The sequence below is a fragment of the Glycine max genome, chromosome 4 (assembly GCF_000004515.6).
Source record: "Glycine max cultivar Williams 82 chromosome 4, Glycine_max_v4.0, whole genome shotgun sequence".
Classification (NCBI taxonomy): domain Eukaryota; kingdom Viridiplantae; phylum Streptophyta; class Magnoliopsida; order Fabales; family Fabaceae; genus Glycine; species Glycine max.
Window position 1 is genome coordinate 44,172,461 of NC_016091.4, and position 72,089 is coordinate 44,244,549.

Consider the following 72,089-nt stretch of genomic DNA (forward strand, 5'->3'; position numbering starts at 1 on the left):
TAATGAACCCATGATACATAATGAACCTATTGTACAAGAACCACAAGAAGTAGCATTAAGGAGGTCTCAAAGAGAAAGGAGACCAACTATTTCAAATGACTATGTGAAATACCTACATGAAACAGAAACAGACTTAAGTATTAATGATAATGATCCGGTTTCCTTTTCACAAGCTGTAAGTTGTGATAATTATGAGAAGTGGTTAAAATGCCATGAAAGAAGAGATAAATTCCATGGAACATAATAGTGTTTGGGACCTTGTAGAATTGTTAAAGGGTTGTAAGAGAGTTGGTTGTAAGTGGGTCTTCAAGACTAAGCGCGACTCTCATGGCAACCTTGAATGTTACAAGGCTATACTTGTTGCTAAGGGATTTACTCAGAAAGATAACATTGATTATAAAGAGACATTTCCAGCAGTCTCACGAAAGGATTCTTTCAGGATTATCATGACATTAATAGCTCATTATGACTTAGAGGTACATCAGATGAATGTGAAAACTTTCTTTTTTTAATGGAGATTTAGAGGAGAATGTTTATATGGACCAACCAATAGAGTTTTCAATTGAAGGAAATGAACACATGGTGTGCAAATTAAAGAAATCAATATACAGTTTTAAAGCAAGCTTCTTGCTAATGGTATTTAGGTTTAAGGATACCATTGCTTCTTTTAGATTTAAGGAAAATACATATGATCAGTATATATATTTGAAGGTCAGTGGGAGTAAGGTTATTTTTTCAATTATGTATGTTGATGATATCTTGCTTGCAATTAATGAACTTGGTCTTGTTCATGAAACTAAGAAGTTTCTCTCTAGCAAATTTGAAGTGAAAGATATGAGTGAGGTAAGCTATGTGATAGGGGTAGATATATTCTGTAATAGATCACAAGGATTATTAGGCTTATCTCAGAAAGCATATATCAATAAAGTATTAGAGAGATTCAGGATGGAAAGGTCTTCAGCATCACCTGTTCTAATTTAGAAAGGAGACAAATTTAATCTCGCACAATGTCCTATAAATGATATGGAATGAAAAAAATGGAAGTAATTCTGTATGCATCAGTTGTTGTTGCATCTACCATGAAAGCTGAATTTGTAACATGTTTTGAGGCTACAATTCAGGCTAATTGGCTACGGAACTTTATTTCAGGACTTGGAATTATCGACAATATTGTTAGGCCACAAAAAATATGTGATAACTCTGCAACAGTATTTTTGTAAGAACGACAAGTATTTTTGCTGTGTAATTTACCTTATGCATTTTAATCACACTTTGAGTTCATTTATGATATGTTTTTTTATTACATGTTCTCTATGTTTGCATGCATATTTGTATTAGAGTAATGTTAACAAATTTTATCTTGAATAAAAACATTACGTTGAACCAATTATGTACTCCTAACTAATGATCATATTAAAGAGAAGACTGATTTGTAATTCACGAAAGAAACTATGTTGATTAAGTGATGTACAACACTCATGACTTGAGTTGATTCTTATTCTTAATTATGAAATTATGATGTTCCCAATGTATAGAATGATTTAATCATTTTAATGCGCATTATGTTAGTTTAATCTATTTATTTATTTAATTCATAATGTTTAATAATGTCACATGAGTCAAGTGAAAGAATGTTAAAATTAATGTCTAATGTGAGAGACATGTGACTTATGTAGAAACTAATAAATAAATAATTAATAATTAAAGATTAAATTATAATTAAATTAAATAAATAAAAAATTCTAGAGATAACCACTACTTGATGGGAGTAGTGATTATAAAAGAAAATTAATACCCATTAACGTGAAATAAGATTCCCTTCTTGACATAAAAGTATTCTCTTTAATCTATCGTCATCACAAACATAGAAAAGTAGAAAGAATAATAAAAAAATGTGAAATCTAGTTTCTCCTCTTTCAAGAAAATCAAAATAAATCGGAGAGAAGCTTCCATGTGGAGAAAGATACACATTATTTATTTATTATTTGTGAAAATCATAGATTTCAAGATCCTATTGATTTCCTATAATTGATAATCTAAGAAACTCTTTAAAAGTTTTAGAACTCAGAAATAAATAATGAAATCCACAAGGAAACTTAAAAAGAAGAAAAAAAAAAAGGAAAATGTAAGGATCAATAAAGATAATCTTCAAATTCCCTATCTCGCCTACAAAGAAATTCAGAATTGCAGATTGCAACTATTTGGCTTCCGTGATGCAACTAACAAAATTTTACAATTGAAAATTAAGCTGTTTTTGGCTTTGCCTTAATACGCTTCACCCTTGAATAGAGGAAAACGCCAGCAAGAGCTATAGCAGTTCCTGTAGAAAATAATATAAAAATATTAGCAACAGGCGTGAAGAGAGATATTCAATGTTTAAGAAAAATTTTGAAACAAATTTTCAAATGTTTTCCAATTCAAACCAGAAAGAAGCAACTTTACCAAAAGCATTCACAGGTGAGACAGGTGTTTGGAAGAAGATGACAGAGCTCACAATGACCACAACCCGCTTCACACAGTTGCCCACGGAGTGGGTAACAGGTGATACCCTTTGCAATATCATATAAGAAACCTGCAGGCCCATTCACAGAAAACCATCACTATATCATTAAGGAACACAACACCATTTCACTATTACAAAAGGGAGCCATGTTACACAAGACCCAGCAAGAAACTAGCAACGAGTAGAATCCCTATTTATAACTTTGTTTTTCTTTCATTTAATTTTTTCTTTAATGATTGATCAAATGTTAAAAAGTCTCCACTATCATTGTCCCTTCCTGTCCGCAGCATTTTAGTTCAGGTAGCCTACACTGCTAACATAAGCATACACTGCTGCAATTATCAATATTATTTTAACAACAAATGAAGCCCACTCCAAAAGTTACGTGCTCTCTACAAGCAAAATGCCATTTTTAAGCGACTTGACAGAGAATACAAGCGCAAAATATATCTCACAGCATAATAGTTATACTGTTGCTTCAATAAAATATTCTTAACCATGTAAGTACACCATGAGAGAAATACACTATTATGTTAAACATTTCACATCAAACAATTTAGTATTTTCCAACAAGTAACGGTCAATTATGTTTAACCTTGCAGTCAAACGATAAAATGCTTAGGAATCATATATAAAAACACTCTTGAACAGAAGTTGATGTTGGAAGGTTCAACCTCTACTAGAACAACTATCCCCCTCCCTCACCAGATAATAGCAAGTTGCAGCTTCAAAGCATCCCCAAAAAATAATAAAAAATATATAGGGGCACAACAATGCATAGAAGAGCAAAACTCACTTGTTGATACGCATGGAAACAGAGTGCAGCAAGAAGAGATCTGATGTAAAGTTGTCTAACATTCACCCCCTGTCAAGAAAGAAGATGCAGATAACATCAGAAAACTCAAGAAAATTATATATTTTGATTGCACTGTTGCAGCTATGATAATGACAATCCTATTTCTTTTAACCATCAAGATACTCACAGCAGATTGCAAGTAAGCAGGAGTAAATTTGACACCCTCCATGAAGATAGCCACAGGTGCTAACAAGAAGAAGGACATTACTGTTATGATAGAGAAGAGAGTAATGTTGTCCATAGAATCCTGAGAAGAAAAAAATCATTGTTATTTTTTGTTATAACTTAAGAGATTCACAAATGACTTTTGAAACGCAAAGATTGATATCAACAATGAAATATATCCAAAACATTTGGAAGTGTTCATAGATCATACTACCTCTTTATTAACCATGGCCTTTTTGCTAAGAACATTACGAGATTGATTTGTCACATTGGATGCCATTGCACTCCAAAATCCAGCCCTGTTCACCATTCCACCAAAGCACATTACAATTTACATTACCAAAACTTCTCTTTCCAAATCCCACCAAGTCACCTCTCCTCTTCCTCTAGAAGGAACAAGACAAGGAGCAGACATCTTACCAATTGAAAGAGGCCTCTGTAACAGATGCCAGTGCAACTCCACCAACAATAGGCACAAGAGAACCAACCACCCACGGTGTAGGAAACTGTAAGAGAACAGAACAAAGAATTAACATAAAAATAAATTAATTCTCAATGCGCCAAATATTTCTATTTTTCCTTCAAAGGAAAGACTTAGAATACATGGCAATTCACAGACAACTATATGAGAAGAGGAGTGCTAGCAGGTCGCAACACACTCTTTCTAAGACTCATTCTTGCTGTAACAACTGTGATGCTAGAATATCAGAAATGTACCAGCATGATTATCATCAATTTCATGAACAAAAAAGACAACTTGGACCATGACAAAAGCCACTAACAATCATAATAAAAGAATTGCTTTAGAGTAATCACACTAGGCAACACAGTTTAAACGATATATCTAACCTCTCCAAGGAACATGGCAGAAAGGACCACTGAAAAGAAAGGCTCCATGGCTTTGATAGTGTGAGTGAAAGACACAGCCACCTTTCCAAGACTCATATTAGTGAAAAGGTTCCCCAAAGTATGCACTGCAGCCAGCGGCAAAATCGCTCCAAGCTGCCACACACAATCAACATTAACAACACAAAACACAACCTAACAACACAACAATTCAACACAGCAGAGACCAAATTACCATAGCACCACTGAGTTTAGGCCTCTTATAGAGATTCAAACCCCACATAAATGCCACGAGCACAGTCCCAACAGCAAACTGAACAACAGTCACAGTTACCGGGTAATGAAACGCCTTCAACACCTGCAAACAACACAGAGAAAACAAAACAAAAACGCACCAGGTTAAACTTAAATTCAAATCCTCATCGAACTAGCATCACTGATTACAATTCCTTTCACGTAACAGAGAACACTATTGCGGAATCAGAATCTGTAATTCAAATCTCCACGTGCAAGATTCAGCAAATAACAATTAGAAAAAAAACTTAGATGTAGTTCCGATCAGAATTGAGGTTTCACCTTGGTAAGGTTTCGATTAAATATCAGTACAGATTAACATGGTGTACCGAAGTAAACTAAAACTCCAATTCTAACTAAAGAACGACACCAAAATTAGAGTTTCACCTCAGTAATCCACGTCGTAATAATAAGCGTTTCTATTAAATATAAATGCAGATTAGTGCGAATTAGTAATAAACGTTTCTATTAAATATCAATGCAGATTAGTGCGAATTACCGAAGTGAAATGACTCCAATTCTACACCAAAAAGCAGCTATATGAAACTGCTCCAAGTTTAGTCATTACCAATTAACACAAATCTAAGTGCGCGTTTGGCAAACGATCATCGTTTCAGCAGCAATCCTTTTTTCCATTTGTATTATCGAAGAACTACACGAAAAGCACCTATGAAACTGCTCTCTACGTTTAATCATTATCAATTACCACAAATCCAAGGGCGTGTTTGGTAAATCATTATGGTGCAGCAACAATCGTTTAAAAGCAAGTTGAGGCAAAAACTAGAACGAGAGATCTGAGAGAGTATTCGGACCTGTTTGTTGTAGATGTTGAAGTAGATGTTGAAGAGGTACCAGAGGCCAAACAAGGCGCCGAGTTCGAGAGTTTTGAAGAGCGGGTTTTCGACGGGCGCACTTTCGGGAACGGCGCTTTCGGCGGCGCGGGGAGGGAGAGGCCTGAACTTGAAGGAAGAGGAAGGAGGAAGAGTCCAAGATCGGCGAGTGAAGAAAGTTGAAGAAACGCCATTGGAGTTCACGTCATCGCTGTTGCTGTTGCCGTGTTTGGCCGAGAGACGGAGGGAGAGAGAAGGTCTCCTCCAATAGTTAGGGGAAGGGTTGCGGAGAGGGAGAGAGGGAGAGAAAGTGAAAGCCGCGCTCTGCATTTTTCGAGATCTGAAAGAGAAAGAAAACAGAAACAAACGGAAACGGAACACAAGAGCGCGCTTTTGTCTTGCGTGATGGGTCGGGTTGTGTGAGTTTTGGGTTTTATACTGTGGAGAGGAAGAGGGGAGAGGCCCTCGGAGTGTCCGCCACCAGCAGGGACTTGTTTGTTTGGTGTTGGTGAGTGAATGAATGGGGGTAGGTAACAACACAATGCTGTTTTCAAATGGAAGATACTTTACACGCACCTGAAAATGAAATACTACTAATTTAATAATGGACAAGAAAAACAGAAAGGGAAAAAACAAAATGAAATCTGGATTCTAAAATGTCGGATATACTTATGCTCACCACTTGATTCGGTTTGGGAGGAAAATGTGCCAACTAAGAATTTTTGAAGAACAAAGAAATAAGCGAGTTAAGAGACAAAAGAAAATAAAATACATAGGAATTGAAAAAGGAATAAGTATTAGTAACAAACATTTTGAAGAATTAATTTATGAAATTAATTTAAATATACTGATAGTATAAATATATTGGGTCCATTTGTTTGAATTAAAAAAAAACAATTGTTGTAAAATAAGCACAACAACTTCTTGAAAAGGTAAATAAAAAATTAAAAAAAAAACAATTTAAACAAATATACAAAAAATGAGAGGGGTATTACTTTTACTTTTGGAATTACAAAGAAATTTTAAAACTTATATAGGAAAATAATACAAGCTAAATCAGCTAATAAAGCATTCTATACAAAACTAGGCACAATGTCATACACTTAATAGCTAGAATGTTGGCTACTTGATGAGTCTCATCCAACACATTCACCCAAACTAGATGTCCTTGGAGCTTATATATATCATGAATACCTTTAACCAAATTAAACAGCTGATGCAAAAAGACAACAACTTTTTTTTAATTGATGGTAGAACAATTATTACAGCTTTTGTGTCATTCAAAGTTTAAATAAAAAAAAAGTCAATTTGAAGAAATAATGAGCGAAAAAATAGGGTCTGTTAGGGTTTCACTAGAACTCTCAGTGGAGGAGAAAGCCTTGGTGGATAGGAGCACTAAAAAGATTAAAGGAGGGGTGATCATGCATTTATGAGTGACTCTTCTCAGTCGACTCTTCTCATTCGATGAACTATAAGGATGTTATTGAAATGATCATAGTGCCAAAGTCATATACAGAGGCATTGTTAGGGGGGAAAGGAGTTTCGTTACATGGAAAAGATGTGGAAGAAGACGAGGATGAGTTTTGTGGACTGAGGATTGAAGAAAGGAAGTTGGGGGAGTATGAGTGTTTGACGCTTATTCTGTCTGAAAGCGAAGAGAAGAGGATACAAAGACCCTGGTCTACTTCTGTTATTGTAAAGTTGTTAGATCGAAAAATAAGGTTTAAGGCCCTAGAGACGAGACTTAAGCAAATGTGGGTAAGGAATAGGGTTATCCATGTGATTGACCAAGGCAATGACTATTTCCTAGTCTAGTTTTTTAATAGGGAGGATAAGACTAAAGCGTTGATTGAGGGTCCACGGTTGATATATGACCATTATTTAATAGTCTGTGAGTGAAGCCCTAATTTTCACTTTTCAAGTGAAGCAATAGAGAAGGTAGAAGTGTGTGTCCGCCTATCTGAGTTACCAATTGAGTATTATGATGCAAATGTCTTGTATGTTATGGGTGACAAAATTGGGAGGATAGTTAGAGTTGATAAGAATATTTTTTCTCAAGAAAGGGGTAAATATGCTAGGCTTCACCTTTTATGTCTCATGTGTGGGAAGTTTGGTCACTATGTGGAAGGATGCCCTAAGAAAAAAAAAACAACATTCTTGGAATGGCCGATCTGAAGTTGCTAATGATAATGGTCAGGGAGGGAAGGATTCAGGAGTGGGCCAACATATACCTGAAGGTCCTTGGACTATAGTGAAAAAGATGAGGCATCCTAGAAGAGGAAAAGAGAGAGACAATGGAGATCCTAATTTGATGCATAATCAAGGATCTAGATTTAGGGTTTTAAGTGGGCATCAAGATGAGGATAACCAAGCAGGAGTAGGGAAACAACCAATGGTTCCAAGGGTTAATGAGATGAGAGAAAATTTGGTGACAATGGAAATAAAAGATGGGTAGCTAACATAGGTGTTGGTAGTTCTCATAAAAGCATGTAGGGAATGTCGGGGCATGAGCACTCAAAGGACAATTTTGCTTATAAAGAGAAGACAAAGGTGGGACCTAAGGAGAAAGTTACAGTTTCGAGATTTGTTATGATTAATTTAGAGAAAAACAATGGGAATATCATCCCTATGGAGAAAGAGGTCAATCATGGTGGGATTGCTGGTGGGGTTATCGAGGAGAATAATAAGGTTATTATAATTAATCAAGATATGAAAGTGCAAAGAGCCCATGTTTATGAGGAAGTGTTCCCTCACTAGAAGATGCTAGAGGGGTCTTCATTAATCTTTCATCAACCTCGTCCTCCATACTTGATAGTGGAGGCATAGGATGGTAATCAATGGGTGCAAATGTCTGGTTCGGGCACCATGGTTCCCTTGGAGGGGACACAAATGGTGGATATGGATTGTGTGATGGAGATTCCACTTGGTGTGGGTGGTCACCTCTGAGGATTTCCTTCTCTTATTGTCTTTTATTATGAATAGACAAAATAAGAATTCTCATTTGGAATTGTAGAGGTGCTACCACGCCATCCTTTTATAGATATTGCAAGCAGTATTTGGATGTTCATAAACCTAATATGCTATTTATCCCTAGAAACTAGATTGGATCCCTTGAGACTCCATAAAACCTTTATTAATTTAGGGTTTGATGCTTTTGAATATTTGGAGAATAGGGGCTATGCTGGGGGTATTTGTGTGGTCTAGAAAAAGAATAAGGTGGATGTTGTTGTTCACGAAACTCACTTCCAATTTATCCATTTGAGAGTAAGATTCATTAATGGTCCTTGGTAGTAGTTTTCTTCAGTGTATGTAAGTCCCATAGAAGGTATGAGGAGTCATATGTGGAAGGTCATTCTTCATATAGCTTCGACCAAGCTTGGTGCTTGGTTACTATAAGGACACTTTAACGATATTGCCAAGCTAGAAGAAAAGAAAGGTAGAGCCCAAGTTTCTGACAGGAAATGTCATATTTCTAGAGATAGAATCTAGTCTAGTTTCTTGATGGACTTGGGTTATTTGGGGTCTAGATTTACTTGGAGAGGCTCGTTGTTCAATGGTCATTAAACATATTTTTGAAAGGCTTGATCGAGCCTTGTGTAATGATCAATGAAGAATTTCTTTTCTAATGTTGGTGTGAGAGTTCTTCCCCGTGTTGACTGCTCAGATCATCCCCCCATCCTTATCTTGCTTAACTCTATGTCTCTCTTTCCCTTAAAAAAAAGGTCCATATTTGAATGTGCATGGATTTTCCATGCCTCTTATAGACAGTTTACTGAAGAGCAATAGAGGAATGATGTTGATTTGATTCAGAATGTAGTTAACATGGAGCATCAATTGACTGAATGGAATTACAATGTCTTTGGAAGTATTTATGTGAAGAAGAAGAATATTGATAATTACGAAATTTGAGTTAATTTGATAATCAATTTTGACTAAGAATGATTACAATTTCTTCACTTTACTGTTATTTTTAATGAAATAATGAAGAAATTAATATCTTTGCAATTTTTTATCAGAGAAGTTAAAAGAAGAAGATTTCAAGTGCTTTTGAGGAAAATTAATGTAAAAACTGGAAGAAAAAACCTTGAAGAAAAGTTGAAGATTGGAACAGCTCGCTTAGTGCACAAGACAGGTCCAACGCGTCTCCTTACTTAGCGGTCAGCACACGCTTAGCGCGAAGAAGGCCCACGTAGAAGCCTAAAGGCACACTTAGCGCAAAAGCCCGCGCGAAATGCGAGGTTGCATGGAAATTAAGCTACCTTAGGCCTATAAAAGGAGTAGGAAGCAAAGGAGAAAGACACACCGAGACATTGAGACTCATAGCTCTCTAATGAATACATCCTAAATCTGAGTATCTCTAATAGGAAAAATCCTCTTTCTATGTTCATTATCCCCTCATCTTCCTTTATCAACCTCTCTTCTTCAATCCACATCAGCCCTTAAAGTGTAAAATCTCTCATGACAATGAGAGGCTAAAACCCCATTGTGGGAGCCTAACAGTTAAATGCCCTTGTAATATAATCTTTCCTTACTATCTATTTAATGCAATACCAATTTTTATTGTTTCTTTCCTGTGCTCTATTGTTATTGTATGGCCTAATCATCCATGTATTTGTTTTAGGGGTTATACATTTGGAAATTGTAATTTTTAAAGAATTGAGAAAGGACATCTAAACAACTCATTGCTAGGGATAAAGTGATCTTGTTTTTCCTATACATGCATCTCCAAACTTCATGCAATTTAATGTTTTATCTCTGCAAAGGGATTTAGGAGAGAGAATAAATAAATTAGGCTCTTCATCGTGAGGAATGAGGGTTGAGTATCTTAGTAGATGTGGGTGGAAATTGAAATAATTAAAGGCATGTTAGGCCCCAACATATTTGCATTTTGAATTCATCTTTTTATCATTATCTTTATCTTTTACTTTTCTTATCTTATGTATTTTATCTTCTATTTTTTTATCTTTAGATCTCTTATGTCTTTAAATTTTTATCTTATCTCCTTCCTCTTTTTATCTTTTATTTTAAATTTCTTGTCTCTTACTTTCTTTAAATTTTACATTTAAATTTCTTATTTCTTGTTTGTAAATTGAGTTTGCATCAATCTAAGTACAAACAAAGTGTATGTGGATTCGATATTTGAACTTTCGAGTACTTTACTACTTAAGACAAATTTGTGCGTTTGTCAATGAGTTAACAAACCTCTTGGCCAGGACACGTGGTATTCAAAGAAGAATCTATGATGATTGTGGTAATAACTTTTTTTAAGTTGGAAAAAGATTTATAGAGACAATTGGACTTGGTTCTTCACCATGAAGAGTTGGCTTGGTTTCAAAAATCCTGTAAAAAGTGGCTTCAAGATGGTGATCGTAATACTAGATATTACCATCTAAAAACCATCAGCAAAAATAAAAAGGCTATTCAAATGTTGCATAATGAGGAAGGCATTTAGGTTGATGATGAGGAGAGAATTAAGGATATGGTAAATGCTTTTTATCATAATCATTTTTTGAATGATGATTTTGTTAGAATCCCCTGCCAAAAAGATTTGTCCTTTCATTCTATCTCTCTAGGGGCTTTGCTAGGTGCACCCAACAATGTTGTTTGTGCACCCTGCAATTTAAGTGAAGTGACAAAAATGTCCTTCACTTAAATTTTAAAAATTTAAAAACCCTTCCTGCTCTTCTTCGTCCGTACGCCATTCAGCTGCTTCTTCCTTCATCTCATCTTCTTCCTTCGTCTCCTTGGAAGCCTGCCCAGTTATCTTTGGCTGGTAGATTGATTTTGGTCAAATCTGTCATTCAAGTCATTCCAATCTATCGCATGATGTCTATGGCAATTCCTAAAAGTATTTTGTTGGAGATTGAGAAGGTGCAGAGAGCGTTTATCTGGGGTGATACTCAAGATAAATGTAGAGTTCATGTTATTGATTGGAGAACGATGTCTTTGCCTAAGGTTAATGGAGGAGCTGCTATGTGTAATCTTCGGAAGACGAATACTGCCTGTTTGATGAAGTTGGGGTGCGCGATTAGAGTTGATTCTCGCTCTGTGGGTTGATGTGTTAAAAGGAAAGTATGTTGCGCGTATTTTGGAGGATGATAATCTTGAGTCCAAAGCTACGGATTCTTCCTTATGGAAAGCTATTTTTGATAGTAGTCATCATATAGGAGAGGTGGGCGATTGGGAGTGGCAGCACTGCTCATGCTTGGAAAGATAAGTGGATTGATGATTGTACAAGGGTGGAGGATGTTGTGAGAGACATCCCGTATCAATTTCAGAATTTGACTATGAGTGAGCTTACTGATGATGTTGGTCAATGGAGTTTGTCTCTTTTGAACCAATTTCTTCCTGTAGAGATTGTGTAGCGGATCCTTTCTATTCTTCTTCCTTCTGTTCACTAGATGGATGATAAAATTATGTGTTTGGGGGATAGATTGGGAGATTTCTCTATTTCAAGCACTTATATGAGGTTAAACTGTTTTTCATCAACTGGAGCAGGCGGATCATTGAAGACTCATATGGAATCTTAAATCTCTTCAAAGAGTTAGAATCTTTATGTGGCAGCTTTTGCATACTAGACTTTTGACCAATACTTGTATTGCTTCATGGGGGTTAGCATGCTTTTTTGTAGTCACTGTCAAGTTGTGGATGAGAAAATTCTTCATGTTATGAGAGATTGTCCCTTGGCATCAATGGTTTGGATGCACTTATTAAGGGTTGATCATAGAGCTGATTTTTTTGGATTGCAGTTGGATAGATGGATCTTATGGAATTTGAACATGAGGGCCCATTCTATGTACGGGATCTCATGGCTAGAGCTGTGGGCTAATGCTTGTCATCTAATCTGGTTTTGGAGGAATAAGGATTTGCATGATGCTAACTTTGTCAGGCCTATTAGACCGTGGGAGAGACTATTAAAGCTAATTGTCTGAACTGTTGTGATGCTTCTATAAGCTGTGTTGCTATGACACCTTCTAGGGTGAATAGTATTAATATCAGATGGATTCCTCCTGATCCAGGCTGGATTTGTCTTAATACAGATGGACCCTTGAAGAGAGATTTGGGTTTTGCAGTTGTGGAGGTCTGGTAAGAAATCATTTGGGAGTTTGGAAGGGTGGTTTCTCTAAGAGAATTGGTAAATCTTGTGCAGTTGTGGGGAGTTTTCAAAGGTTTGAACTTGGCTAGAGCTAAGAATTTTTCTCATGTGGTGCTGCATGTTGATTCCTTGGTTGTGGTCCATAGTATTACGAAGGATAGTAAAGGAAATGCTAGAGGCTAGAGATTAGTGAAGGAGATCAAGAGGTTGTTGTCTTTGGATTGGCAGGTCCAAGTGAGTCATGTGTATAAGGAAGGGAATATGTGTGCTGATGCTTTGGCCAATTTAGCTTATCAGATGCAGGAGTCTGATTCTGTTGTTTTTGAACTAGCTCCTAGTAGTATTTGCTCTCTAGTGTCCTCTACTGCTCGGGGAGATTCTCTCCCTCAAGATGTTCTGCTGTAGTCTCATTTTTTCTTTGGGCTTAGGCTCCATCTTTTTTATAATTTTTTTTAAAGAAACATATTTTTCTCATTAATAGCATATATGCCAAAAAAAGTGAGAATAATAAAATTTTTATTTTCATTAATGACAAATTTATTTACAATAAAGTTGTAGTCTTTTTATAGGTGAATCTCTTGCCACTCACTTTTCTTTTTGTGAAACTCTTGCCACTGACTTTTTTTTGTGAAACTCTTGCCACTGACTAATAAATATCTCTGCTATGAGTATCTTCTTTTATTAAATAAAAAAAAAATAAGTTACAAGCAGCTCCGTAAAAAAAAAAAAAAAATACAAGCAACTAAGCAAGATATGCTCATATATGGTCATATTTTTTGGACTGTACAATTCCTTTTATTATTGTATTTGTCGTAGAACAACTAAAGCGGGAGGTCTCATAAAGCGGGAGTATAAATAAAATGATATCTCTCTCCTTAGTTTTTAACAGGGCTATGGATATATGGTTGGGTTTGGTTTGTCGCACTTTCATTTTTAATTTTCATATATCTCTTGAGGTCTCATATATATATATATATATATATATATATATATATATATATATATATATATATATATATATAGATAAAGGCTTTCGTTAGTTCATTTCAAGTGTTAGGATACCTTTGCATAAATAATCTAGTTAAGCGTTTATGGCATAAATTTAACTATAAAGATCAATGTAATAAAAAGAATTTATTTTAATAAATTTATAAAAATAAGTTGAAAAAACTTATAAGAATCATATGTTATGTTCATAAATTTAAATAAATTTTTCATAAACTCTTTCAAATATCTTCTATAACTACATGTTTAATTAAGTTAAGAGAAATAAAATCACTAATTTTAATGGATCTCATTTATCATTAATGATTCTCTCTCCCAATTTATATATGAGATTCATTAAAATTGATGATTTTTAATAAATTTCAATAATCATGGTGCTAGAGAGAAAATGTCAAAAATAACATTTATCTTAAATTAAACATGTTTTAGTCAATCTAAATATACATAAGTTCATTTGAATCCCTAAAACTTCTTTTAGTTATTATTTTTTAAAAATATATGAGGTGTCATTTGCTCTTTAAAAAAATGTCAACTTTTAATTATTTATACCACCTTTAATTTCTATCAATATTATAAAATTTTATTTCTTAATTAATTAATGATATCAATTTTAGTCTTATAAATCAATCAAAGAGAGATGGAATTCAAGAGAGAAATATTCTTTGAACTATGAAATAGTTTTTTTTTTTCTAACATCTTCAACACGCTTCAAATTTCGATTAATTTAAATAGAGTTAAAGTGCATACTTTCATTTGTAAATTTTATACTTAAATTTGAAGTTCTTATTTAAAAGAAATTTAAATCCTTATAACTTATATTATAAAACATTTGTAACACAACATGAAATATAATATCATTATACTAATATATTTTTTAAAACACATTACTTGATATATACATAACTCATTTAGACTTATTCTTGAAATAACTTGATTCATTCTAATCTCACTGAGAGTCTAATTTCATACATATTACTAAAAATATTTTTTACTCTCTAAGTATGGGGATATCATTTTAAATAATTATTATAAAAAAACAATAATCTTTCCCTATACTACAATATATAATTTGATGAGAGAAAAAAAATATTTATAGTATCAATATCTTTTAATTAAATTCATAAAAAAACATAAGTAAAATCTTAATTTAATTTACTATTACATTGAATGATATCTTCAAGAAAAGGATGTGTTTGTCGATCTTGAATAAATCATCTAAGAGTCATATCATCTATTTTTCTGTTGTCCAAATGGAATTGTGATCTTGAAATATATCTCACGAGTAAAATTAGCCATATAAAATTTTAATTATCTTTTAAGCAGGCTTTGATTTTTATCACTTAAATGGAAGTAGTTATTAATACCAAAAAAAAAGTGGAGGTGGTTATGAGTATAAATGAAATTGAATTTAAAATTCCTATATTTAAGTAAGAGTAAATTTAGAGAGAGAAAATATATAGCTAAAAGCCTAAAATGTGACATTAGGTGATTAAATCCATCTCTTAAGAAACTGGTAGCTCAACAGAGAAAGGAATTTCAGAGAATGAGAAACTCAGAATTCATTCTATTTGTTTATCAAAATACAAATAGTATATATAGAGAAAGGAAAAAGATTACAAGGAAAGAAATCTAGATTCTTCTCGTACTCTTCTGAAGCCAATGTCCTATTCCATTATTCTGCTGACAGGTGGCAAGGAATTCTAGAACCTCTTCGTGATGATTCAGCCATATCACTTGTATCCTCCTATGTTAGATCATATCCCTTGGGGACCGTAGGATTGGAAGAGTTAGAGGAATTTAACATCTCCCGGCAAGCTGGAGCATGGTAGATGTCCAGCATGTCCAACTTGAAAATAAAGGGGAAAAAGGACTATGGAGATAATTTCTTGGTAAGAAAATCAGCTAGTTGATCCTTGGATTGAATAGGCAGCAACCAAAAGACACTACTTTGCACTTTCTCAATAGAGCATTAGTGCATGTTGACAAGTAACATGAAGATCCTGTAGAAGATATAGAAGCCATTGAAGATCACATGAAGCAATCACGATATCCAGCTTCAGAAGAAGATCTAGAAAATGTTTGTTGTTTCTTAGCCTTCCAAGAAATTAAAGATGAACCAAGAAAAAAAACAATAATCAGAAATAGATCTCCATGTATCCAAACATTCAACCCAATCTGCATAAGAGAAACCAAGAAGTTGCAACTTAGATTTTATGGGATAAAACAAATGGCTTCTAGGATTGCCTTTAAGATACTAAATTACCCTACAAGCAGCATTAAAATGTTTCATTGTGGGACTATTAAAAAATTGGCTAAGCTGTTGTGTAGCAAATGCTATGTCTGGTCAGGTTGAAGATATAGTAGTTTCCCCACTAGTCTCCTATAGCCTAATGCATCATTGTAAGGACTACCACCATCATGCTGCAATTTGACTGAGGGATGAAGTGTTTAGGAGCCAAGTAAACCTGTCTCATGTAGAAGGTCTAAACAATACTTTTTTTGGCAAAGTGTTATCCATGAAACTGAGTGAGCCACTTTTATACCAAGAAAGTATTTCAAGGTGCCTAGATCCTTAATTTTGAAATTAGAGTAAAAAATGGTCTTAATACAAATAAACTCCTCCATAGAATTCCCTACTACTAGTATGACATCATCCACAAAAACCAATAGGTAGTAAAATCAGTGGTATGATCAAGAGTAAATAGTGAATAATCAGAACTTGATTGCTTGTACCCTTATGCTAGTAAAAGAGAAGTAAGTTTCTCATACCATTTTTTACTAGCCTATTTGTGCCCATATAAAGATTTCAGCAACTTACACACTTGATTGGGCTTAGAACACAAAACTCCCTAAGGAACAACCATGTATGCATCTTCTTGCAAATTCCCATGTAAGAAAGCATTGTTCATATCCAATTGGTGGAGGTGCCAATTGAAAATGGATGCAAGTGCCAACAATGTCCTCACAGTTGTCATTTTAGCTACTGGTGAAAATGTATCAAAGAAATCTGATAGCAATTCAAGGCTGAGAAGAATCATGAAGAGGCACTCAAGATGGGAGGAGTTCATTCACTAAACAGTTATCAGTAGAAGGGTAGTATAGGAATTTACCGTGTAGGCTGGCCTCCCTCTTAATATTGATGTTGTTTTCCCGTTAGTGCTTGTCCCCCGTTATCCATTTGGTTATGGCTTGTCCCCTTTGTGCTGGCAAGGTCGTTAGGATTAATAGCTATCCTTCTCAATTTCATTTGCTATAAATATATGTAATGAATAAGAGGAAGGCAATGAGAAATTTCAGAAATTCTAGCTTCTTACCTTTCATTTTGGAGGAAGTTCCTGGCCTCTAATTTAGGAACATAGCATTATCCATCAATTGGTGCTTTCATTGATCCCTCCCATGGTCGATAACACCTATTCCCACTCCTTGTCCCGCTTAGAAGAAGTCGTGACCCTCCTTACCCAAAACCAAAATACCCCTCACCACCACACAAAATTCCTTGCACTCCAGGCTGGACGAGATCATCTCTATCCTTCACGCCCTTGAAATCGCTTCCCTCACCCAATCACGCAAACCTTCTCCCCCTCGCATGAATCTCGATGTTCCCCGATTCGACGACACCAATGCTCCTACCTGGATATTCAAGATCAGTCAATTTTTTTAATATCACCATACTCTAGAGGAAAAGTGTCTTCAGGTTGCTTCTTTTTACCTCGACGGAGCTGCACTGAGTTGGTTTTAGTGGATGTATCATAATGATCAGTTGCCCTCCTGATCGTCCTTCCTTCAAGCTCTGGAGCTGCGCTTTGCTCCATCCCTGTACGATGACCCTAGGGGTGCCCTGTTCAAATTATCACAACAAGGGTCCGTGAACTCGTACCTTGCGAAATTTGAAGCTCTAGCGAATCGCATCGTGGGCATCCCTACCCCTTTCCTCCTCAGCTGCATCATCTCAGGCCGCTCACCGAACATACATCGAGAAGTCCTTGCCTTACAGCTCTTGTCCCTAGTCCAGGCAGTGGCTCTAGCCCGGCTTCAGGAGGATAAAATTAATGATGCTCGCCGCTCGTCTCCCCCTCGCCCACCTCCCCTACCACCACCTTCACCGTTAACCCTCTCCCTCCACCAGCCCTTCCACCCTTTTTGTCACCCCCACCAAAAGCCACTTACAAACCCCTTACCCAGGCTGAGATGGTCTCGCATCACGAGCACGACTTATGTTATAATTGTGATGAGTGTTACAGTTCGAACTACCGTTGTCGTGCCAAATTCTTTCTCCTCGTTGCTTCCGAGGACGATGAGCTCTTGAACTCGGAACCTCCTGTTTCCCCTGAGGAAACACAACCCTCCCCTACCCCAACAAACCACCTTCCAACTCAATTAAGCCTTCACGCTTTGTCCGGCCACCCTATATAAGCAACATTGCGCATCATTGGAAGCATCAAGGGTCATGAGGTTGTCATCCTCATTGACGAGGGTAGTACACATAACTTTGTACATGACTGCTTAGCTCACTTCCTTCACCTTGCTACGCAACTTATTCCTTGCTTGGCCGTCATGGTTGGCAACGACATCGAGATCGCTTGCGACAAGGTTTGTCGCGACGTTGCCGTTTTGATTCAGGGCCACAAATTTGACCTAGACTTATATGTCATGGCATTAGGTGGCGTAGATTTAGTTCTGGGTGTGGCCAGGCTCAAACTCTTAGGCCCAATCACCATAGACTATTCACACCTCACAATGAGTTTTGTGTACCACGGACAACCCATCACTATCCAGGGAGGCATCACCCCAGGCCCATCCGAGATCACTCACGGCCAGGTCAAGTACTTGATGTCCACACAGCGAGTTGCGACCCTATTCCATATCCAACTCCAGGAAAGTGGTCCAGTTACTTCCGATACCCTCATTCTTCCGCCTCCATTACATCGTCTCCTCGACAAATATTCCCACTTTTTCCAAACACCTACCCTTCTCCCACCATCTCGTCCTACAGACCATACCATTCACCTTGAGCCAAATTTGAAACCCGTCAATGTCCGCCCTTACAGGTACCCTTACTACCAGAAGCAAGAAATCGAAAGGCAAGTGGAGGATATGCCTTGGTGTCAACTCATCCGCCCGATTCGCAGTCCCTATTCTTCTCCAGTATTGCTAGTGAAGAAGAAGGACGTGACATGGAGGTTCTGTGTGGATTAACGTGCTCTAAATACAATAACCATTAAGGATCGCTTTCCCCTCCCGACCATCGATGAACTTCTCGACGATCTGGGCCACTCCTCCTGGTTTTCAAAGATGGACCTAGCCCAAGATTTCCACCAAATTCGCATGGTAGAGCATGATGTCCCTAAAACAGCCTTTCGTACTCACCAGGGTCACTACGACTATGTCTCATGCCCTTCGGCCTCTGCAATGCACCTTCCACGTTCCAAGATACAATGAACGCCTTGTTCTGTCCGTACGTTCGTAAATTTGTATTGGTCTTCTTCGATGATATCTTAGTCTACAGTCACGATTTCCAATCCCACCTCGACTGTGTCTTACGAACTCTACAATAGGGTGTTTTTCACCTGAAATCATCCAAATGCATTTTCAGCCAGCGTCACATCAAATATCTTGTCCATTTTGTCTCTTTACAGGGAGTCGAACCTGACCCCTCCAAAATTCAATCCATGATGCAATGGTCGGCTTTCTCCTCCCCCAAATCTCTGCTCGAATTTTTGGGCTTAACTAGGTTCTATTGGAGCTTCGTCAAGAATTACGCACATATTGTAGACCCAGTGACCCATTTACTACGTAAGGATCAATTTGTATGGTCCCCTGAGGCTCAACTAGCCTTTGACAATTTGAAGCAGGCCATGACCACCACATTGGTGTTATCCCTATCGGATTCCAGTGTTCCTTTTATCGTCAAGACCGACGAGTCGAGGTCGGGAATGGGAGTTGTGTTGATGCAACGAGGTCATCAAATTGCTTTCTTCAGTAAGTAATTTTGCCCTAAACTACTCCGTTCCTGAACATACATCCGCGAGTTGCACGCCATAACCACCGCCGTGAAAAGATGGCATCAATACCTTCTAGGTCATGCCTTTGTCATCCTTACTGATCATAAAAGCTTGCGCGAGCTAATGACGCAACCAGTGCAAACCCCGGAGTAGCACGCATACCTTGCTAAGCTCCTTGGGTATAATTACACGATTCAGTACAAGGTGGGACACAATAATGTGGCAGTCGATGCTTTTTCGCGCTTACATGAGCCTTCCCAAGTAGCGGAAGCATTCTTAATTCTATCAATGCCACACTTCAAATTTCTACACGATTTGAAGACTGAATTAACTGTGTCGGAAGAATTCCAGTCCACTATGACCCGTGTTCGCGATGAACCTCTGCAACACCCCGAGTTTGATATCAGGGATTAGCTAAAATATCAGGGATAACCTCCTTCTCCACCAGGGACACATTTGGATTAACCGCGAGAATTCTTTCATCCCTCTTCTCCTGGAGGAATACCACAAGTCCTTGTTAGACGGCCACATGGGATTAGCTAAAACTCTCAATCACATCCAACAAAGTTTTTTCTGGGAGGGTATGCGTCGGGACACCCAACAATTCATTAAGCAATGCACTGATTGCTTACAAACTAAATATGTTCCCCAGAAACCGACGGGTCTACTCCAGCCAACTCCGCCACCGTCACGTCCGTGGGAAGATTTGGCCTTGGACTTCGTTACTGGTCTACCAAACTATCAGGGAGCCACGGTAATTATGACCGTCGTTGATCGCTTTTCTAAAGGAGCCCACTTTGGAACACTCCCTACTCATTTCACAGCTCACACAGTGGCGTAACTTTTCATTGATCTAGTGTGCAAGCTTCACAGCTTTCCCCGAAGTTTAATCTCCGACTGTGACCCCATCTTCATAAGCAGATTTCGGCATGAGCTTTTCTAATTATGCGGTACCAAACTACGTATGAGCACCGCTATCACCCTCAGAGCGATGGCCAAATGGAGGTGCTCAATCATGTAGTGGAACAATACTTATGTAGTTTCATTCACCACAAATCATCCCAATGGGGTAAATTTCTCAGCCTTACAGAGTGGTGTTACAACACCACGTGCCATTCCTCCACCAACTGGTTCCCATACGAGGTCACTTATGGCAAGCCCCCACCGGGAGTTCCAGATTACCTTCCCGGTTTGTCAACAGTAGAAGTCGTGGACTTCCTTCTCTCCTCTCGACAAGACATGTTCGAAGCCCTCTGTCGAAAACTTGAGCGAACTTAGACAGAGATGAAATGCTACGTTGACTCTCATCGCTACGAGGTCACTTTCAATATTGGCGATTGGGTCTATGTAAAGCTGTAGCCATACCGCCAAACTACCTTGGCTGACAAATTTCAAAAGTTACGTAAGCGCTTTTATGGTCCCTACCAGATCATGGACTTAGTAGGCAAAGTAGCTTATCGACTGGCCCTACCTCCAACGGCCAAGATCCACCTTGTGTTTCACTGCTCCAAGCTAAAGCTTCATCAAGGCCCTATAGTGTATGAACAATCTCTCCCACCAACTTCATAGGACAATAACCCAGTTGTGGAACCTTTGACCATTTTGGACCATAAGTGGGACAACCACACACCACCTCGGTTATCAGTCCTAGTTCAATGGTCTGGATTGCCACCCGAGGACTCAACTTGGGAGAATTGGTCTGAACTCCAAGATATCTATCACCTTGAGGATGTAGGGAATGATAGCAATTCAAGGCCGAGAAGAATCATGAAGAGGCCCTCAGGATGGGAGGAGTTTATTCACTAAGCAGTTATCAGCAGAAGAGTAGTATAGGAATTTACCGTGTAGGCTGGCCTCCCTCTTAATATTGTTGTTGTTTTCCCGTTAGTGCTTGTCCCCCACTATCCATTCGGTTATGGCTTGTCCCCTTTGTGTTGGCAAAGCCGTTAGGATTAATAGCTACCCTTTTCCATTTCATTTGCTATAAATATATGTAATGAATAAGAGGAAGGCAATGAGAAATTTCAGAAATTCTAGCTTCTTACCTTTCATTCTGGAGGAAGTTCCTGTCCTCTAATTCAGGAACATAGCAATATCCATCAATATCCAATCCCTCCACTTGGTTGTATCCCTTGGCCTCCAACCTAGCTTTATATCTTTCAATAGTGCCATCTACTCTATGCTTTATTTTATAAACCCATTTGCTGCCAATGGGCTTTATTTATGCAAGTTGATCAACTAAGATCCATGTGCCATTTTCTTCCAAGGTTGTCAACTCTTTTCTCATGGCATCATTTCAGCAGTCATGCTTGCATGCCTCTTGATAGGATTGTGGCTCAATAAAATGTAGGATAGACAAAGAAAAATGGTTTTGGGAAGAAGATAAATTTCAAAAAGAATGGAAGGAAGAAATAGGATGAGGTTTACTTGAGGTGATTGGTTCATTTGAGTTAGTGGAGAGGTTGCAAACAAAATAAGCAAGGTTTGATGGTTGATGCCTTTCCCTCATAGATCGTCTCAAAACTAGAAGTGCAGGTTCAGCTCCATCCCCTTGAGAGACAATGGGTACTGTATTTCTTGTCGTAAGGTTGAATCTATATGAGGTAAGGAATAAAATGTATTTGATTCTTGTGGAGAAGAAGTATGATAATGCATAGGAGAAGGGGATGACATTTTTGTGTAAGGCAATATGTGCTCATGATGTATGACATTTCTTGAAACAAAAATTTCTTTATGGTTGAGGTCAAATAAAAAAGATCCTTTTATTCTTGACTTGTATCCCAAAAACACACACTTTCTTGTCCTTGGTTCCAATTTAGTTCTATGACTATGCAAAGTAGAAGCAGAACACAGAACCAAAAACCTTTAAATAATGAAGATTAGGTGTACCCCCATATAACAAGATGATGTGGCCCTTATCTTTTAATAGAGCATTTGGAATCTGATTAATGATGAAAGTGGCATGTAAAATAGCATAAGACCAAAATTGTTTTGGTAATTTAGATTGAAACAAAAGAGCCCTCCCCACATTCAAAACATGTTGATGTTTCCTCTCAACTCTCCCATTTTGTTGTGGGGATTCAACACAACTTGTTTGATGAATTATCCCATTAGAGTTATAAAATTAATCCATAGAAAATTCAGGACCATTGTCAGTCCTTATAATTTTAATTTTAGCATCATTTTGCATTTCAAGCATTTTAGTAAGATTTTGAACTTGTTCCCTTGCTTGCCCTTTTGTTTTTAAAAGAATTATAAAAGTGAATCGACTGTAATCATCTATAGTTGTTAGAAAATATTTGTGTCCATGTATGGACAGAACAGAAATATGCCCCCAAATGTCAAGATGCAATAATTCATAAGGTCTTAAAGCTTTACTTGAACTCAAATTATATGGCAATCTTTTTCATTTGGCAAAATGACATACATCACAAGCACCATTTTGGTCAAAAGTAACAAAGGGAAACTAACTTTGTAAAGATAACATCTTATTTTTGGATGTGTCCAAGTCTAAAATGCCATAAGGCTTCTTTAGGCAATGTCATTGGGTCAGCTACTTGCACGTTTAAGACAGAGGCATCCTTGGGATCAACCATCAAGTGATACAACCCCTCAAGTTTCTCACCAAAACCAATCATCCTCTGTGTTCTTTGGTCTTGTATAAAATAGTTGGTATTAGTATGGAAACTTTGCAATTCAAAGTCTCACACAATTTTGGAACAGAAAGAAGATTGAAAGAAATATTAGGTATATATAAAACATTAGTTATTGTGAAAAGTACCAACATGTTTAGCAGTTGAGAAATGACCATTTGGCAATTTGACACTCAATGGTTTTATTTCAGAATAAAACTCAAAGCAATTTAAGGATGCACAAATATGATCACTAGCTCTTGAATCAATGATCCATGAAGCTATAACACAAGTATTAAAAGAAGATGAACTAAGAATTTTCGCTTAATTAGATATCTCATTAGGTGAATGACCAACCTGAGAACAAACATTTACTTGATTGGATGAGGCAACAGATTGCTGAATGTTGGAGTCCTGAAGTAAGTTGATAAGCCTCTCATATTGCTCATTAGTAAGGTTCTGCTACATAGACCTTGAATCTTCACTCACCATGACTTGTTTGTTTTCTAAATTTTCTGCAGTGACATTCCCTGCAACTGAGGCTGAGTTTCTCTGAAAATAAGGTGGGAAACCATGCTTTCTATAGCATGATTCAATTGTATGCCTAGTCTCACCATAATAACTGCATATTCTATTCGAGTATTTGTTCCACGCACCTCAGATAAATCCTCTTCCTTTACCCTGAGGCTTCTTAGGATCAGTTTCAACATTTACAAAGACACAAGATTCATCATTAATGGCATAGTTATTTTGTCTTTCATGTTGTATAACCCTAGAGAAAATTCTATTAACATTTGGCAAAGGATCCATTAACAAAATTTGTAATCTAACAACAGCAAAATTGTCATTCAACCCAATCAAGAATCTTATTGCATAATTCAAACTATGATAATGCCTTGCATTTCTCATAGCAGCACAAGAACATTTCACAGCACAAGCACAAGCACAAGAAGGCATAGGCATATAGGTTTCCAATTCTTCCCATAAAATTTTCAACTCGAAATAAAATTCAGTAACCGTACGGACTTATTGCTTGAAAGAGTAGATTTCTTGTTGTAACTTTGAGATCCTAATGAGATCTCCTTATGAGAATCGATCCTTCAAATCGTTCCACACATCAATTGCATTTTCCAGAGAAATGATGCTTTGCCCAATAGACTTATTCACTGAGTTCATCATCCATGAGTGTACCAGCATATTGCATCAGCTCAAAGTTTGTAGCTTGGATCAAAAGGAGTTGAGACCCAGTCAACCCAGTCAAGAAATCTAGATTTTTCTTGTACTTTTCTGAAGCCAATGCCCTATTCCATTATTCTGCTGACAGGTGGCAAGGAAATCTAGAACCTTCTCATGATGACTCAGCCATATCACTTGTATCCTGCTCGGTTAGATCATATCCCTTGGGGACCATAGGATTGGAAGAGTTAGAGGAATTTAACACCATTCTTATTAACTGTGTTTTATATATTCATATAAATATAAATTATTACATGTGGTTGGGGTAACCTGTGAGAAACAAGAAACGTGGTAGGTGAGTGGTTGAACCTTTAACTTCAGAGACTCGCTATAATGGTTGGCACTTTAATTGCATTTGCATACATATGCCCAATTTTGTGCAACACAAGGACTTATAATTGAACCAAGAAAATAGAATATATATAGCATCCGTGGCGATAGTCATGTTGGTGACAACAATAATAGTCATAGCGACGATCACAGTGGTGATAACAGTAACAATGACGACGACAATCATGTTGGTGATGGCGGTAGCTGACAATCATGGTGGTGATTATAATAACATCTATGACAGTTGTTACGAAAATGGTCATGACAGTGATGGTAGTCATGGTGATGATAGGTTTAAGATATTTTAGAACATTATAAAATAATCTTCAAGATATTTGATTTTTTGTTTAGTAAATCTTTTAGGAATTTTATGATTAAATGAGATTTCAATTAGAATTTAAAATATCTTAATCTTGGTTTTTCATTTTAATCTTAATCTAACATATGAGAATGATCATTCTCACATAAGAGGATCATTCTCATATGATATCTCCTTTGTGTGTGCGTACGTGCATGCGTGTGTGTGTGAATGAGATGAATTGTCCTACGCTCTCATTATTTACAATCGAATGGACTATGATAATGAAAGAGCCTATGTGGCACAAAGGTACGAAAATGTCACAAAAATGATTGTCAACATGTCTACTAAATAAATTGGACCAAAATGTCAGTAAGTTTCCATAGGACTAATTTGTTAGACCCCAAAGTTTGTTTCATTTGAGGGTAAAATATAATTTAATCTTCATTTCTCCCCTTTTTTTTATCGTTGCAAGCATAATATTACATTAAGTACTTAACAAAATAGGAAAGTAAGCATAAGTTAGAATAAACATAATAATAAACATAATATTGATTAATAAGCATAATCCATCTATTGCTCTGAAATTTTTAATGTGACAATATCTTACCCAAAATATGAGACTCAAACAAAAATGAACAGTCATTAAGTTAATCCTTACAAAAAAATGAGACCCAACTGGATTTTGTCATTACCTAATGTTGTCACAATAGAAATTTCAGAGTAACAGACAGATTATGCTTATTATGTTTGTTCTAACTTATGCTTGTTTCTCTATATTTTTAAGTGTTTATTGTAATGTTATGTAGCTTGCAACGATAAAAAGGGAGAAAAATGAAGATTAAATTATATTTTACCATTAAATGAAACGAAATTTGGGGTCTAATAAATTAATCCAATGGAAACTTACTGAAATTTTAGTCTAATCTATTCAACAGTCATGTTGGCAATCATTTTTGTAACATGTGCCACGTAGACTCTTTCATTAATGATAATAGACGGAAGTTAACGGATGAATGAATTTGTCGCACTTTTTTCACTTTCAGGGACTAAAATTTGAATTTTCATCTTTCAGGGACGAATTTGTCAGCACTCTACACATTCAGGGACGAAAATGACTATTTATCTTAAAAAACAGTACAAAGTTCAAAGAGGCAAAAACACAAACACTTTGGGTGCAAGAGAAACTTTAATGTAGATTATGTAGAAATGTTGGGTGCTTGACCTACCAAATGAGCTCTTGATGTAACGGTAATGATTTTTCACCCATCAATGTCATTTCAATTATTACCTTAAACAACTAATCTACTCTAACAATGATCATTCATGTGAAAGAGCCTGAATCACTTGATTCTACTTCTAATCCCTTAGCAAGTTAAACCAGGTGATTTGATTAAGAGCAAAGGTTTATAAAAGACTAATCAAGATCATTTCATCCCTAGATATGAGTTAACTAGAAGCCCCCTTTCAGTTCTTAGTGTAAAAACATTTCCCAATGATTATTACACTATAACAAACATGCATTTGGGTGATCAAACCATAAACAAGACAATAAGCATATAGAAAAGCAGCAATAATATTGAGATAACATTAAATTGATAGTAAAGATAATTACATCATAGAGTTTTTGATATCCAAGTCCCCAATAATGGTAAAGCTTGCCTTTCATAACCATGAAAGACCTAAAACAAGAAGAAAAATACAAAGATGGAGAAGACAATGAAGAATAAGGGCACCCAAGATGTTCTTTTGTGTAAAGCACTTTGTACTTAAAGTTTCACTCCAAAATGTTGCACTATCATTTTTCTAATAAAGGCTTGCGCTTAGCCTGGGGTGCACACTTAGCCTAAATTAATGGCAATGGGGACAATTAGATCAGTGCACACCAAACTTCATATCTCCTTCCAACAGCCACCAGATGCTTGCCACGTGGCCTTCCAAGTTGAGTGTGATGCACTAAGCGTGTTGCTTCATTTGTCCAAAGATTCTTCCTTCCATGTTAACGCACCAAAACTCTACAAAACATAACTAAAACTAATGAATCCACTAAAATTAACTTCATTAAGCTAAAAATCTAAAAGAACACTATTTTAACTTGTTGAAATCAAACTAAACGATAAATAAGAAAAATTAAGATAATTGTTATGCAAATTCAGTACAAAAACTAAGCATGCACAACAATTATCAGTTCTGGACTATTATTGTTTCAAAATAATTTCTAAAGGACAAAATTCGTTAATAAGTTTGATTATACAAAAATTAGATAACTTTTATATGAACAATATATGTTTATATTTTTCATATCAAAACGTTCTTCGTTTTTTAATTTGAAAATATAAAAAGTTAATTTTTTAAAATTTTATATATATTGCATTAATTCATATTTGTATCCATTTGTCACACATGTGACCATACTAGGAAATTTCTATTGGGATATTTTTTTTAATCATTGATTTTTTTGTTAAGAGAGACTCTTAGACAAACTTTTATATGAATGATGTTTAAATTTCTTTTATATCAAAATATCCTTTAATTTTTAATTTAAAAGTATAAAAATTATATTATTTTAAAATATTATATATTTTATTTATGTTACACTAATCGACATTTATATTTGTTGTTGCATGGGTATTCATACTAGGCTAAATCCATTTGATTGATTTTTATTTAATCATTTTTTATATCAATAGACTTTTAGATATTTATGTATAATTTTAATATATACAACTTTTATATGAATGATGTTTATATTTCTTTTTATATCAAAATATGTCCTTCATTTTTTCAATTTGAAAGTAAAAAATATTATATTTTTTAAACTATTATATAATATATTTATGTTACGCTAATTTATATTGTATTCACCTATCACACGTGTAACCATATTAGGGTAAATCTATTGAGATGATTTTGTTTTTATATTTATTGGTTATTTGATGTTAAGAGACTCTATAAACTGTATTCTTTTTTTAAGATTATATTCTTTTAAACTATTATATATATTTTATTAGTTAATTTCATTAAATTGTGTTAATTTCAAAACAAAAATAAGTTTTCTATCAAGCATAAAAAAGTCTTTGACTCTATATGATGAAGAACATTTTGAAGATAATCTCATTAAATAAGACAAAGTTAGTTAACTTTTTCTTATAGAATGAGTTTTTTTAAGTTAAAAAAATAATTTTAAAATAAACACTTTTTTAAGAAGCATATATGATTTACTTCTTAAAAAAAACAAAAAATTACTTATTTTAAATAAAAGTAGTTTACACAAACACATCAGAAAACAACAAAACTGCTTGTACTCAAATATACTCTTTTGATGGACCCAAGATGCCATATGAGCTCATAACTTTAAAATATATATGAAGTTTACTTCATAATATTTTGCTTTCAGGCATATGAATTTAGAAATTTAATTATGTAAAAAAAATCAAGTAAAAATTATCATATTTTTACGAGACATCTATGTCCTAAAAAATTAAATCTAGCTAGCTAAATAAAAGCACCTAAATCCTTTGGTTACTTCATGAGTGTAATTTTGTAGATCATCGGCAAATATATTTTTAGTTAACTTAAATATGACCAAATTTAGTTTTAATTATTTATTTTTTAAAAATTAATTGTTAGTTTTACAAATTTAAAATTAAAAGATGTTATTATTTAATGAAATGTCACATACATACAATCATGTTATGTCAACACTCATTTTGAAATGACTTGTTATTTCTTATTAGTAACTATGTACTAGTATCAAGTATCAACAATGGTTATTTCAAATGATTGGAACTTAAACTTCTTAATTAAGCATGCGATTAGAAATTCAAATCCTAACGAATGCGTGTGGAAAAAATAAATTATTGTTGAGAGGGATCAACCACCTATGTGTGCCAACTATGTAGTAGTTGTAAATAGCAGTATAACTTTTGTTTATAAAGTTAAAATTTATTAACACTAAAACTAATAAAAAGAACAAATTACTAAAATTAAACTTAACTATAAAAACATATTTGGTCCAACTATATTTAATCCTAAAATGATTTAATAACGATAAAAAAAAATGGCATAAATCTTGATTTTTGACGAAGGCTCTATAGATGATTTTTCTCTTACTCATCGACAAAAATATCATGTTATTACAGCAACCCGCTATATCGGTGACGGCGTGGATTGAGGCACTACATCTAACATCTAACATACACTAGCAAAGCGGAATATTTTGCAATGTCCCACAAATTCCCCATAATACCCTCAAAGGGTCTGTTTTCCCGTCCCAAATCGAAAATCCCCAAAAATACCCAATGGCTAATTTTGGCATCTCACTTTTTAGATATTTGTTCATTTATAGTACCACGCTGACACGAATCTATGATTAACCGAAAATAACGGTGGCAGCCCTAAATCCAATAGTAATAATAATAGAAGAAAAAGAAAACCCGCGGAAAACGTGCTAGCACACATCAATAAAAGTGCCAAAGCTAATCATCATTCTAATTCCATTCTACTATCACAATCTGATTTGATTTCGGAGCTGTGGGTTTTATTGAAAGAAAAAAAATTAGAAGCAAAAATGATGCAGTCGTTGATGAGCATGAAGGCTTACGTGGGTACGAGGTTACCGATTTTAACGAATTCCGAGACGAGTACGAGGAAGCAGCGCGTGAATTGTCCGAACCGTAGGAATGTGATGGTTTCGTGCGGTTCGGAGAGGAATGGGAACGAAGGAATAGGTTCGAACTCAGGTTCGTTTATGTCTCCGAGCCATAATTACGCGATCTTGAAGCACCGGATGGAGAAAGCGGCCAAGTCCGAGGTTAGTGTTTTTGTTTTTTTTTTTTTTTAAGGAAGGAAAATGTTTTTTTTTTCTTTTATATTATTAATGAGGTTCGTTGGTGGTTCCTCGGGTTTTGGAGAGGGGCTTCTTATTTTATGGAATTTGAAAAACGGTAGTATTACGAAGAGGCTTCGAGGATTCGTGACTCGCTCAAGTGCTTCGAAGATGAGATTCCTGTTCTGCGTCTGAGGAGATTGTTGAAGGAAGCCGTTGCTGATGAGAGGTTTCAGGTGGCTATTTTGTACTCATCTTTCTTTCAATCATTTCCTTTTTAATTAAACTAATATTTTTGCATGTAGATTATATTACACAAGATAAGACCATTGTTTTTTTCATTGGAAGTGATTTTGTGTTGATTGAACTTCCTGTCCCTTCTCAACCATGATAGTTAGGAAAGATGACAAGTTTATGCTGCTTTTTACATTTATTGGACTATCTTTTGTTTCTTCTACCCAATGTTCTAATACACATTTTCAACTTTGGACAAAAATGTGTTTTTGTCCCATCAAGATTTGGTCAAACTTAGTCTTTGTTGGTGTATTTTAAAATTGATAAATATGGTCTTCGTATTTCTGTAATACGGTGGAATTAGTGATAAGGCGTTAGGACTCAAAAAATCAGAATTCATGACAATTTTTTTTGTAATTTTAAAATAACTGCTGTTTTGTTACTCTGGATTGTTTCTTTTAAGCCTGGGTTTGCAGTAAACACACACATATACATATATATATATATATCTCTCAAATTGTCAAGATGTAGCCTGTTTTCCATTTTTATGTTATTGTATATGAATCTTCCAAAACTGCATTTTGACAACCTGTTTTACCCATTTTCTTCATTTGCAGGACGCAGCTAGATATCGTGATGAGCTAAAAGAAATTGCTCCACATTCTCTCTTAAAATGCTCAAGTGATGCGACAACCTTGGTATGGAGACCACTTACTTTTATTAAATAGATATATTCCTATGAATTCCTAAAGGAAAGAACTAATGAATTCATATTTCATGTGAGACATCGCATTAACATAATTGTAAAGTAAAAAATGAACTTAGACAGTTTCATTTTCAACTTGTTCAGGGAATCCGGGTCCAAGTGAAGAGTGCATATATAGAGGGCAGAAGTCAGCCTTCAGAGGAGGTATATTCCTTTGAATATAGAATCAAAATTACCAATAACACAAACCGCCCTGTTCAACTTCTCAGAAGGCATTGGATTATATCTGATGCTAATGGGAAAACTGAAAATATTTGGTGAGTTAATTGTTCTTATCCTTGCTATCTATGTTCTTTATGCTTTAATGGTTGTTTCATTTTCTTTTATACTCATGTGGATTCAAGTTTAAAATAACTTCTGTACTTCATTTTTCGCGTGCAGGGGAATTGGAGTTGTTGGTGAACAGCCAGCTATCTTTCCTAGGAGTAGTTTTGAATTCTCTTCTACATGCCCATTAAGCACACAAAATGGTAGAATGGTAAGAAACTTTCTTTTATTTCCCCCGCCCCCTTTTTATGGAATTCTTTTTTCATTATTTCATGACTACTTTCATATTATTACAGATTGAATCTGTACTATCATTTTAAACATGCAACACTCTCAATTGTGTTTTCTTAGTAAAAATTGCATATTATGACTCTCCTCATTGGATACCCCTTCTCAAAGTTTTGAATACATTGGTTGCCATTTTGATTCACAATTGATTTCAACTTTCAAGTATTTCTAGATGCTTAACTCTCTTCTCCTATAATGCAGGAAGGTGACTTTGAGATGATACATGTTGATCGAGTAGGCTCAAGAGCATTTAATGTCGCCATTGCCCCTTTCTCGCTCTCTCTACTAGGAGATGGTGATGGTGAAACTACTTAAGATAGAACGGTAGCATCACCTTCTCAGATTGTTCCAAATAAGCATTCAGAACATGTCATTGGAAGATGTTCTCACAGCCATATTAAGAAATTAAAGCTGGCTATTTGCATCATCTGGTTGTTGTGAATTAGTGATTGTAAATGTTTTGCTGTACAATTTTCTTTGTTTATTTTATTTTCTTTTCTTGTTTTGGGGCCAGAACCTTACAGATATATGTATGTATGTTGTTGTTGAATGGTGGGTAGAGAACCCCATAAAGAAATCAATTTTCATGTGTGTATATATTATTATTGACATTTCAAGTTGTATTATGCTTTCAATGAAAAACACAAGTGAAAATGGATAGAAAGAGAATTGATGATGTAATTATTAGTAATTATAACTTGGAGTAACCAAGAAGGCGAAGTGATTTACATGCTGTTTCGCGTTGGACTCTTGCTAGCATTGTTATCAAACAATTATATCACTAAATTGAAAAACAAAATACTAGGATTATTTAATTTGAAGAGAACTAGAACAGTTGTCACTTATATGAATTATATTATTTTCTTTTGTTCCATTATAATTATCATACAAGAAAAAAAAAATATTTCAAAATAATTTTATTTTAAGTTTTTAATGTAATATTAATTATATTTTTTCACTTATATTTTTTATAATATTAATGATGGTTTATATAAAAAATATAATTAATAATAATATAAGATTAATTTTATAAAATTATTTATTTATTTATTATTATTATTATCCTTATAAAATTAACTAAGATGACTATTATTTTAGTAATGTGGAAGTAATTATTAACAATGAAATGGTCGGAATTGAAGAAACACGTTGAATTAATATGTTTCTTTGGATAGGTGTATGAATTTGTGGCTGTGAATTTTACGTGAGAAATAGCCATGCATATATACTCAACTTATGTTCTAATCATGCGATAATCATGAAAATTAGTATCAGCCCTTAAACTAGGAAACGCATAAAAAACAAGATTCTTCCTGTTCTCTAAAATTCAACCTCATCTTCACTATAGAGTCTTTTACGTTCACAACATTCTATCTTTTCCAGTCGTCACACAAAGCATCCCAAATTTGATGTCCCAGTCCTTACGTTCAACGATTCATGCATAAAAACACATCACTCACCTCCTCCCCATAATGTTGGTAAATTAAAAGCTAAATGGGGTTCCTCTCTCAGGTGCATATATTCAACTTACCACCGCGCAACATGAAAAAAGGATATCTACTGAGTTTACATATGCAAAAGAAACTGTTAGTTGCTTCAAAGATATTTACATATAAACATTTTCTAATGTTCCAAAACAAACAACAATGTATTTGAAGACATTAATGTCTTGGAGTCACCTAAGTATAAGACAAGACTATCTCAAGAATCTCAAACAGCTACTTATTTTAATTTATTATTCCCTACGTTTTAGAAAAAAAATTTGTTTCAAAATATGTTATTTTATAAAATCAATGCTACATTAAATATTTTTTTCCAAGACTATCTTTAATAAATACTTAGTGTAAGTAATACATAGAAAGAATAAATGAATCATTAATTAGAAAGATAAATGATATATTAGGAAGTTATCTAATATTTTTTAAAAAATTCAATAAATTAATTAAATTCCTTAATATATATTTGTGCAAAAATCTTAAAAGTCATATACTCTGGAATGAAGAGATAATGAGTTCAGCAAACAATCACAAAACAATCATTTAGCTACTCAACCATCTTTTTTTTTTTTTTTTGAAACTCAGTCTTACCTTTTTTTTCCTCAAAATTTTGTTGTCATCATGATAAAAGTAGAGAACATAAATAAAATTATATGACCAAATGAAAGAATTTGTATTTTCATAGTCGTAAGAAGATAATCGTCCTTTTTAAAATGGAAAATGAAAAGAAGAATGATGTTCAACCATCTCTCCCCTTCCTCAAGATAAATGAAGTACCAAAACTTGTATGTGATTGAAATAATGAGGGAAAAAGATGGCTAAGCAAAAGTAACCCTTAAAATTAATGATACCGGAAAAAATGCATCTTAATACTTGATAAAATTTTAAGAAAATAATTATTATGCGAAAAATTATTAGAAAATTAAAACAATTTGCGCTTTGAGGGTTGATGGGTTGTGTTGGCGCAAGACCTTTGAAACTTGAAAGATCCGTCCGTCTGTCTATGTCTCCATGAGCCTGAGGGGTGCTGAAAGTAAAGCTCTCCGAAAAAGAAAAAAAAAAAAAAAACTCTGTTTTTGTTTCATTATCTTTTTCCTCGTAATTTTATTATTATTTTTGGTGACTTCTTAAATTTATTATAATATAATAGTATTTATATTAAAAGTATAAAAGTTATAACTTTTAATTAAGTCTATATATATTCACCAAATTAAGTGAAATAATTTCTCGTATTTCTACCAATCTCAATTATTTACTTAATTTGAAATTTATAATAAAAATACACATAAAGCATAGATAGTTGTTTATAAATATTTATACATATTTTTAGTTTGACCGTGACTAGCTGGTAAATTTGTTTTTCTTTTCACTTGCCAAAACAATAAAAATTTCCATCTTCATTACTTTATTGATTAAAAAAAGCATATCATTAGGGTTTGAAAAAATATATATGCAACAACTTTTATGATATGGAGAAATTCACTTGAAGAATAATTTTTATAGAGTTATTTTTTTATTATTATTTTTTTATATCTAATGATTAAGATTAGTTAATTATTACAACTATTAGATCTTAAGAAATAAATAGTAAGGATATGAGAAGTAACTCTTAAAAAGAATTCCTCCTCTAATAATGATTTATATTTATTTTTAGAGCTACTTTGTGACCAAATAAATTAAAAGAGAATGTCTGATCATTATAAAAGCATTAACCATATAACTGATATCAACAGTTATAATTATTAAAGCAAAGGGAAGGATTTCAAAATCATAAAAATAACTTTTCAAGGACCTAAAAAAATCATGAAAAATTAAATGATTATAATGAATTGAAAAAGAAATTAAAAAAAAAATCATTACAAAAGATTAATTGTATGGTGAAAAGCAATAATGGACATAATTAAAAAAAAAATCTGAAAGTTTTAACAAAGGATGCCTCTCGTTAATTAATAATGAGCTTTAGGCTTATTGTGATTGCTAAGACGTCCCTACTCAAACCATTTTTTCACCAAGTTCATCGAATCCAAAACATAAAAAGCATGTTTAGCAAGAATATTAGATATTATTCTCACAAACCAAAAATCATGTCTTGACTTCTCCTTCAACTAAAAGCTTTCGCGTATATATCCAGTTAATAACTCTAATGTGGTTGGTTAGTGGTGGCTATTATTTTCCTGTCCATCAATAATAACTTAATTGATCCAAATTGATGAGTTAGAAGCCAATTAATAAATGTCATTGTTAAAAAGCCATAAATTGTGGGGAATATTCATTGAAATTTTGTGTTCCCCGAGGGTGAGGTTAATGTTGCCCGCTGTCACAATACTGTGCCACGTTGCCACCACTTTTGTACAAACCCAACCAAGCCCCAAGGGTGAAGGCATATTCCATTTTACTATTTGCATGTGTACTATTTGTAGGAATAGGACCACTTTGGAAATCCAAAGGCAACAACTATTATTTCTTGTCATCCATGCTTTTGTATATGTACCCAAGCAAATATCTAGAAATCTAAAGAGTAATGCTATATCTTTTCTAATTCATCCTCCAACCAATCTTTCTAGATAAAAAGTAAATATATATTTAATATTTCAAAATTATAGAACATATTTAATATTTATCATAAAAGAAAGTACTACTGTCATAATCATTATCATCATTATTGTGACTATATATATCATTCATGAAATTATTTAGTTCATGACCATACACATTAATAACTCCTATAAAAATAAAATACAATTTCAGAAACATGTGTTGTTAGTTCATAACAATACATGATCAAAAGCGCGTGACTTTTTAGTAAATATAAAAACTAAAACTACTGTATTAATCTTTTATAGGGACTAAAACTAATATTTTAAGAAACTAAAAATATATTATATGCATTTATAAATTAAATTATAGAGGGAAAACAAACATAAGGAAAGAGATAGTTTAAGTTTGTTATTTTTCTTCCCTTTCTTCCAATATTTTTTTTATTTAATAAAATAAAATTAAAAATACCTTTCTGCGTCTCTTTTCTTCATTCTCTCTAATCAAACAGATCATCAATATGTCAATCATTATTGCTTAAATTACTGAAATAAAATATCAATTTTAACTTAAAAACCTAATACACTACACCTAATTTTTTTTCCTTTGCAATATTGCACTTTCAGTTGCCAATTTTTGGATAAAGAGTGTTTGATATCCTAGGGATATATGAATCTTTAAAAAGTAGAGAGAAAAAAAATTGAAGAATTGATGTGATGTAAAAAATATAAAATTAAGGTATAATAACAATTAATAATCAGAATAAGCATTTTTTCAGTCCCATCGGTTTTATTTTTCCCTCATCCAACCACTTGCAATACAAATATTATTGATGCTGGGTTTTAGTTTATAGTTATAATTATAAATATTACATTATTTTGTTTTGTATTTTTAATATAAAAGTAAATAACTTCAACTTATTCTCTGTTTAGAATCTGTTTCCAAAAATAGAGAAAACTCTGTTTAGAATTTACGGACTTACAAATCTAATGTCGAGTTTGTGTGCAGAAAAACATCTAGGTCAGGATAATTTTTTTAAAATATTCATCATAAAAAGTGAAAGAAATTATATTCTTTCATAAATTAAAACCGACTCATGTATTTTAACTTTTGCAGGATTAAGAAAAGTTCTAAAAGTATTCAGATACATATAAGTTAATTTTAATTTATAACAAAATAATTTATCTTCTTATTTTTTATGAATATTTGTAAAACTGATCTAAAATGAGTTTATTTTTTAATTTTTTTTAAGATTAGTGTTTTTATGAAAGAAAAAACCTAATATATTAAGACTGTGTTTAGATTAAAGTTTAAAAAGTATTTATACAAATTATTTTAAAAAAGTAAACAAAATATCATACATGAGTTTGTGATATAGGGATGACAAAGTATACTTGAACCCGATATGTATATGCAAAAATATATGCAAGTGAGACAAATAATTATCCATAATATTGGGAGCGTTAAGGAACAAGTATATAGACTGCAAATAGGTAGGTATAGGTGTGGGTACGAGTACTATAGTACCTAACCTGCCTCATTCCGCATATATCATATATATTAATATATGTTATAAAATAGTAATATAATTTAATATATTATTATTTTTATATATAATTTTTTATGAAAAATAATTATATTTTTTATTACTAATACTCTAAGTCTCTAATCTCTAACCGTATATTAGAGAGTGAAAAACCCTATATTACAATGTTACATGATTATCAAAGATCAAAAAATCTTAAACCTTTAATTAGAGTTTTTGTTAAATGATTACAATATTAATTTTAACAATCGTTATATCAGATAATTATTTTTTGTAATTTTATTTATTTATGACTCGAGTTTGGATAAGTCAATGTTATATTTATTTGTTTTTAATATTATGTGGGTATGCTTTTAATGTTATGTTTGAATTATTTAAAAATAAATTTTTACTTTAATTATAGTAATTATTTTAATTTTTTATTAATTTATTATTATTAATTGTATGCATGAATATAGTGTGAGTTATGAGTGTGAGTATAAATGTACTCAATGGGAAGAAGGATGAAAATTAAAATGATTACCAATATTCCATCCGGATATGAATATTATTTTTAAAGATGAGTAAGAAAACAAATAATATATAACCCTATCCATATTATACTCATTATCATTTCTGTGTAAAACTTTTTATAAAGTTTAAGTGCATAACATTTTTTTTTCTAATTTTAAACAAAAAATAGAATAATAAGAATGTCTGATGAGGAATTGAGAATTACGAAAGTGTGATGTAGTAGTTGTAATGCAATAGAAGCCGAGAGCACACCCACCAGTTGCATACTTGCATTTGCGTGGTATGTGGCCATATGCATCTATCATTGCAACTATCATGCAGTCGCTGTTGCTCCTCCAATTCCAACAAGCCAAGGTGGTCTCAACGCTGAAGTGTGGACCCCATTCCCCTGACCCCAAAAAAGCATCAACAATTTCATTCTTTCACTCCTATTATGAGTTTATGACTACCACACTTTTTACATTCTTCACGGCCTTCATTCAATTCATTCCCCCAAGCGTTCTTTGTATGTTGCGGCAATTGTGTCCTAACAAGGTGAGGCCAGTAACACACATCAACTATAGTTTGAAGAACAAAATATAACTGTAAGTGCTTAATTAGAAAATTAATAATTAAAATTTTACCGAGCATTCTTACAATTTTAAGGATAAAATGCAATCTTATCACTCTTCTTAACTTTTTATTTTAATTTGATTTTCAAGTTTAAAATTTTCATTTTAATTCTTTAAAATAAATTGTTATTTTATTTTTTTGCATTAAAGTTATAAATTTAGCTGACGTGACAGATACTCGTATAATGTGACATCTTTCATAATTTATCATATTATCAAATTATTCTGGTTTATTAATGAAATGAGTAACTTAGTGCATGTTTGAGAATTCTGTGGTGGAACCCCAAATGTAAGTTTGCCAATAAATCAGTTTCGATGCTTCTTCGTTCAGTCATTTGATCTATCTGGAAAGTGTGTCACAGGAAAAAAAAAACCAAAAAGATGTTACAAAATTTAAATGAAATTCATTAAACTTAACGAATGAAACAAAAATCAAAGAATAAAATGTGAGAACAAAAGTGTATTTTAGTCAAATTTTAATAATTGATTTTTGATCAATAAATATAATACAATACACCTCCTTATTATAAAGGACTCAAATTAAACACACGTCCTTAGTTTGATGAAATATCCAAATCAATCATCATGTTCCAAACTATTGATAAAAAAAAAAAATACTGATCCTACTAAGATTTCCTACACTCTAATGCACCATACAATCTCCTCATCATTGTATCTGATTTTTACCCCTTTGTTTTTTCATTTTTGTGTCTCTGTCATCTCCTTCTGAGTTAGTTAAGCACTTCCTTCCTTTAACAGCAACCAAGGACTCACACAAGACACCTGTTCTTGGATTACGCCCTGTCCAAAAATATGTGAAGCATCAACACAACAAGCATCCCAACACAACAAAATCCAAAAATAAAATTACGCTCTGTCCCTTTTCCCTCTGTCTCTCTGTCACAATTTGTTTTTTAAAAAAAGTAAAAACAAAATTGGTAATCCTAGAAAACCCACAAGGCAACATGCATGTCTTTGTTTGGATTAATTTAAAATTTGCATGGATATATGGAGATCAAAACTTCAATCACATTTTAACAGGACAATAATAATATTGAAGTTAATTGATACAACATTGATTTATCTTAGAACTTTCCTTCTTTCCATCAATAAATAAGTTAAAGTTAATAGCTATATAAAATAAAATCAAGAGAAGAAGCTTGTGCTCAAAGCACCATCCTTATCTTTCCATATCTGTAGCCTTAAATAGTTTTTATTTTTCTACATACAAAAGCAAAGAAGCAAAGCATCTTCTCTTCTCGTACACATCCACATTGTCTTGCTTTTTCCCTTGCAAGTTTCAACCTTTTCCTTGCTGAAGAGTTTAGCTCCCTCCTTTTTCCCCGCTTTATAAGTCCATTGATGCACTATTAAAACTGTCGGTGTATCTTCTTTTTGCATAAAATTCACTTAAGTTTGGAATCTCTACGTAATCCAACGATTAATGTGGTCAAAATGGGTCAAGAATTCCAACTTTTTGGTTCTTGATGGCCCGAAATTTATGCACCTGTTCATATTGTGAGATGCATGTGAAACCCATGAGCACTTTCCCATTAAGGTCCTCTTGTGTTCATTTTGATTGCATGAAATGGCTCTCTTTTATTCTGGCGGTTCATTTGTTCATGAGTTTTAGCTCAGAGCCCTGTGTGGGCTCTGATTTGATTAGACCCTTTTCAAAGTTTCCACCTTTCCTTTCGGGGTGTTTTTGTTTCTGAGTGATCAATAGAAGGAAGCATTCATTTGGTTTTAGTTCAATTTGTTCATTTTCATTCATTCTTCAACAGCGGTTGTTTTTCCAACTCTCTCTTTTCCATCTTTTAATAATCTTAGGAAGTGGAAACAAGACCACCTCAACTTAACATTGTTACTTTGAGAAACACCCAAAAGAAGGTAAAGTCCATCATGGGTTTTCTAACAGGCTCTCACAAAGACTCATGGAAGCCAATTATGACTGCAAAGACAAACACTCAAAGCTACTGGCTTAATTGGAGAGTTTTGCTTTGTGCCATATGGATTCTGGTTTCAGTAATCTTCTCAACCTTGCTTTTATGGAAGTATGAGCGTTTGAGAAAACCAGCAAGGAATGGTAGCCGGGTGACACAACAAGAAACATCAGCAACTTTGTATGAGGATGAAACTTGGAGGCCTTGCCTAAAAGGAATTCACCCTGCATGGCTCATGGCCTTCAGAGTTGTGGCGTTTATCATGCTTTTGGTGCTTCTCATAATCAATGCAACTGTTGATGGAGGAAGCATTTTCTACTATTACACTCAGTAAGCTTTCTTCACTTGTCCTGAAATTATCCGTCTCAAAATTTGGCTGCTATTGTAAGGTACATCATGAATAGGAGCATTGTTTTCTGTTGTTTCCTGTTGGTGGGAACATAAACAAAAAATTTGAAGTGTACTGTGTTTCTATCATTGCTATTATTCTTTCTCTGCTCTTCGAGTTAAGCCTTTATTATCTTTGCGGCCAATCACTTGAGTTCAGTTAGTTAGGAGTCTAAATAAACATTCCTTTAAAGAAAGTAATTACCTTAACTGATCTATGATGCCAATATAAGAAACTACCATTTGTAGATAGAAGTCTGTTTCAACTCTTAACTCTATTGATTAGGCATATTCCGAGATTCTTTTTGGCATTTGATTTGAGTTAATTATTTTTAATGGTTTCTGAAACAGGTGGACTTTTACTTCAATCACCATCTATTTTGGGGTGAGTATAAATGCCCCATATCTTATTTTTCTGTAGTTATGTTACTCTTGTCTATAATTTAGTATGTAATTATCTTACATGCACTACTTGTCCTTGTGTGCTTGATGTTGCAGCTTGGATCTTTGCTCTCCATATATGGATGTTACCAACATCATAAGAAAGCAACTGGGGATAAGGTTGATAATGTGGATGGAGATGCAGAGCAAGGAATGTATGATGCTTCTGCACTCCCACAAAGCTCTAATCCATCAGACCAAGAGAAAAGCCTCGGTGCCCCAGAAGAAGTTCTTGTACGCCAACATGCAGGCTTTTGGGGTTACATTTTTCAAATAATATTCCAGGTACACTTCTCAATTTTCATAGATCACCGATTGAAATGCAAGGCATAAGAGATAAGAGTTATCACTGAGATGAGTTCAGTTCATAGTGCATTGCACTCTAATTTTACCCAACATTGAGTAAAGAGATCAACATTCTGATTTTCCTGCTATACTTTGTTGCATGTCTCTTGTTTCAGTTTTGTTTATGAAAGTGGAAGGAAGTATATAGCTTTTTTCATCTACCACAATTGATTTTTGTTTGTTCACTTGTGAACAGATTAACGCTGGTTCCGTCATGCTCACCGATTGTGTATTTTGGTTCATAATTGTTCCATTTCTAACCATCAAAGATTACAACCTAAATTTTGTAAGTATCATATTTATGATCCCATGGACTCAAATTTTCTCCTATAGATTCTATCACATAATTAAGCTAGATAGCACTTAACCAATATGTTATATTCTCCTGTGGCAGTTGATAGTCATTATGCACTCAATCAACGCAGTTTTTCTTATAGGTGATACAGCTTTAAATTGTCTGGTAAGTTCCTGCATTTGATTCCATTTATTTCCACTTCCGAATCTCATGCTTCTAAAAATTCCTACCCTTTTATTTTTGTCCCCTCTTCAGAGGTTCCCTTGGTTTCGAATAGGATACTTTTGCCTGTGGACAGTCACATATGTGATTTTCCAGTGGATTGTTCATGGTTGCATTAATCTCTGGTATAAAGTCTTGAACTCTGTTGTTATACATAAGTTCATTATAATAAGAAGACATGTTATACATCATTGTCTAACAGAATTTTCTTCTCTGGTAAAACAGGTGGCCATATCCATTTCTTGATTTATCATCCTCTTATGCTCCACTATGGTACGAATTTTATTTCTTCGCCGTTATATTATGTAAAACTGGTTCGTTTTTAAACACCAAAAAAGAATACTTAAAAGGCAGTTTTTTAATGTATCTGTTGTCTTGTTATCTAATCGGAATTAGAGTATAAAAACTTATGCTGACTTTTAATAATCTTTAATACAAACCTTTATTGTGTGGATAATCTAGATGAAACTTTAATTCTAATTAGAAAATATAACAAAAACAAAAAATTAATAATGGTATGTTTTGTCGTTACTACTTTAATGTTTGGCTAGCGCTTTTATGATGCCTGATCTATTAATTACTTGAATTAATTTGCTGACTTTTTTCATATGCCTTGTAATTGATATATAGGTACTTTGCGGTGGCATTACTGCATATTCCATGCTATGGAATTTTCGCTTTGTTAATGAAGCTGAAACACCATGTATTGTCAACGCGGTACCCGGACTCATATCAATGCGTTAGATGAATTCAGCTTAATTAGGACTAAACTACCCTATCTTCAATCTTCTAATCACCATAGAAAGAAGAAAGATAAGAAAGAGAGCAAAGAAGTGTTTCATAATATTATTTACTATTTAGCAATGGACAAATAAATGGCAATGTCTATTTTTTTTTCTTCCCAGAAGATTAGCTACTAGAATTTGGCTCTTACACTTGTCAAAGAGAAGCAATGTAATTAATAATGAATTTCTTAAGCACAGAATCTTGGACTATCCATTAATGTTAATTTTGAAATTCCATGATTATTTGCAACGGGCCATTATGTTTTTTTATAAGTTAAAAGCATTGGACTTGTGATCTCGGAAGTTGCTATTCTCACCACGTGGGTGAAATTTTTCTAAATTAACACTTCTGACAAAAGTATGATTTCATTGTATAATATGCAATGAAATCATACTTACCTTGTTAAGTTTGACAAACAAAATGAAGAATACAAAATTTTTAAGACCCTAACACAAATTTCCAACACAATCAATATACAACAAGGTCAAATTGTGCAATATTTAAGAACCTATCCCGTTAATATTAGAGTACCAAAATTAATACACATAACATGAAAATAGAAAATAATAATGCATTAAAATGAGTCCCTGGAAATGTGTAATGCATATGAATATCCTTTAGTTGAATGAAATGGTATTAGTTAAATTGTATTAGGTGTTGCAAGTACAATTTTTGCCATGAACGAGCTTCAACCATGCAATATATACTTTATTGTGGTGCGATAGGAGGTAGGAGACAATCATCCTTAAAAAACCTAAATAATGATAGAAAATGATGAAGTTGAGTTAGTGAAAAAATTTGCATGCTTACAATAGTAAAGAGTCTTTTAAGTAGATTATGTGTGCATGCACAAAGTGACATTTGTAAAAAAATCCAATAGTAATAACCCGTTGTTGTGCAATAGATGGTGTCCGACTCCTAAGAGGAAAGAAAGTTCAACTTTTTATCCAAGATAAGTGGACCATTATAGCATTATATCGAGTAATAATCACATAACTCATGTTGGGAATGGACATTCACTTCTCACTGGTTGCTATTGGGCCACTTTCAACATACAAATAAATGATTAATTCAACAAGTGTTTCTTTTGTGCCAAAGAGCTCAACATAAAGAGAATGCCTTGTTTGAAGTTCCTGAATCAAATCTTTACGAATTAGAGCTCAAGATTCCTCACCCATACCTAGCAAGCTACAATTGCTTAGTAATCGCAATTTCCATATGGTTTCACATCAACAATTTTGAGGATGAATTCTTGCAACTCATTGGGAAGTTCATCCACATAAGACATCATGAGATTTTGTATTTCAGTTCTTGGATCCCTTTAATCTTGATGATATTTTTGTCGTTCATTGATGGTGGTGACATTTGCCAAATCTTGATATTTGATTGTCAATAGAATTTCATTAGGCTTCACCATGTTTTTGATCATTTGGTTTAGCAAATTTTTTTCTCCATTACTTAAACAACCAATATATGTGTAACCCAATAATGTTTCAAAGACTTCGTGATTATTAAAATCACAAACTACAAAAAGTTTTCATTTGTTTCCTTTCACAAGCCTTTCTTTTATTTTAAATGAATGCCTATATATTTTTTTTGCTTCTAGTAGTCTTACAGACTAACTTCTTTTTATATTGTTTGTACTTATGTCTCTTTTCACAAGTCAATAGGAGAAAGGTCTTTCTCCCAGTTTTTTACCTTTCTATGACAATAACAAATTCAAGCTCCTTTTTGACATCTCAAACTCATTTCAACAAATCATCTCACTTTGCAAAAACCTAAAAACAAATTTTTTTTTCAATAACAAAACACACACATATAGAAGCATCATATAAATTCAATCATCTATTAATCAATATACCTTGGGCTAAACAACACATTTGGTCCCCCATATTATGACAAAATCATGATTTTGATCCCTTAGTTTCTAATTCGAACATTTGGTCCCCATGGTTTTGAAAATTGAGTATTTTGGTTACTCTATTAAATTGAATGTGTTGATTGTCGACATAAACATTGACTGGTGCTAATGTGTAAGGCATTTGTGTTGGTTGATGATTATTGCCTCATTAATGAATTAACAACCAAAAAATTGAACAATGGAAAATTAATGAAGGTTCCAAATGCTTCTAGGTTCGTAAGAGGGATTAGGGGAACGAATCGACACTGTCGTAAGGCACTCTAAGAAAATCAACTCCAATCGATCAATAAAGAAAAAATAAACAAAGGAAAAAAAGATGACACAAATTTGATTGCAATGCACCCCAAATTGCAAATCTGGTTTCAACGCATCCCAAATTACAGATATGATTACAAACGCACTCCAAACTAAGTTTGTTTGACTCTTCCGTGAAATGGGTGGAGACATCATCGTTTTGCATAAGGTTTGAGAAGAAGGGGTGACGGTTGATGATGGCCTCTTGGGCACAATAAATGCGCACAATAGATGTGTGTAACAACAGTTTGGATTCATTTGTGAAGCTTACAGGTACCACAACAAATCGAAGGGAAGGTGGGGTAAATCAAAGTGAAGCGAGATTTTGCATGTCGTTGGGTCTGCCAATGGCTATGACAGTGAATTATACCAACAACACGAGGGCCAAGAACATCTACATGGTTTTGGTGAAAGGGATAAATGATCGTTGATTTTGAGTATACCCTATTGCTGGAAACCAACTTCCTTTTCTGCTTCTTGGAGCCACATCTCAAATGCTTGGTGTCTCAAGTAATCGATGCGAATATGAATCTTTTGAGGATCTGTTGGCGTCTAACCCCTTCTCTGATCTTGTTACACTTCCTTGAATCAAGGTAAAGAAGATGAAGCTTGATTTGAAGAAGGTGTTCCCAGTTGTCATATTTTTTAAAAACAAATTTTAGTAGATTTAAAATTAAGTTAATAATTTTACTAATCATAATTATTATTTAATTACAAGGATAATCTCAATTAAGTAAAACTAATCACCTTAAACATGCCAAATCATCTAATAAACAACCAAATAACACACCTCAATAGTCAACACATCTTAGTTAATAATTACACCAAAATCCTAAATTTTTCAAACAAAGGGGACCAAATGTCCGAATTAGAAAGCGGAGGGAACAAAATCACAATTTCATAAAAATATGGGAACTAAATGTGTAGTTTAGTCTATACCTTATCAGTCATGAAATTATTAGAGAAGTCGAGATAATTAGGTTGGGGATCAATGTCAAAACCATTATCATTTCCCTCAATCAACTTTTCCAAACCATTATCATTTGTTTGCATTGAATGGTCAAAAGTATCCTCCACTATTGCAAAAAAGACAAACGATGATGGTCGTAAATAATATACAAAGACAATTCAAAACCGTCTTTGAAGTCAACGTCTTAGAAGAGTGTCTTAGAAAAATGTGTCATTCTAAGATGGTTCTTATCTAAGAACCGTCTTAGAATAGTGTCATTCTAAGATGGTTCTTTGAAAAACCTTCTTAGAAGGGTATCATTGTAAGATGGTTTTTTAGCTAATTATTGGAGTGCAAAAGGCATTTGAAACGATAACATCCTTTAATATTTTATACTAATTTTCTTATAAGTTATATAATAATAACTCATTTTTTTTATTCTGTGATTGTTTTATATGATATATGAAAGGTTGGTGAACTTTATAAAAAATTATGCATTAGATTATATTATTTAATTTGTTTTGTACTATATTTAATTTTAATAGAGAGAAGATTTAATATAGGGTGAATGGCCAAATGCTATGGAAGTTTGGAAGGCCACACACATGAGATCTAATGAAATTTGGTGCATTCCAAAAGGAGAAGAAATATCATGGTAAAGAAAAAAATTATTTTAAAGTCTTAATGTCAATATTAGAATTAAAGACATTAATTATATTATGATATCATATCTAGTTATATTTTTGTGAAATTTTTTTCTTTCCATTTGACAACTAGTAAAGTGAAGATTTTAATGTCATTATGAAAATTATACATATTTTTTGAACATTGTACAGGAAGCTTTGGAGAATGTGGGTGATATATATCAAAAGGAAATTTCAAAATCTCCTCTATCACTTGTTGAACACTTTGTCATGGTATTAGGAAGAAAGTCAAACCATTCTTTAGGTGTTGGTAGTGCACCAATAACAGAAATTTTCATACAAATAAATTATTCAAAATCAACTTGAGAATGCACAAAATCGAGCAAATAATTTGGAGTTGAAAGTGCAAAAATTGGCAAATATCACAAAAAAGCAAGAGGATGTCATTACCCAACTTCATATTGAAGTTCAATCCCAAAGAGAGTTAATTGAAATTAACCGAGAACAAATGAAATAAAATCTTGAAAATGAAGTGAAATGTCAAATTGTAAACATATTGGAAGAATTATCAACCTCTAAATTACCTACTAACTCAAATTCTTAGGGTTAGTAATATAAAACTCTTTTATTAAATATTTTCTTTTATGACTTATTATGTGATTATTTTTCTAAAACCAAAATACTAATTATTTGATTTTTATCTATTTTATTCTTTTTTATATTTATTTGCAGGATTGAAACTCTCGAAGATACTACTTACTATAATTTTGGGATTGAAACTAATGAAGATGCTACTTTTTATTGTTATATCAAGACTTCAATATCATAGGTTTTATAATTGGTTTTATTATTTTTATGAGAATATAAATATTGCAGTAATGTATTTGATTTACTTATTTTTGGATATTATTGTTTTAGTTTATCATTTAACATGTAATGACTTTGTTATATTTTAATGTAAACTTTGATTTATTTGAATTTTTTACTTTTATTTTAATGATATTTATTTCAGCATTTAAAAATAATTTTCAATGCACTATTGGTATATTTTAAAAAAAATAATATAGTGATAATAAGATTTAAAAATAGTAATAAAAATCATACTAATTGCAATTAATAACTAATTGTTACAAAAAATTGATAATAATAATAACTTTTTGTCATTAATTATTTTGTCATTATAAACTCTTATTGAACATTGATGACGATTATATAAAAATATTAGTGACGATATTTGTTTTCACAATAAAATAGTATTTTTGTGACAACAAAAAATATCCTCATTATTATAACAATGACTCACATATTAGTGATGACCGGTGACAAACCAAAATATTGTCACTAAATATTTCTAGTGATGATTTTTTAAGTTTTTAATGACAACTTTTTTCATCACAAAAGATATATTTTCTACTAGTAAATAGACAAATTTTTGCAATGATAGATTCCAAATGTTTTCATATTTATGAGAATAAAAAAAATAATCAAAATTGTTAACGTACATGATTTGCTCCTATCAACTGCTTAGACGATATTTAGAGGTGTGTAGATTTTAAAAAAGAAAGGAAGATGTGTGTAATCTCCTTAAATCTCAAGAGAGACATATGTAATTTCTTTAAATCTCATGAAAGATATGTGTATATTTTGAAAAATGAGATGAGTTATGTATAATTTTCTTAAACCTTAAGAGAAACATGTGTAATTTATTCTAGTATTTATTAAAAGAAAGAAAAGACAATACTATATATTTATTATAATGTGTATCTATGGTATAATAAAAATAATAATTTCATAAAAAATATATACATATAGTATTGTATGTATTATTTATAATATAAAGTTTATAAGTTAAAAATTATTTATATATTTTTTAATATAAGCCGACACTACAAGAAAATATATTTTTTGTGATGAAAAAAGTTGTCACTAAAAACTTTAAAAATCATCACTAGAAATATTAGTGATAATATTTTGATTTGTCACCAGTCGTCACTAATACGTGAGTCACTATTATACTAGTGACGATATTTTTGGTGGTCACAAATATACTTTTATTGTGAAAACAAATATGTCACTAGTATTTTTATATAATGGTCACCAATGACTTATAAGAGTTTATAATGACAAAATAATTAATGATAAAATATTATTATTAGTGTCAATTTTTCGTCACAACTAGTTACTAATTGCAATTAGTATGATTTTTATTACTATTTTTAAATAAAATATTGTTTTATTATCACTATTATTTTTTAAATATACCAATAATGCATTGAAAATTATTTTTAAATGCTGGAATAAATATCATTGAAATAAAAGTAAAAAAAAATCAAATAAATCAAAGTTTACATTAAAATATAACAAAGTCATTACATGTTGAACGATAAACTAAAACAATAATATCCAAAAATACGTAAATCAAATACATTAATATAATATTTAGATTCTCATAAAATAATAAAGCCAAGTACAGAACCTATAATATTAAAGTCTTGACATAACAATAAAAAATTATATCTTCATAAGTTTCAATCTCAAAGTTATTTCGTATTTTGATTTTAGAGAAATGACCATATAATAAGTCTAAAAGAAAATATTCATTAAAAGAGCTTCGTATTACTAACTTGAGAACTTGAGTTAGTAGGTGATTTAGAGGTCGACAATTCTTCCAATATGTCTACAATTTGGCGCTTCACTTCATTTTCAAGATTTTGCTTCATTTGTTCTCGGTTAGTTTCAATCAACTCTTGTTGGGATTGTACTTCAATATGAAGTTGGATAATGACATCCTCTTGTTTTTTTGTAATATTTATCAACTTTTGCACTTCCAACTCCAAATTATTTGCTCGATTTTGTGTATTTTCAAGTTGATTTTGAATAATTTGTTTGTGTGAAAACTTCTTTGTTATTGGTGCACTACCAACACCTAAAGAATGGTTTGACTTTCTTCCTAATACCATGGCAAAATGTTCAACAAGTGATACAGGAGCTTTTGAAATTTCCTCTTAATATATATCACCCACATTCTCCAAAGCTTCGTATACAATGTTCAAAAAGTATGTATAATTTTCATAATTACATTAAAATCTTCATATTATTAGTTGACAAATGAAAAGAAAAACATTTCACAAAAATATAACTAGATATGATATCATAATATAATTAATGTCTTTAATTCTAATATTGACATCAAAACTTTAAAATGAATTTTTTCTTTACCATGATTTCTTCTCCTTTTGGAATGCACAGGTTCCATTAGATCTCGTGTGTGTGGCCTTCCAAACTTCCACAGCATCTGATCATTCACTAGATATTGAATCTTTTTTCTATTAAAATTAAATATAGTAAAAAACAAATTAAATAATATAATCCAATGCATGATGCCTTTATAAATTTCACCAACCTTTCATATATCATATAAAAACAATCACAAAATAAAAAATGAGTTATTATTATATAACTTATAAGAAAATGAATATAAAATATTAAAAGATATTACCATTTCAAATGCCTTTTGCACTATTGATTTTGTGCCAATAATTGATTTTATTTCTTACTTGCTTCGATTAGCTTTGTTTGTCAAGCTTCTTTCCTACATCAAAGTATAAATGATTTTATATTATAAACATAAACCTATTAAAAAATTATGTTCAAAATAATAAAATAACTTTACCTGAAATTTTTGAACCACTCCACTTGTTTCTAATTAGCCAATTCCAATCTTCTAGACATACAAATTTTGGCCTACCCTTTTTTTTAAGATAAGCTTGATATAAATGATAAAGCTTATTCTTGTATTGAGATTGAATTTGCTTCATTGCATATTCTTTCACCTCGTCAGATAAACTAAAAGCATCTTTACATCATACATTTTCATCAGCAAAAGTAAACATTAAATACTATCAAGATACATTATCAAACCAATTTGAAGATATAACTAATATTCAAATATATAAATAAATTGAATATAATTGACCTAATTATATACTAACCTTCATATGTCGCCACATTTCATCTACATCATCTTTACTAATTTCACTCCAACCATTAACTTGTAAAGGAGCTTTCTGGCGAATACACATTTGTGCCTTAGACTTGAAATATTTTGCATGTTTTCCGCAAATCTTATAAAATGGTGGAGGAGATTGGATGTCAATACTTTTTCCCTTTGCCATAAGCTTTTCCTTTTTCTTTTAAAATTTTGCATTTATTGTATGCCCATGTCCCTTCTTTATGACATGCTTGCCTAAAATAAATAAGTTATAACATTTTCAATGATAATTTTTTTATTAAAGATTATTCTATAAAGGTACCTGCATTTGATTCAACTTGTTCTACATTGGTCAATTTTGAGGCATGAGATGCACTATTAAGTAGAGACTCCTTCACTTCTTTATCAAGAGAATGGTGTATGGATGAATCATTATAGACTCTTTTAGAATTCAATATCGATAATTTCATCATCTATCAATTACAACGATTAATCATAAAAATAAGAAATAAAATATAAGTTAAACTTGTGTATAATGTAAACTATAATTGTAATAAATCAAGAAAGTTTGAATATTTAATGGAAAATTTATATCTCAATTTTTTCACGCCTAAAAGAATAGATCAATTCATAAACAACATATATACACTTTACAATTGAAATTAACCAATTCTCCAAATTTAACTTCCTAGCATCAAATGATACACTTACGGCACACTTAATCACTAACTAATTTTATTTTTTTAAGCAAGAGTGAATTTTATTGAGAATTATTTTTAAGCAAGATGTAGATAGATAAAGAAAATGAAGCCAATTTCCTATGGAAAAGAAAGACCTCACATGGTACACGGGTACATTGTTTTTAACTAAATTGTTTCTTGCACTGAAAAGTTGTTTAGATCATCAATACACACAATATATATCTTACTCTCACTCACAAAACTATCCCACTCATCTATTAACAAAATAATGTATATTAGCATTATATTGAAAAAAATTCAAGAGTTATCTTTCTTTTTCGTGACTCAAGATCATTTGTAGTAGCAAACTCACCATGTTTGTCGTTCGTAATTTTCACGTGAAGAATTTAATCCAAGTCCTCCTTCATATTCAGTTACATATAGTCTTCTTCATCATCATTGGCCTTCTTTTTATTCTTTTTCTTAGCTTTTTGAATTCTATCTTTGAGAATGGTGACCAATTTGGACAATCCTAAAGCTTCTATTTTGTTTGATTCTTTGCAATTCTCTGCATCCTAAGTTCCTCATACTTGGAGCCTTCAACCTTTGACATTATTTTCTCCTTCTCCACTACGTGGGTGCTTTTGGTTTGGACTTAGATAGATGGAATTATAGGTGATTTTTTTTTATAATTATTTTAAACTTTTCTAGAGCATGGATGGTGGTTTACTAAGAGAGTGGATGAGAGAGGTTAATTAATAATGGGAAAGTTATAACTTCCTCCTTTATCTAATTGATTCAAATAACATTTCACCACGTGATCTTTAAAACAAACAAAATATTTCCATTTGAAACAAACATTCATAAAATTAAATTCTTTCATTAATTAGCACAAATGGTAGCAGTGGTGAATGAAGAAATTTTTTTTATCAATGAGGCAAGACATAGTTCTAATTTCATAAAAAAGTTTAAATATGTTTTTAGTCCCTAATAAATTAGCAAAATTTTGTTTTGGATTTCTAATAATTTTTTCATTAAGTTCCTAATAATACAAAAATTTTATTTTTAGTTATTGTTATTTTATTTTAGTCCTTATAAAATTTTATTCATTTTCTATAAGTCCCTTTGAAAAATACTTGATAGAGACTAATAGAAAAGTATCTGCATACTATAGAGACAAGAACGAAAAATAGATATATTAAAAGGATTAAAACAAAAACAAGGATCAAAAATAAATTTTCTTATTTTATTAGGGACTTAACGCAAAAAATAATTTTATTAGAAACCAAAAATAAAATCCGTTAATTTTTTATAATACTTATAGTTATAATTAATTATATAATAAAAGGTAAGACTCTCTAACCAAAATTTTATTTTTTTTAAATTTTATAATAGTTAGAATTATAATTAATTATATGATAAAAGATAACTCTAACCAAAGTTTTAACTTTTCAAAAATTTTATAATAATTAGAATTATAATTAATTATATAATAAATAAATTTAAATCTTGTTAGCGTAATAAAACTTTAACCACAATACATTGCTAGCCTACTAACTCTCTAACCACAGCATATTGCTAGCGTGATAAAAGATAAGACTCTCTAACTAAAATTTGAATTTTTTTAAAATTTTATAATAGTTAGAATTATAATTAATTATACAATAAAAGATAACTCTAACCAAAATTTTAACTTTTCAAAAATTTTATAATAATTAGAATTATAATTAATTATATAATAAATAAATTTAAATCTTGGTAGCACAATAAAATTTTAAACTTACTTATCATACTAACTCTTTAACCATAATATATTGATAGCCTAATAAAATTGAAACTACTTATGTGGTCAAATTTAGTTATCTTAATTCAAATTCATTCAAAATTCAATTTTTAAAATATTGATAGAAGAATAACACATAAATCAAATTAAAAGATACTAGTCGAGAATTCATGCCTCTCTAAATTTTTTAAATAATAATAATATAATAAAAAAATAAGAAGTTAAAAAATTACAAAAAATTATGAAAAAAGAATTAATAGTGGATATTTATAAAAGGTAGATAAAGTACAGAAATATGAACACCAAATAGTGGTTACACAAAATGTTATCCCCTTTATACATTTTTATACATAAAAGATAATGCAAAATTATGTAATATTAATCATTTAAAAATGAAATTTTTAATAATTAATTTAGTTAGTGTTTTATCAGGTGAGAAATGATCATAGTTATTATTATTCAATAGTTAGTGAAAATAGTATATAATAAAAGTAAATGGACAATTAATTAGATAAATAAAGAATATATTAAAAATTTACTTAATTTTTTTATGAAATTCAATAAATTAATTATATTTCTTAATACTTATATTAGAACCTTAACCATTATATAACACGATTGTTTATGCCACCACAACCACCACCATGATTGTCAACCACCGCCACCATTATCAACATTGTGATCGCCGTTATGATCATTGTTATCACCACCAACATGATCATTGCTATTGTCGTTGCCACCACTGTACAGTCGACGATAGCGATTACGATCATGTTGGTGGCGACGAGGGTGGTCATGTCATCAATCATGGTGATAGTGGTGGTTGTAGTGACAATCTTGACGTAAATTAAATCTTTAATATATTTGATTTTTTTTTACTTGATCTATCTTATAGAGATTTTATGGTTATATAAGTTTTTAATTAGAATTTAAAACGTGTTTGTAGTCTTTCATTTTAATTTAACAGTTATGATTAACCATCATCATTCTCATATGATATGTCGTCTCTCTCTAGATATATACTCTCTCTATTCTAGTTTATATGATGTTTAAGAGGAGAAAATTTGTTACGATATAAATGTTATTTTATAAAATCAATGCTACATTAAATATTCTTTTTAGGATTGTCTTTTTGTTTCTACGGAAATTGAAGACTATATTATAAAGTTACATTACTCAATTAAATGAGCTACAAGGACTAAAAAGAACACTTTTAAACTACAGGAATTAAAAGATAATTAAAATATAAATTATAGGAACTAAAAAAACTATTTTCAAACTATAGAGACTATAAAGACTAAAAAGGTAAGAACCATGAAATTATAAGAATCAAATGACTAATTTAACCATTAATTAAATACATACAAGGTAATATATTAAGAAGTTATCTAATATTTTTTTATAAAATTGATTACACCTTAGTTGCTAGGTCAAAACCTAAACATGATATAAATTGAAATGGAATATACTTACCAAATCGAAGACTTTTCTTAAGTAAAGTGGACTATTGAATAATATTAAATATTATATTTAATAAATATATATATTTATTACCTGTCGCATTTATTATTTATTATACTATACATAAATTTACTATTTTTTGTTTTGTTTAATAACATGAAATATTGTAGTATTTATAATATGTAGTCAAATAATTAAGTATCTTCTAAAAAAATAATTTAGTAAAAAAACATTCTGAGATAAAGTATCATATTTATTTATAAATTTATTAATATTAGATTCATTATTTAATTTTTAAAAAATGCATTTTATAAATTAATTATATTAAATATTAATACAATCGATAAACTTTCAGTAGGCATCACCACATAAACCACCAACCATTTTTTTTCCTCTCGTCAATTTTCAATCTTAGAGTTAGAAATCATGGACTTTCAGTATATTAATACATTATATTAAATTAAATATTAATACAATCGATAAACTTTCAGTATCGTCAGTACACATGGACCACCAACCATTTTCTTTCTGGGTGTTTGATACGTGCCTTGAATGAAAAAATCGATGTTTTTAAAAATCGGATCGGATTAACATGTTCAATTCGGAATCTATCTAGACACTTCAAAAATCTGAGCCATTTCAAAATCAATGAGAACTGGTCAAACCGGTTCAATATGGATGAAAACCGGTATTGAATTGATATTATTATTTCTTTTATTTAATCTAAAATATTTTTAAGATAAATAAAAATACATACTGACATATTTCAGATAAGTATTAATTATTTTTTCAATTATAATTAATTTTTATCTTATGAAATATATCATTTAAACATTTATATTAGATTATAATTTTTAGATCCTATTTTTTATAATTCTATATTATTTTATTACTTAAAATATTAAGTAATATTAAAATATAAAACTAATTCAATCACCATTTTTAACTACGGTTAAATCATTAAATCTTGAAGTAATGATTTCACCGATTTTATCACCTACATGATTTCCGGTCAATTTTCCTTTGATTCTTCTATTCTATGGTGTGTTTGATTTAGAAGAAAAAAATAAAGAAAAAAGAAATAAAAGAACTTTTTTTTAATTAAATTAAAACATAAGAGGTGTGGATCCCATCCCTTTTATATTTTTTCTCTCCTTCAAAACAAACACATTCTTCTTAAACATTGTATCTAGAACCTGACAGAGAAATAACAAGAACCGTGTCTCACCAAGGGTCCATTATCCCCGGTGGAGCCTTCAACACGCTACATCTTTTCTGATGATTTTTTTTCGATGACTTCTTCTGATCACAGTCAACGCTGCCGCACCTTCAAAGAGCTTTTTGGCCGACACAACCACCATCAGACTCAATTTCTCTTTGCTTCTCCTATTTTAACATAGGTAAAGGAAAATAATGCTTTTTGAAGAAACATGACTTCACACTATACATGAATATATTTCTTTTTTACAACGAATGACAAATTCAAAAACTGAATACATGGACATTTGTGATTATTGAAGAAACATCCTAAGATGTAATATGGATGGTATAGCTGATCAACTTAAGATATAGACGGTACAGGTTGTGATCATAAAGAGGTACTTGGTAAGGAACCCATCAAAATAATATTTTCGTCTTTATGCTCCCTAGTCTTCTCTGGCTTTTCTTTCGTAAATAATCCAGAGAGGAACCTAGGTGACAACCCAGAACTCAGTCCCATGCCTAACAAGTTCAAAGCTCCTCTCGATTCACCACCTCCTCCTCTTTGGCTTGCTCTGTTAGTTAAGCTCCTTGTCTCATTCAATCTGAGTTGAGCCCCACATGGACAGTTTGCAAGTTTTTTAAAGCAACGCTTATGGAACACCAACTGACAAGCTTTGCACCTTTCAATGTCGTCTTCCTGGTGATAATTCAGGATTAGATTGAGACTGCTACTTTACATTATATTAGAAGAATTTCAAACTATGAAAATGAAATGGATAAAAAGTGAAGATGAATAGGCATTAAAGAATAGCATAAATGGGATTGATTCCTGGTCTTGAAGCAACATAGGGAATGGCTTTTAACTCTTTCATAAGACAAAATAGTAATGCCCCCAACCCCCATGAAAAATCCTAACTCTGGACTACAGTAAATTCTGTCAAAATAGTCATTTTTCCTTTATGATAATTAACAAACATAGGTCAAGCATGAGCCTCAAGAAGCATGGCTCTTCAATATTCCCACGGCGAAACTAACTACCATCCCAACACCCCCTTTGCTAGCTTTAACCTGAGGTAAATGCAGAACTTCTGGTATGTGCCTAAACAGACAAGACCCCAAAATATCCAGTTCGTGGAATCCAGTTCCATATTTTTAGGTAAATGGATGGATAGATTTAAAATAAATAGTTCAACTTGTAACCATTTCTTTCACCCACAAAGTTGGACCCCACACAGGGTTTATTGGATTTGTGAAATGTGTCAAATAGAAAGTAGAAACAGGAAGCAGGATTAATCAACAGCTGAAAATGGCGTGTTTTCTCTTTTTCTTCTAATTTTTTATGTCTTTTTTCTCTACTAGAGTTGGCTGTGTCAGTAACAGATCTTTAATGGATTAGCACACAGCCCCTAGACATAGAAGTGTATTTAGTATAAGGTAGTAGCAGTAAAGAGGCATAGAAGTTAAAAGTGGAAAATAAGGGCCTGTTTGTTTTCTCTTTTTGAAAACTGTTTTTAGTTTTTAGAAACTTAAAAATTAAAAAACTTGTTTGAGTAGTTAATTCTTAGAAACTGTTCTCTTATTCTAGTTTTTAAAACTAAAAAACAAAAACAGCTTTTCCATGTTTTGCTTTTCGGATTCTCTTCTCTGACTGAGAATTGCCCCTTCCAAAACCCTAATAACACCTTCCGAAAAGAGTTGAGTCACGGAAAGGGTCGCATGCGCTCATATCTGAAGGTGGAAGCAATGCATGACGTCGATCTGGTCGCAGATGGTGGCGTGACGGCGACAGTGAGGCCTGATGTGGTGTGCGCAGTGGTTGGTTGTTGTCGAGCGGCGGCGCGCGCGTCTGGTGCGGGTGGGTCACGATGGCGGAGTGTGGATCTGGGAGAGAGAGAACGACGCGCGACGGAGGAGGAGCTTAGAGGTGATGTCGCGCGCGGAGGGGAGAGAAAGGTAGGTGGCAGCGCACGACGGTGACGGTGGTGGCGGCGGGAAGGTGGTCGGTGGTGGGGGTTTTGGTTGGTGAGTTGGTTCGGGTTGTGAGGAAGGAGGAATAAGAAAGGGTTGCTGAAAAGTGAAAACTACTTATCAAACGATTTTTTTTCATTATTTTTGAAAAACTATTCTGAAAACTTATTTTGAAAAATAGTTTTTAAAAACAAAAATTGAAAAGCAAATTGAACAGGCCCTAATACACTAGAAATGATTCCCTGGGGTCTACTGCAACAATAACCAGAAAATTGAGCCTCATGCAAAACAATTAAAACTAGCCTATCGAATTCAATTTAGATCCTCTAAAGTATACATGGTACACCTAAACTGTTCCGTGCACCAAATCCATTCTATGTAAACTGTTACAGATCGTAAAATAAAAAATTCAAACAGTGTTGTTATATGCAGAGTCACAGACAATTTTAAAATGATATCTCAGACTCCATTATTACCATACATTTTTTCTCTCGTATTCTTTCCTCTTTACTTCACAAAAATCAATTGTTCACAAAATGTTTGTGAGATCCGTAAACCTCTTTCTGTGCAAGTATACTTTGCCAAATCTAATTTAATTTATTCATCAACAGATCCCTGCTGCACTTTATCCTCTATTGTAAACCTAGCCACCTAGGAGCCTGATTCAAATTCTAAGGAACCATTGCTTTTCTCACTGATATATTATTCTTTCATTAATAAATTATATCTATAACTCTATACAAAGGAAATAGGGTATCTTCTAGTACATATTTTTATGTCCATTGTATTCCTATAATTACATTTATTTACAATTTATAACTATATATAAAGGAAATAGGATATTTTGGTGGACACATTTTTATGCTCATCTTATTCCCATTTTATCTCTAACTACATTAATAAGTTACTATTTAAAAAAAAAAAAGTTCACCAACCACCCACTAACTTCTATTATTTTACTTTTTATTTAAAAAAAAACATGAAAAAAACAGTTAGGCACAGAATACCTGTTTTCCCCTGGTACTATAAAATCTTAGCTATTGGCAGATACACACCTGAAATGGGAAAATGAGTGAAGATGGGTCACTGCAATCTTGTCGGGCATTGCAGGGGTCTCCCACATCGCAGCATATAAGGCATTGGTCAGTAATGTGTTCCAGGATTTTCCTTGATAAAGTTTCCACCATCACAGGAAGTGCTGCATAAAAGTTATCAATCATAAACACTAGATACAGGGAATGCAAAAACTTCAAAATTAACATAGCCTGCAGCTCTATGTTCACAAGAAAGAAAGAAAGAAATGAAACACACAATGTGCATGAAGATACTACATTGGCTCCATCATGATTTTCCTCGATACACAATGTGCATGAAGATACTACATTGGCTCCATCATGAAAATCCTAGTATCAAGAAAGAAAGAAATGAAACACACAATGTGCATGAAGGTCATATGAGCAATAACTTCCTGATACTAGTTATTGCTGTTACCTCACATGGTTGAGATAACATATGCCTTCCATGCTATCTGTTTAGAAGTTAATCAAGAACCGATAATGACTAGGTACCATAGGGCAGAGAGAGATTTATCAGACCAGTTCCAAAAACGGATATTCTGCAACAACATTTATTCCCTATAATTTATACAAATCTATATTCAGCCACACCATGAATATATTCAAAGTACATAATGGTTAATAAACTTGTCCCATTAGGAATGAAAAACAGAAGAAATCAGCAATAGAATCTAACTGATTAAACATAAATTTCGGTGTAAGAAGAAAGTAATGCATGTCTGTGCATGCATCAAGACTGGGCTTTCAACATCATTGCATCAAACCAAGATTTATCAAAAGAAGTGAAACACATGTAAGTGGAAACTAATTGAAATAAACTTTCATTCAAGGCACAAAGAAACAATAAGCCAAAAATAGAAGCTAACCAGCAAAGACTCCTCTGGAAAGATCAATCAAATCTCTAAGAGCAAAAAAGTCATTGCTTTCAAGAAGATATCTCCTGTTTCCAAGTCCTCTGTTGATAGACCTCCGAAATGGGCAGCGAACATATGGAAGCATTGTACCTATCTTTTTTCTGACACTCATAATATGAAGCAAGGCTGGGACCTTTGACAAAAGGAAGGGATTAACGGCAGTGACACAAAGCATGGGCTGCAGGAGAAATTTCGTACGAAAAAAAAATGCAAGGTAAATAGTAAGAATAACTTCAAATATACAAAGAAAGAAAGGACAGGAAGGAAAAGTATAGCATGCATCTAGTCTATTGATCGATAAACAACCACAACTAAGTAATAACACAACACAAATCCAACATAAACAACACAAATATTTCCATGTCCAATCCAAGAGTTATACATTATTTTCTTCCTGGATCACTTCCTGGGGACTCTTGGAAGGAAATTGGATCCAAATTCAAGTTAATGACAGCTCAACACTGAAGAGAAAATATAGAAAGACCAATTGAGCTACAACATTTACCAAGAAGGTCCATAAAAGTTTGATATGAACATGTAATGAGCCAATAAGATCTTAACACGCATCAATATGGATAACTGTAGTTAAGTTGCATCATTTCACAATCTATATGCCAATGCTAATTGTAAATGCAAATAAGCAGTATTCTTTTAAACTAGCAAATAGCAATCATTGGTGTTTTACCAGTCTTCTTCATAGGGTGTTAAACTATGTTGATGACCTCTCCATAATTCATAGGTTGTTTTAACAGTCTTCTTATGAGCAATTGCAATTTTCTAATTTTTGTTGGGTTCCACAAATTTTGTAATTGTATTTTGTTGTCCCACAAATATAACTGTGTGGAGTAGGGAGTGTGGTCCATTTAAGAAACATTTTTGAGTTGATGAATTGGAGTAAAAATTTAGTTAAGTTGCTTAAGTGCATGTTTGGATTGAAGGTTGCAAACTAGCTATGCAAAAGTATCCCAAGTCGTACTTCTCTAAAACTGAGTTCCAAGCAAAATCTTACTCTGCAACATGCTTTTAGGGGTAACCAAACATAACCCCAAACTGATTTTACTCTCAAACATACTTTTGGAACACTCCTACCGTAAATCCAAAATACCCTAAAATAGTAAAAATGATGCAGCAATGCATCATGGAAAAGTGTGTGAAATTCTATAAAATTATTTTACCAACTCATAAGAGTTTCTCCATTAGAATTTAGAGTTGTCCTAACAAATCTTTAACTACATCTACAACTATAAATATACAGTCATGTAATTTGATCCTAACCATTCAATTCAGAGATTTGCTTTCAGAACTTTCTCTCACCTTCTTGTGTTTTCCTTTACTTTCTCAACTACAAAAGTTTTCTAATATTACACATAGAAACTTTGGACATAAGCATTCATATGAAAGATCATAAAGTTTTCTAATAGTACACATAATGTTTCTAATATTCCAAGTAAAGTGTCACATTTCACTTGGAGATTAATTAGGGATAGGATCCCAACAAAGGTGAATTTGAAAAGGAGGAATGTGGATTTAAATGATGTTTCTTGCCCTTTCTGCAGATCTAGTGATGAGGATGCATCTCACTTATTCTTCAACTGTGATAAAATCTTGCCTCTATGGTGGGAATCATTGTCTTGGTTGAATGTGGCTGGTGCTTCCCCGGAATCACCTAGAGAACACTTCCTTCAACATTTTCATGGTTACCTCAAGGATATTAGATCTCAGAGATGGCAAATGTGGTGGGTATCCTTAACTTGGTGCATTTGGTTTCATAGAAACAGAATAGTTTTCTCAAATGAAACTTTCAATGGTCAAAAGATGATGGACGATGCAATCTTTTTCTGCAGGGTTTGGCTCAAAAATCTGGAAAAAGGATTTGATATTTCTTTTCAATCCTGGGCCAGCAATATTAGGATTGGATTTTGTAATCAGGGGGGGATTTCTATTTAGGTCAATTTTGTGGAGGGATGTCTATACTAAGCCACACCTATGGAAACTTAATTCTTGCATTTCAGCTTGTATTGGGATTCCATAGGTTGTAAATCACTTTTGAAACATTGCAATTATACTAGTACCTCTTGTACTTATCTTTTATATTAATATAATTTATCTTTGCTGATCAAAATAAAAAAGAATATGAAAGATCATAATGCGAAAACAATATTGTAAAAGACAAACATTAGTATTAAATTTACCTGTTCATATATAGAATCCAGATAGGATTTTGCCAGCTGAGAAACAGGATAGTGAGTGAAATCCCAATGATGTAAAACCCTGGCTGGCAAGACTGCGGTCTCATTTGTGTGGCAAGAAGAGCAAAACAACTGGCCCGTGTATTCACAAAGTCGAGGCTTCCCCCATCCAAATGTCTGTACAAAATCCCGAATCAAAGTTTTTCCATCATCAAAATGCTTATGGCATCCAGCACAGGTGTGATGTTGTGCTTCTAACAACTGTTTCACAGATTTGTTTGGTGGAATTTCAACTATAAGTGAAATTGTTTTTCCTAAATTGGAAATGCTTCTGGTATTTTCCCCTCTTGTAAAAGAAGACTGAGACACTGGTGCATTTGACACAGGTGAAATAGGATATGAATCTTGATGGGATATAAACCAAATCAATGCTCTGGGAGGACTTAAAGAAAACCTGGAACGGATAATAGACTGTAAACACTCTTGAATGAGAACACTCCTCTTCACAATAATATCAGGCGATGCACTTCTAAATATCTGGGTTTCCTTTTCAACTGAAGACCATGGCAAAGGTAATTTCCAGCCTTGCTCATAGAATAAGGTTTTCATGTACCGATAGAGAGTGAGGAAATCACGATATCTCCTTTCAACCTCCCACTGATCCTTGCCACTCCACACTTTTATTTTATACACAGTGTATTCCTTCACTCCAACTAATCTTTCACTGAAAGAAACATCCCCTTTCTTCTGCCTTGCACCTACCACTTCAATCCTATCTATTTTTCTTGGGCACTGAACTAGCAGGTAAGCATCATCTTTACTAGAAGTAGAAGCAGTCAATCCACCGTCTCTTGAAGGCATAGAAAATTGAGGCTCAGCAAATCTGTCACGCATGGAAAGCCTAGTCCCAGGAGAATCCACAGATTCCAGTAAAATTTCTTCCATTTCCTGAACAACCTCATCATAGAATTCATTTAGCTCAAAGTCTTCTGTCTGCAATATTTAGTGAAATATTAAACCCAATATAGGTAGAATGATTTTTTCCACAATGTCAACTCAAGTAAATATGCAGCCAAAATGAGTCACTTCAAATTATAAGTCTATGACCACATTTCTCACCATCTTTATTTATGAGACATGGTATAAAAGCAATCTTTCTTGACAGTAAAAATAAGAAAATGATAGGGCTAGTTGACTCATTCATCCAACCTTACAAAATTCAACAAATATTTAATAATTCAGATTCCAAGCTCTAGTTTCAATTGAAAACATCTTATAGAATAAGTAATAAATAATTCAGGCTCTAGCTTCAATTGAAAACATCTTATAGAATTAGTAATAAATAATTTCATTACTCAGCCAAATTCATCTTCCTGAAAATTATGCTTACATAGTTAATACAGAGTAAGAAATGTCACTCCAATGGGTTTACACAATGTTTTAAATCACAGACCACACCACTTTATGCAGCCACTACATCTTGGTTGTAGCTATACCACAACTACATCACACCATAACTGTGCTACGTTTTGGCCCACAACAGCCATAGTGCAACTATGACCACAACAAAACTACAATCACAATTTAAACTATGCATTACATATTAACTAAAATTTTACAAAATTGAAGTAGCAAATATTAACTGATGGTTGAATTGAAAATGATAACTTGAAAGACAATGGGATGCACTGCTCACCTTAGATACCACAGGACTTTTTTCTAAAAGATTTGTTGAAGTGGAAGACTTCTCTAATGTTTTCCTCATTCCATAGTCCAACACTGGCTCAATTTGCTCAAGACTCTCAAATGATTTTGCGTTAACATTCCCAAGATGGTTGGATGGAATGGAAGAACTTCTATCAAATCGGCTAGCACTAAGGCAATCAAGATTGAACTTAGAATCATCCAACTCTGACTTTAAACCATGAGCATCACAAGCGGCAATAGCTTCTTCACTGTTGATATTCCCCTTTTCCATGCTACCACCATCATTAACATCCAAACCCATATTCCGAGGAGGAGCTTCTTTCGCCAGCATATCCAAATCAACTTCATCGACCTTGACAATAGACGAAGTTTCAGGACAACTAACCAAATCATCAGAACCTTGGACCTGCGGTTCAACATGGTTCCGACAATCTATTGAGGGAGAACTTTCCACTATGTTAGCAAGCATATCAGAATCTCGAACATGATCGCAATCTGCAGAAATTTCGCTATCCCTAACCTCCTCTACAGAATCAAAATAACCAACATCTTTAGTTTCTTCAACTTCATTGCCTCTGACCACGTACTTTTCATCTTTCCCTTCCTCATTTCGACCAGAACCCATATTCACTCCATCATTCTTTTTTCGCTGATTCTGAAACAGATCAGGCATGACAGAAATGTCACCACTCTGCAACAAAAAATCATCCAGGTCTCGCGATCCAAATGCCACGGAAGAATTCATAAACAAAGAGTTCTCGTTTCTCACTTCCGGCTCCTCAAAATAACCTTTATTTTTCCACAAATACATTTCATTTCCACCATCACCATCACTACCATAGTCATACATAGAATCATCACCCTCCGATAACTCCTCTTCTTCCTCCTCCTCCTTTTCTTCCTCCTCCTCCTTTTCTTCTTCCACTTCTTCTTCTTCTCTTTTCTCAATTTCCAATTCAAAACCATTTCCACCACTCACTTCACCGTTCCCTTTCGACTCTTCGATCCGATGATTAAGCCCGATAAACTCCGACGAATCGAGCGCTGTCATAGAGAGCTCCTCACTGCAATCACCGTACATCTCCAATCCACTGGAACCGTACCGCAAACTCCGCCTCCGGTCGCCGCCGCCGCCGCGATTCACCTCCGCGGCTCCTTTTCCCAAACTGAAATTCTCGAAACCCTCGCCGCCGGCAGAAGCGAAATCGCAATCGGAGAATTCGTGGAAGAGCGTAACGGCGCTGCAGAGGCTCATGCTGGTGCTGGGCGTCCCCATCACCGAGTTGGCGCTGCAATACCGCTCGAACTCGGAATCGTCCGAGGCACCGTCCGATCCCCGAACCCGTAACGGAGGGAACGAATCCAACGGATCCGGTGAACCGACCTCGCCTCGCGCATTCATCTTTCAAATTGAATAAAAAAAATGAAATATAAAAAGAGGAAGAAGGTTAGGGTGAGATAGTGCGATAGATCGAAGATGCGAAGCTTTGGTTTGGAAGGTTCTGGAAGGAACCAACCGTACGGTTCGATCGAGGTGAACAGAGCACAGTGGAGAAGAGAACAGAGACCCTTCCCTCAGACACAGAAGGCCATGGTGACGAGAGAAAAAGTTAAAAATTTAAGAAAATAAAATTAAAAAAAAAAAAACAAGGATCATGTCTGTGTTTTTTACTTCTTAATTCTCAAAAGTAAGTGTTAGTATTTGAAAAAAAAAGTATCGAAAATAATAATGTTATATTTGATTTTTCAATCATGTATTATTAATTTTTTATCAATATTTTTAACAATTTTAATTTTAATTTTTGAATTTAATATTAATATTATTTTCTTTGTTTAATAAAATTAATTTTATAAAAGTATTATTTTTTATCTATTTATTAGTTAAAAAAAAAAACTAAGAAGAAACTTATCGTGGAACGAGGAGATAAAGAATTAAAAAAATCTTGTGAGACGTGAGAAAATGGAATTCGAAAATCAAAACTACATAATATAAGTATGACCTTATTTATGTGCGTCTTGTTTTTACCTACGGTACCTACCACTCAACAAATCAACCAACTCTGTTTGTACGTGTTTGAAAACTCAGCAGCATGCAGATAGAGATGGGATTGGGAGATAGTATCATTTTTATTTTTTGGTTTTACTTGAGGGCTTTGAGTTTGACCATGACCAACTTAATTTGTACAGTACAATCATTTTTAAAACAAAAAATTGCCGAGAATACGTTCTTAAACACACTTTTTCTTCCTAAATTTATTTGAAAGTAAAGAACTTTATAGGTTTCATCATTCATGTTTTATTTAATAAATATATCTCGTTTCACAATTTTTTATCGCCACATGGTTTTTGTTTAGTCTTTATTTTTTTTTGTCCTCCAGTTCAGGCTTATATGGATTATTTTCTGTGTTACTGTTAGCACCTACAAAATTGTTTTTCATCTGTATCAATTAACACTAATTATCAAACTACCATTCCTCATTTCACCCCATCCTATCCTTCCCCAACTCTCCTATTTTCATTCCCCTCTCCCTCTTTTCCTTTCTTCATCATTTTTTTCTTTTTTTTTCTCTTTCCCTCTATCCCGCTCTTCATTTTCTGCACTCATGCTGTCAAGTTTTTTTTTTTCCATGGTCCAACAGAATCATGATTTCGTTATGAAATTTCGCACAATAAAATCATGATTTCATTATTTTTTGTGTTGTTGATATACAACGGAATCATATTTTCATTGTGCATTAGAACTTGTTGCACAACGAAATCTCGTTTTCGTTGTCCATTTTTTTACAACTAACTATATTTGATGTATTGATTATGTAAGTCAATGGATTGGAATATGTTTATATTTGAAAAGGTTAATGCCAATTGGATGAGGAAATATAGATAATGGAAGTCAATTTGTTTACCAGTCCCACCTTTTATGTGGAGTCGAGCCGAATGATTATATGGGGATAATAATAATGAAAATGTGGGTGGTGAAGACGTTGACATATAGGCGCAACCTAACTATCCTGACTTTTCTAGTTATTTCATGATTGATAAGGTTTATTTGTTTGTGTTTTGTTACTAAATAATTTTTTCGATTGTTTTAGATTTCTCAAGAGCGCGATGATTTGTTAAATTGGGTTTGACGTGTGGAAAAGGAGCATGATTTGTGATTTTCATTCACAAGTCAAAAGTAAAAAAAAATAAAAAACAAAAAAAAAACATGTTATACTAAGTTGTGAAAAGGGGAAAAGAAGTACAAATAATATAGAGACAAGTTAGTGCGCAAGTCCACCGAAATAAGAAAATGTGGGTATCCTTTTAAATTAAAAGAGAGGTTTGTGAGAACCATGGGATGGAAACTTACTGTTTAATGTGGTTTTCATAACCATAAAATGATGGAAACATTGTTTGGTCATTCATATGTTGGTCGTTTAAGCAAGGAAGAAAAACCATGGTTAACCAATTAACGAAAAACATGGTGAAGCCTAGTCAAATTTTGTTGACAATCAAAGATCAAGATCAGACAAATCTTAATACCATCAAAATCATATACAATGAACGTCAAAGATATCATCTCCAAGAAAGAAGTCCAAGGACGAAAATATAACATCTGATGAAGTTGATAGAACGTGACCAATATGTTTACTAGTTTAGACGATTGGACAAATGAAGATGTTGTCAGAGAAATAATGTGGGAACACCTAGATTCCATCAAATTCTTGAATTCATTTCCAACAATGTTGATTTGTGATACAAATTGTTGGTATCACTTTAACAAGCATGACTCTCACTGTTGCCTTTGCTTATTTAAGTTTTGAGAGAACGGATAATTTCGAATGGGCTTTAAGCAAGCTGAAAGGATTGCTTGTGAAAGATAACGTGTTGTCTTAGGTTATTGTCAATGATAGGGATCTTACTTTCATGAATGTATTGGAGACTGTGTTTCCTTCTTCAACTAACTTGTTATGTATGTTCCACATTACAAAGAATGTCAGCGCAAAATGAAAAATCCTTGTGGATAAGGGTGAAAAGTGACAAAATATCATGGATGTTTGGGTGAAAAGTGGCACGCTTTAAGTATCATATAATGCACGCTTTAAGAGCTTTACAACCCGGCGTGCACATTATAAAACATTTGTTGACTATGTCCAACAAACATGGTTTTTATCTTTCAAGGAGAATTTTGTACAAGGATAGACTAATCGAGTCATGCATCTTAGAAACACAACAATAAATAGGTACATAAATTATTTGACATTAATTTTTTTGGCTAAGTTTTATTTTATTAAATTAAGAGAATTGCTTACATCTTATTTTATTACAACACAAGGTTGAACGCGCACATGCGAGATTGAAGAGGTTGTTTCATGATAGCATGAGAGATTTGTGTAGTTGTTGGGATGCATTGAATACTATGTTTGTCTTGCAGCATACAAATATTAAGGCTTCATTTCAGAGAAGCATAAATGTGATCAAGCACAAGTTTAATACCACATTGCATAAAAAGTTGCGCAATTTTGTATCAAGAGAAGCACAAGACCTGATTTTCCATGAGTTGCAACGGGCTGACACCATAGGTATTGATAGTTTTGTTTGTGGTTGCACACTTAGAGTTACTCACAGTTTACCATGTGCTTGTGAGCTTACTAAATTTATGAGTATATATGGCTACATTCCTTTGAAGAGCATTCATGTACATTGAAAGATGTTATGCATTCGTAGTTCATACAACACAAGTGACTTTTGGGGGGACTTAACTCTAACACACAAGGTTGATGCATTGTTTAAGTGATTTTCACAACTAAATGTGTCTAGTAAAATCCCCTTGAAGACTAAAGTCCATAAACTTGCATTTATGGATATGACTTCGATGTATACCCTTGCAACGAAGATAAAAACAAAGGGTGTACCAAAGTCTGTGAAATCTACCAAGCATGAACCTTCAATGTGAGAGTGTGTCGATGAAATGCATCTGATGGTTGGTAGTTCAGGAACTCCAACTTCTGCTCACAAAGGTGAACGTGACAACAAGAAGAAAAAATGAATAATTATATGGATGAATTTCTTGATGAATTGCAATAATACATTTTGAACATTTTTTATGTCTAAGCGAATGAAAATTATGGTTACAAGGAAATTACAGCTGCACTAAGCCAAGGTCATAAGTCTTGGTCTCTCATTTGTCAAGATTTGATTCGCGAACTTTAAACATGACACTCTATCTATGTTCAATTATTTGGCTCATAAGAGAAGCTATTCGAATTAATAACCTCTTTGTATGTCGAATGTGGTCCAGTGTCCTATGAAAAGTGGATCACCATTCCCGACATGTGCTATGTCATTGCTAGTCAATATAATATTGTATTAATCTACTTATCTAGGATGCAGAGTCGGACCTTCTTTTCACTTAGGGGTCTCGTACCAACAAAGCCCCATCGCATTTCCATTGGACTTATCAATGCAAATAGCTTTGGTGTCTCTAACTCTGCTAGTGTTTTTTGTTGTAAATAATTTTACAACTGATAGTAAATTAAAGGCTTAAATAAATTTTAGGTCTTTGATATATACTCGATTTTTGTTTTGAGTCTCTAATAATTTTTTTATTATTTTGAATCTCTAATATATTAAATTTTTTGTTTCGAGTCCTTATTGTAGGTTAAGTGATGATATGATGTCATCCCAATGACAAATATATATTGGAAGAACGGTTGAGATGGTGTCAAGTCATCACTTAACTGATAAGAGAGACTCGAAACAAAACTTTTAATATATCATAGACTCAAAATAATGAAAAAATTTATCAGACACTCAAAACAAAAATCGAATATATATTAAGGATGTAATGCAAACAAGAGGTCAGAAAGTACCACTCCAATCAGATTTAGGTCCAATTTTGGATAAACTCGTCAAAAAGCACTTATGACAGGAGAAAATGTAATAAAAATGAATCAATCTTCTCTAATAAGTTAAAGGTTTAATTATATATTAGGTCCCTATGCTTACACAACTGTTATGTTTTAGCCATTACTTTTTTTTTTACAAAATAGGTAAAATAAAAAAATCATTTACGTAAAAGGTGTACGTAATATGAAAACTATTCATGGGACATGGGTGGTTTTGCTTTTTTATATCAGTTATATCTTCAATCGACATAAGAAACTAACTTTTTGTTACATAACTTGTATATATAAAATCAATTTTTTACATCAGTTATATCAACCACCTATGTAAAAAACAAAATCACCATGCCCCATAAATAATTTTCATACTACCTTTTTCATGTAAATAATTTTTGTTTTTACCTATTTTCGTAAAAAAAATATTTAGTCACTACACTTAAAAACAACTCATTTAAGTCCCTATGCATACACTTTTTAGTGCATGCTTGGATTAAAATTTGTCAAAACAACCCAAATCTTCCTTTTACAAAACTAAGTTTCAAGATAAATTTTTCATTACAAACACACTTTTGGTGCTAACCAAACATGTTACCAAAATGAGTTTATTCTCCAAAAGTACATTCAACCCCCAAAAGCACTTTTTGAATTGAAAATCAAGAATACCCTTAATCCAATTTAGTTTCTATCATCCAAAAATTTAAGGACTAAAACGGGTTAAAAAATATATGTGTAGAGACTATAAGTAATTAAAAAGTGTATGTCTACGGAATAATCAAGTAGTTTCTAGGTATAGGGACTGAAATGTAAAGACAAAATGATTAATTAAATGTAAGTTAAAAAAATTATTTTCATATGCAAAAACCAACTAGAGATCTTACCAAGAGGATTCATTTCATCCAAACCTGAATGGACAATTAAAGCTCCTTTCATGCCAAATCTATTAAATGCTTTAGCCATTTTGAAGACCTGTGCAAAAGACCATGACAAATAGCTCATTAGTTATTAGGGATGACATAGATGGAGAAAGGAACGAACAATTGGTCCTCAACCATTCAGTCTCTCCCTTTTTTTCGAGAATAAAAATATACAAAAGTAAGAAATAAAAGTAAATTTTGTGAAATAAGTGTATGAAAAACTACATAACTCATAATGCTTATGTGTCAAATACAATTACCCAATAAAACGTGTCAAATTCAATTTGTGATACAATTCTTCAAGATGAGTCTAGGCAATTTAAGAGTTTTAATTTGATTAGTAACAATCCATAGGGATGAATTATTCAAATTAATTATAGAAATCTTTAGAAGGATACAAATAAAAGATTACGAAGGAAAAAACCAGGAGCCCGGGTTCAGTTTCTTCACAGACCAATGTTTATGGAATAAAGAATAATTAAAGAAAAAAAACTAAAATAAGTTGATACTACAGAAAAGCTAACTCGGACATAGAATGTAATGTAAATCAATTACTTCAAAATCCAACCTGCTTTCAAAATTATCAATATTCACACTACAAATGTTAAAGCAAACAGAACTTTTATAATGTATTTGTTCATGATTATATATTATGTCCTTAACTCAAAATTTTCGCTTTCGAAAAACTTGCAAAGATCACACTGCATGTAAATGATATAGAGTGAAAGGAAAGTCACCTCGGTAAGATTATTTGAATGCATAATCGATCAAATCTGCATGATGGAACTTACCAAGTCCTCTGTGTATACTCCAACAACAGCAAAAGGTACATGTGCTAGATTCAACATTGGACCCAATATATTAAATATAGTTTTTATCTTTAGCTTCTTTCTTATAGGTATGACAATCTTCATTGTTGGGTGATACTTTAGAGACATCATAAACCCCATCCCAGCTTCATTCACACACCTCTTTACCCCCTAATTTGCAAAAACAGAAAAACAAATAACCAAACACATTGATCAATAACAATTTCTTTCTGTTCATGATAAATCCTATTAGTGGAAGACACGCATATATAATCAACATACATAAAAATGCATACTAGTGAACACTGTTTATATTAGAGCTTAACTAGCTTCCTTTATATATTACGGCAAAATAACCAACAAGCCCACCACTATTATTTTCTACAATCAACCAGAAATACACTACAGTGTTATACAATCTCAATTTCATTAGATAAAGTCAACATTAACCGAGAGATTAGCATTGTTTATGCAATTTTGAAGGTTTTAGTGTTGCTCTCCAATCAGACACTACTAAAAAAACTTTATTTTACATCGCACACTCTACGTCGGTCGTATGAAACCCGTTGTAGTAGTGAAAGCGGTGGCATTTACGTAAATATATAACTATTTTATGTGTTGGATGTACTGTACAACGTCGTTTGTATGAAACACCGTCTTTGTATCGTGGGCAGGGGCATTTTGGAACTTATCTAAGACGATGGCTTACTAGACACCGTCGTTGACCTAGTAACCTACAAAGACGGTGTTAGATATACACCGTCGTAAAGGCTGTGATTTATATACTTGGGTGTACCTCCACAAAGGTATTGTCTAACGAAACCAAAAGCTCCAATCGACTATGTCCCTCTTTACCACCCTCACATTGTGCCATTTCCCTAACATTGTCGCGTTTGTCGACCTCCGAACGTCATGTTGGTCCCACCGCCGCCACGTTGCCGAAGTCGTGCTCCTTTGAGTGGTGTCGCCACTTGCAACTGTTCGTCAAGGTAAGATGTTTTTTGTTTTTTGTTTTGTATTGCTCGAAGAAGTGATAGTATTAAGGGTTCACTTGCAATTGTTGAGTTGAAGAAGTTTTGTATTACTTTCGCATTTGGTATACCTA

The 72,089-nt window shown here is 32.9% G+C and overlaps 5 protein-coding genes and 1 pseudogene across 7 annotated transcripts; 3 read left to right on the forward strand and 3 right to left on the reverse strand.

Annotated features, from left to right (window-relative positions):
* Positions 1-2,113: 2,113 nt before the first annotated feature.
* LOC732612 (plastid phosphoenolpyruvate/phosphate translocator-like) lies at positions 2,114-6,016 on the reverse strand. Its single transcript, NM_001254388.2, is given in 9 exon segments — positions 2,114-2,320; positions 2,443-2,572; positions 3,300-3,368; positions 3,487-3,606; positions 3,739-3,823; positions 3,945-4,030; positions 4,374-4,526; positions 4,606-4,728; positions 5,477-6,016. Coding segments are annotated over 9 exon segments (1,191 nt in total). The 5' UTR covers positions 5,825-6,016; the 3' UTR covers positions 2,114-2,243.
* Positions 6,017-18,978: 12,962 nt separating this feature from the next.
* On the forward strand, positions 18,979-20,371 carry LOC106798597 (uncharacterized mitochondrial protein AtMg00860-like). Its single transcript, XM_014775208.1, has 3 exons — positions 18,979-19,050; positions 19,232-19,574; positions 20,250-20,371. The coding sequence occupies exons 1-3, from the start codon at positions 18,979-18,981 to the stop codon at positions 20,369-20,371; spliced, it is 537 nt and encodes a 178-aa protein (XP_014630694.1).
* Positions 20,372-29,525: 9,154 nt separating this feature from the next.
* On the forward strand, positions 29,526-32,071 carry LOC100799029 (uncharacterized). The gene is made up of 6 exons (XM_006578572.4): positions 29,526-29,906; positions 30,044-30,157; positions 30,773-30,853; positions 31,006-31,178; positions 31,303-31,399; positions 31,678-32,071. The coding sequence occupies exons 1-6, from the start codon at positions 29,664-29,666 to the stop codon at positions 31,789-31,791; spliced, it is 822 nt and encodes a 273-aa protein (XP_006578635.1). The 5' UTR covers positions 29,526-29,663; the 3' UTR covers positions 31,792-32,071.
* A 7,253-nt stretch (positions 32,072-39,324) lies between these two features.
* On the forward strand, positions 39,325-42,838 carry LOC100799543 (uncharacterized). The gene is made up of 8 exons (XM_006578573.4): positions 39,325-40,450; positions 40,859-40,892; positions 41,006-41,233; positions 41,490-41,579; positions 41,688-41,753; positions 41,844-41,935; positions 42,036-42,083; positions 42,441-42,838. The coding sequence occupies exons 1-8, from the start codon at positions 40,080-40,082 to the stop codon at positions 42,556-42,558; spliced, it is 1,047 nt and encodes a 348-aa protein (XP_006578636.1). The 5' UTR covers positions 39,325-40,079; the 3' UTR covers positions 42,559-42,838.
* A 12,604-nt stretch (positions 42,839-55,442) lies between these two features.
* Positions 55,443-65,323, reverse strand: LOC100800081 (uncharacterized). Of its 3 annotated transcripts, none has more exons than XM_006578576.4 (5): positions 63,366-65,323; positions 61,673-62,662; positions 59,433-59,658; positions 58,546-58,688; positions 55,443-56,215 (listed from the first exon to the last, which is right to left on the reverse strand). In XM_006578576.4, the coding sequence occupies exons 1-5, from the start codon at positions 64,776-64,778 to the stop codon at positions 56,120-56,122; spliced, it is 2,868 nt and encodes a 955-aa protein (XP_006578639.1). In that variant the 5' UTR covers positions 64,779-65,323; the 3' UTR covers positions 55,443-56,119. The 3 variants fall into 3 exon arrangements, with proteins under 3 accessions (XP_006578639.1, XP_006578637.1, XP_006578638.1); XM_006578574.4 differs by having other exon boundaries at positions 55,443-56,219; XM_006578575.4 differs by having other exon boundaries at positions 55,443-56,219; positions 61,673-62,617; positions 63,366-65,018.
* Positions 65,324-70,022: 4,699 nt separating this feature from the next.
* The window catches only part of LOC100800607 (anthranilate phosphoribosyltransferase, chloroplastic-like), a 14,401-nt pseudogene continuing 12,334 nt past the window's right edge, over positions 70,023-72,089 (reverse strand).

Bases quoted from the DNA above. Each gene is read 5' to 3' on its own strand.
- LOC100800081 (XM_006578574.4), bottom strand. From the start codon at position 64,778: ATGAATGCGCGAGGCGAGGTCGGTTCACCGGATCCGTTGGATTCGTTC. The intron at 62,663-63,365 runs GTGAGCAGTGCA...TAAATATTGCAG, and splicing joins AAAGTCCTGTGGTATCTAAG to ACAGAAGACTTTGAGCTAAA. The intron at 58,689-59,432 runs GTTAGCTTCTAT...ACTTTTATGCAG, and splicing joins TTCCAGAGGAGTCTTTGCTG to CACTTCCTGTGATGGTGGAA.
- LOC106798597 (XM_014775208.1), top strand. From the start codon at position 18,979: ATGTCTCATGCCCTTCGGCCTCTGCAATGCACCTTCCACGTTCCAAGA. The intron at 19,051-19,231 runs GTACGTTCGTAA...GTCTCTTTACAG, and splicing joins ATGAACGCCTTGTTCTGTCC to GGAGTCGAACCTGACCCCTC. The intron at 19,575-20,249 runs GTAAGTAATTTT...TATGTTCCCCAG, and splicing joins TCATCAAATTGCTTTCTTCA to AAACCGACGGGTCTACTCCA.
- LOC100799543 (XM_006578573.4), top strand. From the start codon at position 40,080: ATGGGTTTTCTAACAGGCTCTCACAAAGACTCATGGAAGCCAATTATG. The intron at 41,754-41,843 runs GTAAGTTCCTGC...TCCCCTCTTCAG, and splicing joins ATACAGCTTTAAATTGTCTG to AGGTTCCCTTGGTTTCGAAT. The intron at 42,084-42,440 runs GTACGAATTTTA...ATTGATATATAG, and splicing joins TCCTCTTATGCTCCACTATG to GTACTTTGCGGTGGCATTAC.
- LOC100799029 (XM_006578572.4), top strand. From the start codon at position 29,664: ATGATGCAGTCGTTGATGAGCATGAAGGCTTACGTGGGTACGAGGTTA. The intron at 29,907-30,043 runs GTTAGTGTTTTT...GAAAAACGGTAG, and splicing joins AGAAAGCGGCCAAGTCCGAG to TATTACGAAGAGGCTTCGAG. The intron at 31,400-31,677 runs GTAAGAAACTTT...CCTATAATGCAG, and splicing joins GCACACAAAATGGTAGAATG to GAAGGTGACTTTGAGATGAT.